At 30.9% G+C, this 72089-nt stretch overlaps 4 protein-coding genes and 1 non-coding gene across 6 annotated transcripts; 1 reads left to right on the top strand and 4 right to left on the bottom strand.

Moving 5' to 3' along the window:
• Nucleotides 1–16859: 16859 nt before the first annotated feature.
• Nucleotides 16860–27532, bottom strand: LOC124944941 (chaperone protein dnaJ 15-like). 2 transcript variants are annotated; one of them, XM_047485290.1, is made up of 12 exons: nt 27380–27532; nt 26950–27103; nt 26068–26191; nt 23420–23502; nt 23226–23337; nt 23048–23152; nt 22835–22885; nt 17926–18015; nt 17718–17826; nt 17469–17617; nt 17349–17402; nt 16860–17274 (listed from the first exon to the last, which is right to left on the bottom strand). In XM_047485290.1, the coding sequence occupies exons 2-12, from the start codon at nt 27075–27077 to the stop codon at nt 17035–17037; spliced, it is 1245 nt and encodes a 414-aa protein (XP_047341246.1). In that variant the 5' UTR covers nt 27078–27103; nt 27380–27532; the 3' UTR covers nt 16860–17034. The 2 variants fall into 2 exon arrangements, with proteins under 2 accessions (XP_047341246.1, XP_047341247.1); XM_047485291.1 differs by having other exon boundaries at nt 26950–27096; nt 27380–27531.
• Nucleotides 27533–30112: 2580 nt separating this feature from the next.
• On the bottom strand, nt 30113–39525 carry LOC124910365 (zinc finger protein BRUTUS-like). Its single transcript, XM_047450999.1, has 14 exons — nt 38911–39525; nt 38397–38606; nt 36932–37126; nt 36548–36852; nt 36197–36419; nt 35799–35967; nt 34529–35674; nt 34277–34448; nt 33964–34185; nt 33290–33433; nt 31883–32117; nt 31731–31790; nt 30783–30854; nt 30113–30706 (listed from the first exon to the last, which is right to left on the bottom strand). The coding sequence occupies exons 1-14, from the start codon at nt 39211–39213 to the stop codon at nt 30569–30571; spliced, it is 3594 nt and encodes a 1197-aa protein (XP_047306955.1). The 5' UTR covers nt 39214–39525; the 3' UTR covers nt 30113–30568.
• A 21883-nt stretch (nt 39526–61408) lies between these two features.
• Nucleotides 61409–64365, top strand: LOC124946127 (glycosyltransferase BC10). Its single transcript, XM_047486693.1, has 2 exons — nt 61409–62158; nt 63621–64365. The coding sequence occupies exons 1-2, from the start codon at nt 61541–61543 to the stop codon at nt 64263–64265; spliced, it is 1263 nt and encodes a 420-aa protein (XP_047342649.1). The 5' UTR covers nt 61409–61540; the 3' UTR covers nt 64266–64365.
• A 172-nt stretch (nt 64366–64537) lies between these two features.
• On the bottom strand, nt 64538–64619 carry TRNAS-CGA. The gene has a single exon. It is a non-coding gene; the product is annotated as a tRNA-Ser (tRNA).
• Nucleotides 64620–66466: 1847 nt separating this feature from the next.
• Nucleotides 66467–69488, bottom strand: LOC124945719 (probable leucine-rich repeat receptor-like protein kinase At1g68400). The gene is made up of 2 exons (XM_047486202.1): nt 68075–69488; nt 66467–67301 (listed from the first exon to the last, which is right to left on the bottom strand). The coding sequence occupies exons 1-2, from the start codon at nt 69435–69437 to the stop codon at nt 66643–66645; spliced, it is 2022 nt and encodes a 673-aa protein (XP_047342158.1). The 5' UTR covers nt 69438–69488; the 3' UTR covers nt 66467–66642.
• Between the last annotated feature and the right edge of the window lie 2601 nt (nt 69489–72089).

Raw genomic sequence — 72089 nt, 5'->3', positions numbered from 1 at the left:
GAAGCTTCACCAAAAGAAAGATAAGTTTGTTTAGGCAGACTAAAACCCTAGCTATAAGATAATAATTATTTATGTTTGAGGTCCAAAAATTCAATATTCTAGCTAGGTCACATGTAGAATCTAGAGATGAACACCATGTGGAATTGAAAAATGAGATGCTTCTCAACTAGGGTTCCAATTCTTTCTTCTTCTTTTTTTCTTTTCTTTTTTTAAAGTAGGGGGACCGACCCTCTCAAATTTATATGGCCATGGAATCATTATGGAACTATTTTGCATTGAGAATTTAAAAAAATAAAAATGGGACCCCACTTCTAACCAAAATTCTATGACAATATTTATTTATTTTGAGTGACATGCTATGCTATGCTAGTCTAAGAGACGCACTAGAATAGATTGATTGATTAATGGAGAAGTGGGTGATCAATGCAGGAACTTGCGCTAATCACATTTTAGTTTGCAGAAGGTAAAGCACATGACTTCTCCACTGATTTTGGGAGTCACATGTGATATTTTGAATTAGTAATTTGGTCCCTTGACTCCTCAAACTAAAATATTTCTTGGTCAATCTATATACTTTACTTACATAGTTGTTCCATTGGATGTTTTGTTTTTTAAGAAAAGAAAACTTGTGTAAATGGAGATAAGATTATAGGGTTGTATAAGAAAGAAAATAAGGATTCAGATGTCTTGGATTGATGATGCAAATAAAGAGAATATTCAACAAAATGAAAGAATAATTTTTTGGTGTATAATATTGATTTTAAAAAATAGGATTAACACAGAAGAAAATCTAATCTTTTGTTATGGTAATATAATTAGGAAAGTATTGTGATAATATTTTAGAGATTCTCTGCTGAGATATTAGTATTGACCTAGTTGAAACTTATTTAAAAGTGTAATTTGACACTTTAAAAACCTGAAGTCTTTGTTTTGAGAGTATCGTTTTCAGTTCCAGAGATTTGTATTTGTAGGGGTTTTGGGGGACCGAGTATTATATAAACTCGTGTCATAACCCTAGTCTGTCTTGATGTCATCTTTGTTCTAATCTCCTAATAATACTCTTTTTTGTGTGGATGTAGTCAAGTTTTATCTTGGTGAACCACGTTAAAATTTATGTCTTTCTTTATTGTTTACGTTATCTCACACTTTTTCGTTACAACAAATTGGTATTAGAGCAAGGTTAATTCAATTGTTTGTTCTTTAAATTGAGATGGAAGCAGTAATCATTAAGATTGACAAGTTCTAGAGGAGAAGGCAATGTGACAAATCAAGATGCGGGCTCTAATGAAACAATAGGGCTTATGGGATAAATGAAGTTGTCGACAGGAGCAAGAATAACCGATGAGATGACCATTCTGGAAGAGAAGATGATGTGGAAGATCAAGATGCGGGCTCTACTAAACCAACAAAGCTTATGGGGTTGCTAAAGTTGCTGGCAGAAGTAGAACCGTTAAGATAGTCATTTTGGAGAACAAAATCATAGTTTAAGATACGGATTCTACTGAAATAACATGGCTTATGGGAGTCGTTGAAATTATTGGTAAGAATAAAACAACTGTTGAGATAAAATTCTAGAGGAGAAAGCACATCCAATAGTTATGTTGTTGTGTCTATTAGATGATGTCTTCATCGATGTCGTAGAGGAGGAGAAGACCACTGAGTTATGGTTGAAATTGGAAAGCCTTTACATGACGAAGTTGGTCACTAACAAATTACTTTTGAAGCAAAGTCTATTCATTCTACAAATACATGTTGATATAGTAAGTTAGGAAGACGTCAAGTCTACCATTAATTCTAGGGTTTTGCATCATAACAAAGTGTTGTGGCTGAGAAGATTAATCAGAAATTATTGGAAAGAACGAGGTACATGTTCTCTACTGTAAAGCTCAATAAAAGGTTTTGAGCAACAACAGTCAGTACAACATGTTATTTAATAATTATCAGGATTAAATGCAAAACACCTAATGAAGTGTGGTCTGACAAATTGTGGATAACTCAAGTCTGAAAGTTTTTTGTTTCATAGTTTATTATCATATCAATGAGGGTAAACTAGTGCAAAGAGAGAAGAATGGAGTATTTGTGGGCTATGGAGATAGTATCAAAAGATACAGAGTATGGTTTCCATCTAATAAAAGAGTTATTTTGAATAGAAGCGTCGTATTTGATGAGAATTCCACACTTAGCTCTATTGTGAGGTTTATAACAAAAAGTAATAGTTTTGATAAACAGGTAGAGTTAGAGTTTTCTCTATAAGAAGAGGAAGAACACTATGTTGAGGCTGAGTTATCAAAGCCTGAACTATTAGATTCTCAACCGTTATATGCTATTCATTAGAGTGTAACTAAATGTCGCAAAGAGTATTGGAGTTAGACCGCCTTAGAGATACAGTTATGAGGATATGATTAGTTATACACTGCATGTTACTATGAAGGAGGTGGATACGTCAAAATCATCCACCTACAAAGAAATCGTATTCGGTTTTGAAGTTACACAATGGGAGTATTCAATTCAATGTGGAGATTTAATGAGTAGACTTGAATATTTGGGTTTAAAAGAAGTTGTTAAGTGTCTTGGAGATAACTATAGATCTAGAAGATAGAGACGGTAGATCATCTAAACCATCTGACATTGACTAATGCATCTAGACCACCTCTAGCATTGACTAATGCACCTAGGTCACCTCTATCATTGTTTAATGTATCTAGGCCACCTCTTCATTGTTTAATGTATCTAGGCCAACTCTAGCATTGTCTAATGCATCTAGGCCACCTATGACATTGTCTAATTCATCAAGGCCACCTTTGTCATTGACTAATCTATATGAGCCAACTTTGGCATTGTCTAATCTATTTGGGCATTGACTAATGCATATGGGCCACATCTGACATTGACTAATGTATCTAAACCACCTCTAGCATTGAAGAATACATCTAGTCAATCTCTAGCATTAACTAATGTGTCTGGGCCACCTCTAACATTGACTAATATGTCTAGGCCACATCTAGCATTGAATAATGCATCTGGCCACCTTTAGCATTGATTAATATGCATGGGCCACATTTGGCATTGAATACTATATATGGGTCATCTCAAGCATTGACTAATGCATATGAGTCACCTCTAGTATTGACGGGTGCATATGGGACATTTGACATCGACTAGTGCATCTGGGCCATCCGACATCGACGAGTGCATTTGGGCAATTAGACATCGATGAGTGCATCTGTGTCATCTAGTATCGATGAGTGCATATGGGTCATCCGACATCGACGAGTGCATCTAGGTCATCTAACATCGTCGAGTGCATTTGGGCAATCAGACATCGACGAGTGCATTTGGGTCATCTAGTATCGGCGAGTGCATATGGGTCATCCGACATCGACGGGTGCATCTAGGCCATCCGACATCGGCGAGTGCATTTGGGCCATCCGGCACCGACGAGTGCATATGGGTCATCCAACATTGATAAATGCATATGTTAAGTTGTCTTAGGGCAACTATAGATCAGAGATAGAGAAGATATAATATATGGTCATTGATTAATGCATGTGGGATATTTGGGGAATTTGGGAGATTTCAAGTTAAGTTGGAGATTGTTGAGATGTCTTGAATTGATGATACAAGGAAATAGAATATTTAACAAAATGAAAGAATATTTTTTTGGTGTATAATCTTGATTTAAGAAAATATGATTAACACAAAAGAAAATATAATATTTTGTTATGGTAATATAACTAGGAAAGTATCGTGATAATATTTTGGAGATTCTCTACTAAGATATTAGTGTTGACATAGTTGAAACTTATTTAAAGTTGCAGTCGGACACTTTAGAACCTAAAGTCTTTACCTTGAGAACATCGTTTCCAGTCCCACTTTTGTATTTGCGAGGTTTTTAGGGACCGAGTGTTATATAAACTCGTATCATAACTATAGTCTGTCTTGTTGTAATCTTTGTTCTAATCTCCTAATAATACTCTCTCTTTCTGGTGGACGTAGTCAAGTTTTATTTTTATAAATCACGTTAAATATGTGTCTTTCTTTATTGTCTATATCATCGCACGCATTCCCATTACAACATAAGGAAAGAATGTAGAGAAGATAGTGGTTGATTTTATGGATACGAGAATATAATCATCTAAAAGAACATAGAAAAAAATATGTAAGTATAATGGCCAAGAACATAAAAAGAACATCAACATCCATTAAACTTAATTTTAAGGTTAAGTTCTATTCCATTTGAAGTTGTTTTCTGTCCGGATTTTGTTCTCATTGAATTCTATAAAGATTTATCAATCATTTCATAAAAGACCATAACTAGTGAACGATGAAACAAAGCTCTAGTTTTACTATCCATCTCAACTCCACGAGATGGGTTCCATGTTATCATCATGGATCCTTAGTCCATCGATGTCTCCATGGTAGGTGTGAGGGGACTTTGTTGCAGAAACCTTCGTGAATGTGGTGGTTATTTAAATCATGGGATGTTACAAATTTTGCACCCCTTTAGATGCTTTGTTTTTTCATTTGTTTTCAATATGGATGGTAATACACTTTTTTCCTCTTTCTATTTGAGCTGAATGAAATTTGGACCTAAGGAGTGTGGACGAGCTTGATGTTATTGGATAAAAAGTGGGGACATTTGAGAGGATTTCGGAGTAATGTTTATTTAAATTTTCAAGAACAATACAATAGTTAAGCCTCGTGATTTGTTTGGTGTTGAATGAAATATTTTGACAAATGATTGTTTTGTAACGTTTGTATAACAAACTATAACATCAACAAAATTATCGGACACGAAATAAAATTAAACAAAGAAATGAAAAGAAGCCATTCTAAATAGATTGTCAAGAATATCCAAAATCCTGTTAGGTCGGTAAGAATGGAACTATCGCCAAACAAAAACCTAAGAATTGTTATCAAAGATATTAATTTGGTTTCTCTCAAGCCTCATAGTTAAGAAAATAATAAAAGTTGTAAGCAATGCCTTAGCAACAAATATCTCCTTGTAATAAACATTTAACCGTCTCCAATCTACCAAAATATAATGAGTCGCCGAAACCAATGTTTAGATCCACAACAAACCTAAGGCAACTAAAGAACCATGCATCAATACTTGTAATAAAATAATTTTACAACTTCATTAAGTTTCCAATTATTTGTCACATTTTCATTTCAATGTGTATGATGAAGTTGAAATCTATGGTCCTAGGTACTCTCCTAAATCCAAAGTCCATGATGATGTCCAAAGAGGCTCTTGAAGTCCTTGCAATTGATCAGATCAGCAGCTATAATGTCTCATCAACAAAGTGTTGGCTTTTTCCACCATCTAATTAATAATATTTATACTTAACCATCTTAATTAGCATACACTAATCATTTTTCTAAATATGTTGATTGAAGTGATGCCAATATTATCTCTCCTAAGATTTCCCAAATCCCACATCTGGCCCGCCAACTTGTGCTTAGCGACAAAAAATCCAACTCCTAATCAAATAATTAAGTGTCTAAACATGTGCTTTTTTCAATATAATAATGCACAATAGTGTAGATTATCTCATTATTATCTTTTTAATTACACTTAGCATTTGTTTTCATTCCATCCTTTTGGAAGGAAAACAATAAGTGTTAAAGACAAAAAGACATAAAGATGGGGTCTCCTCCTACAAAATGTCACTTTGATTTCAAGTTGCAAATCTCTTTATGGATATGTTCAAAGAATTTTATTTATTTATTGTAACCCATTATTTTAGCTAAGGTGGTAGCTAGAGAATTCTTACAATTTATTTTAATTATCTTGTGTTTTTTATCCATCTCTATGTATGTGTATTTCCTTTTAGATACTAATGATTCTTTTTTTTAATCGTTACAAAATTTGTTTGAGCTAGTTCATATCTTTTATTTATTTATTTTTGTATTTGGGTTCTCACTATATTTTGAGAAAATTGGTCAAAATTCTTTTGACTTGATTAATTTTTTGGGAGCTTTTATAATATTGCATTGTCACATATCTTTTAAATTAAAGTGTGCTTAATGAGAATTGAGTTAAGACACTTAGTCTCTTAAATAAAATATTTTATCAATTGAGCTACTTTAGTGATAATATATGACAAATTAAAAACACATTTTTTATGTATATTCAAATTTTACAAACAATAAAAATTAAGCTTAGTTTAATATAAATTAAAAATGAGACCTGGTCCTTTTTTCGAAAATAAAATAGAAAATAAAAAATGACATTTTTTTTTCAAACGTACTGGTGCAAAAGTTTATTTAATGCAGAAACAATAATAAATAAGATTTAAATGGGACCCTTGTGCTCACATGTCTTTATATTTTTATTTTTTTATTGTACTTTATTTTCATATATTAATCTGTTTTTATAAGAAAAAAAACCCTAAAATGTATAGGTATGGCCCGAGCAGTCCCTCTAGGTATTCCAAGTGACAAGACCATATTTTTTAAAATCTGAAGTGGAGGTTGAGTGGAATGTGACTCTTCAATTATATATGTATAATTCAACACATATTACATTGACCGTTAATTTCTTTATTTATTTAATCCAATGATGATAATTCGTCAATCAATTATATTTATTTATGTAAAAAAAAATCATTAATTTTAAAGAAAATAATATTATAAAAATTAATATAAAATAATATATATTTAAGCAATGAAATGATAATCTATATGCTCAATAGATAATAAATTTATAAAAATTAAAATATTAATAAAATATTTTTAAGAATCATGTTACTTTTTTAAAAATGATTTTAAAGAAAACACATCTAATTTCATTAATAAAGTAAATGCGTCGAACAAATTAATTAATTAATTAAGTAGTGTCAGAAGAATATATACCAAATCTTTTGAACAACAATAAAAATTATCTTGTCAAATAATCCGCCAAAATATGTTCTACTAGAAAACTGTGATCGATTTTTAAAAAATATATTTTTTCGACTAGTTTGAAAATTTTGGACGCTCTTTAAAAAAATTTGTTTTGAAAACGTGAGAGGAATTAATTTTAATGTTTGAAAATTTTAAATTTTAAAAACGAGGCTTTGTAGACAACTCCATATCTTACCTTCCCGTCGAATCTTGAAGAGATTGGGAGTTTTTTAATGGGAAGTATGTCATAGGTCTACTTTAACTTTTTTCAATATTAATTAATCCTTACAACTAGAGAGTCGCCACCTAATTTCAAAAATTAGGAAATTAAGAGATGTAAGTTCGGTGTTTGATTACGTGTGGGAAAGGGTTTTTTAGACGTTATGTCTCACAACGCCCCCTTATAAAGTCTCTACTAGATAATTTTGGTCTTTCTTTTAAAAATTCTTACGTTTTAATATTTTGTCAAATAGGGAAAAACTTGTGAAATTTTGAAATTTAAACAAGTACAGATTCTAATAAATTTTTATTAGAAAATGAAAAGTAATTTATTTAAAAAAAAAACAAAAAAAAAACCTCCAAATTTAATAATTACATCTTAAGATAGATAAGAATAAGATTTGACACATACAAAAAAAAATCAAAAAAAAATGGAAAGATATGTGCAATAGGAAATAACTCATATTTAAAAAAATATATTTGACTAACAAAATAATTGAATATTTTATTTTTTTATTAATGAACTTTAATCAAATTTTCTTAATTTATATAGCTAAAACACTTAATTATATAATAATAATTTCATATTAAAGAATAAAATTTTAATGCAATAGGTATAATACTCCCTATACATTTAGGTCTTGTTCGTTGGGTTTTTTTTAAAACAAGAGAGAAAAAAATTGAATGATAGGTGATGATTTTGAGGATGTAATGATTATTTTTGGTACAAAAAACTTAGAACTTGTTCGTTTTTTAAAAATAAAGAGAGAGAAAAATTGAATGATGGGTGATAATTTTAAGGAGGTAATGATTATTTTTGGTAAAAAGACGTAAAGGGTATTGATATATATAAATAAAATAAAAAATAATTTAAAATAAAGGGTATATATAAATGAAATTTTAGTATTTTACCACATAATTCATTTGGCGTGCCACGCAATTGAGTTGGCTGGCATGCCACGCAATTGACTTGGCGTGCCACGCAATGGGCATGCAATGGTCACGCCATGGTCACGCAATTGAAACATATTCACAAACCATTCAGAATAAGCAAAAAATATACCAAATATTCACAAATTATTCACAAACATTTCTCAGTATTTCAAACTATACCATTCTCAGCATTTCAAACCCTAAAACCAAAACTAAAACCCTAAAACCTTAAAACCTTTCATACTCAACATGCAAGAGAGGGAGGAGTAGTCGAACTAACCTGAGATATGCTAGGCGAACGTCGGGGAGTCGGACTGGAAGCGTCCGGGGCTTGGTGATCATCGAGGAGTCGGGCTGGAAGCGTCTTGGCGATCGTCGGGTAGTAGTCGGGCTCGAGGGGTTGCACGTCGTACTATGGCGAATGTCGGGGGGGAGTCGGGGATGGTGTAGTTGGGGGAGTCCGGGCTTAGGCATGGGAGTCTGAGGGGAGGACTTGGGGGGTAAGAGTAACGGTCGCGGGGAAGAAAGAGGGAAAGAAAAGTGAGAAATGGGGGTTACCGGATTGAAAAAATTAAAAAAAAAATAAAAATAGTAAGGATAAAACTGTCTAAATTTTAAAAAAATGTTAAATATAAAAAATGAAATCTTTGAAGTTACTTTTGAGAATATCCCTCTCAAATCATTTGATCAAATTTCCCTAAAAATTCACATTCGTCTTAATAAAACCTCTTCAACTTTATTCTCAAACGACGATGCATATATTATGTTCTATTTCCAGACAAATATCTTGTTAATTGAGGCAACGACAAGTTTCTTCTGTATATTCAGATATCGTGTGTTTGTGTTGTGCCTACAAAATCATCTCTAAACAATAAAAAAAATATGGATGTTGAAAGAGAGAAAAATATTTGGCAGTAATATAATTAAAATGTAAATAATATCATAGAGATTACAAAATATAAAATATAATATAATAATACAAAACCTATAATATGCTTGAATCGGCCGACTAGACATGACTTACCCCAAGGGTGACTATTATCTTTATGAATTGGGAGTGAGAATTAATATAATTTGATTTGAAAACAAAATATGTTTATTAGTCAAAATAAGTTTTAATTCAAATCTAATAAATACAACCTAGTTGGAACCATAGGCGATTGATAGTCTTAAATGAGTTATTAATATTATTCAAATTTCGAACATAAAATAAGAATTGTTCATACTTACTATTTGAAAAATCCTAACTATTTATTATAGGCCGAAATAACTAAGTGAGGCTCCTTATTAGAGGCTAATTGCAATTTAGGACATCTTCTTTTGAACCTCACAATTTGGGGCTTCTTATTGGAGGTCAAATATAATTTGGGACCACTTCTTTCGAACCTCACAATTTGAGGCTCCTTATTGGGGTCGATTAAAATTTGGGACATTTTCTTTCGAGCCTCATAATTTGGGGCTCCGCGTTGTTAAGTTTGTACAAAATAGGGTTTTGCCATAACGGACATGGACGTCCGTCAAAAAAAATATATAACGTGACATTTATAATTAAAAAATGTGAATAACCTCATTTTTGTAATACATTTTTCTTATATAACGTAATACATTTTTTTACGGACGTCCATGTCCGTTATAGAATAACCTCATTTTGTACAAACCTAACAACGCGGAGCCCCAAATTGTGAGGTTCGAAAGAAAATGTCTCAAATTGTAATGACCTCCAATAAGGAGCCCCAAATTTTGAAATTCGAAAGAAGAGGTCCCAAATTATAATTGATCCCAATAAGAAGCCCCAAATTGTAAAGTTCAAAAAAAGTGGTCCCAACTTGCAATTAACCCCTAATAAGGAGTCCTAATTTTTTATTTCGACCCAAAAATAAATGTATAAGGAGCAATTTCAAACAAATTAATGTAGAGATATATTTAAAACTTAACTAGATGTATATAAAATATTTAACACATCACACTTAAAATATTTTGGCTAAAATTGTTCATAAGGATTTAAGTCATTTTCTTGTTCATATGCTAAATTAATGTTTTTATTAATGTTTTTGTTAGAAGTTTTAACTAATTTAGATTATGAATGGTGGGTAATTATCTATATTTTAATTTAATATTAAAAAATATTATTTATATAATATACTATTATTTATATACATTACATAGGTCTCATACCAAGTTATGGTGTTCGCTCTTTCACATCCAATCTCAGATTTGATAGATAATTTGGATCATGTTGGAAGAATGGGATGGTATTTGGTCTCCATCTATCGGTGAGGCTAATGTCATCCCAACTAGTTCTTTATATTCCATTGTTGAGTCGTCTATGGCTATTCATGAGGTTTTTGAGGAAGAATTCGTTGAGTTTAATCGTTATACTGACAAGAAGGTTTGTACAGATTTCTCAACTCATAATATTACTTTAAACGAGAATAGATCCTTGGTGCAAGAAGTTTTGGGGTCCGAGATGGTTAAGGATGAAAATTTGAAACCGCTTCGCGTTTCTCGAACTGAATTGCCCTGTTTATAGCAGTTTTCTCTGATTTGACCGGTAGTTGACCGGGGATGGGGCAGGGATGGTATTTGTGTCCCCAACCTCAACCTGTATCGATCTCACCTCGATTATGTCATGAACACTATAAACACAATTAAATATATAAAATCACCAATATATTTATTTATTCATTATATTTTATAAGAGTTTTAAGTTTATTTCTTTATAATAATATAAATTTTCAATATATATTATATTAAAAATAATGTTTATATAATTTTAATATATAAATTATTTTTTATAATATGGTATAAATGGTTCCCCGCGGGGATTCCCCGAAACTGAACAGTGCGGAGGTGGTAATTGTTACCATCTCGAATATCCCCATTGCCATCCTTAGAGACAATGGTTTGGCCAGAGATTCATGAGATTCACTCACTTCCATATTATTATCATCGAATTAAAATAAAGAATGTTTCTTTGTTTAATGATAATATTCTTGTTGGTAAACGTGTTTTGAAGCCTAATATGGCATACTCTAATTAGTTTATCTTATTAGTTGGCAAAATTATGGCTTGGAATGTTTTTAGGATTAACGATTGTGCAAAGAACTAAGTAATAAAGTCTTTGTTTGGCACTTTGAGTTGTGATATCTATTATTTCAGCGAGACTAAGATTCGGTATATGAATAAATGGATTGTTCGTGACCTTTGTAATTGGAGATTGTGTGGTTAAGAGGCTCGTAATTTTGTATGGCCTCAGGTGGGATTATGGTAGCCTAGAATGAGGATCTATTTGAGAAAATTGACGTTAATATCCAAGATCATCTAAAATCATCGAGTATAGAGATCTGAGTGAATTTTTTAAGTTGGAGATCATTGTTGGTCTTCCTTCAACAAAACAATACCAAAATGGGCGTTTTGAGCATTTTTCAAATAAAGCATACACCTGGCGTCAACATGACATCATTCGTTCATTTGAAAAGCTTTGGACACATGGGATCTCCTTCGTTGACTTTCGTTGACTTGGTGCTGACTCGACCAGTAAGACTCGGTTTTGACACTTTTGCCCTTTTGAAAGCCTTCTACACAAAATTATCATTAGTAATATTATACTCAAAATTCATAATTTTTCGAACTTATTAATATGAACGTATCAGGTCTCCTGAATTCTGACTTTTTATGAAAGTGGTGTTTGAATATAAAACAAGCCTAAAAATAGGTGTTCTATACATTTTGTCCAATAGAAATATTATACTCAAAATTTATGACTTTTCATACCGGTCAATCTGAAGTGTTGGATCATCTGAATTCTGAGTATTTTTTAAAATTGGTGTTTAGACCGCTTTTTAAGAGTCCTTCTAAGTTATTTCTGAAAAGTGTTTCTGATTTTTGTTCTTTCAGTTTAATAATCAAGTATGAATATCATATTAAACTGGAAAGACCTATTTTAATTTTAACGTGGAAAAATGAGGTGTCTTTAATCCATATTAAAAATATTCTAATTTAAAGTACTATTATGTTAATCATCCCTGGAATAAAATAAACTCGGTTATAAAAGAAAATGACTATTATAATAATTGGCTTTTGAGATCTCTACATGTTGAATTTTATTACTCAGGTTTTATTTTCACATATTTATTTATTTATATATATATATATATATATATATATATATATTATTCCTCCTTATAGTCTAGTGGCAATAAGAGGTGAATATTCGCTTTAAATCATAAAAATACATAAAAAAAAAATACATACTTTGAAATGCTTATATTTTATCTACAGAAGGAAGACTTCAAGATATTATATAGACAATATTACTATTATTTTTGTCTTTCGATTGACTAGATTATTTTCATATTCACAAAATTAATGATAACACAAGATGTTTTCGATAAAGACTATATTACTAGTGTCAAGTGATCAATTTAGGCATAAGAATTAGGTATCTCCATTTAAAAATACATGTATAAATAAGAAAAATAAAAATAAAAAGAGAATGAGTCATATTACCTCCTAATCAAATAAAATAAAATAAAATGATGATTATCAGGATAAAGTTCTTAAATAGGCCTAATAAATAATACAAGGTTATGTATCTAAATTTATTTATAAATACATTGTGGCTATGTAAAGAATCTAGAGACATAGGGATCACAAATAAATAAAGGACTTTGGGTCAATAAATAAGACAAATAAAATTAAGCTTTTTAGTTGATAATAAATTAATGTAGTTAGACGGCTAAAATAAACACCACATATTATGTAAAACAAAAATGCATTAGTTGGGACACACTTGCACATGACACATGACATGAGGGATGCAACAATTTAATATTTATTAAATTACATTATCATCTTACTCATTTTTGTTTGACACTTTAATTATTTATTTATTTCATATGCAATTTTAAAATTGTTTTTAGATAGGTTAAATTTCTTGTATAATAACAAATATAATAATAATTAAAATTATGAATTCAATTTCTACCAAGAACAAATTAAGTTGAAAGTAAGTCATGCCTTTATAATCTTGCTAGTTTTTTAAATTAATTGAAATTCAATATGTAAAAAAAATACCTAACAATCTAAAGATGTGAAGTTCTATTTTTAATAAAAACACATAAATATAACTATATAATGAAAAAAACTATAAGGAATGAAAAATAATCATATTTTAATCAAACATAAAAATTAAATAATTATTAAAACCTGATAAGGCTTCTCATCTTGTTTTTAAACTCAATTAGTTAATATGTGAATTAAGATCATTTAACATCAATTAAAACAAAATTTATATGAGTGATACCAGTCACCCAAAAAAAAATTCATATAAAAAAAATCATAATTAATATCACACCTCCTTCGTTACCAACAAATCAGTTTTTAAACTCAACCAAAATTTCAGATAAACCAAGTCCACGAATGACTGGCATGGTATGTTAGGTGGGTACGAGAGAAAAACTTTTAAAATGTTCTGAAATGCATGTGGGTAAAAGAGAAAAAATTAAAAATATTCCGAAATGTTCATTTCAGGTCCATCAACGCTCATTTCGTGTCTCAAAACGCACGTAGGTAGGAGATAGAAAATTAAAAATGTCCCGAAACGGTCATTTCAAGTTCCGAAATGAGCGTTTTCGGGACTCGAAATGACCGTTTCGGGACGTAGAGACAATGTGGCCGGCCACGTCAAATTCGTGGACTTACTTTCGCTGAATTTTTTATTAAGTTTATCATTCCTCTTTTTTTAATAACCCACCTTAGGGATCTGGTTCAATACATATTATTTAAATAATCATAATCCAAAACAATATAGCATTCTCTCTTTCTCGATTACAACTTTAATTTATTACTCAAAATATTAAAATATTTAAAATAGAGAATATTAAGTTCAATCACTTGCTAATACATAATTTCCGACACATGACACCAAATTCACACCATTTATCATTACTTTTTAAATTATTATTATTTATTTTATCATTATAAAATTTGTGGCCACAATAGGTTAAGCACATAACCCCCAAACACTGAATCATTTAACTAGACGCAGAATTTGTCGTCTAACAGGCTCGAACTTGGGACCTCTCAAGGAGGCTGGGTATATTCACATCTTGTTGTCGTTAGGCTAGAAGAGGGGATAAAATGTGATTACAATGGGGTTAAGCATATAGCTCAAAAACACACTTGATCATTTAACCGGGCACAAAATTTGTTGTAAAACGGACTCGAACCTAGGACCTCTCAAGGAGTCTGTGGATATCATTTTTTTTGTTGATGTTAAGCTAAAATAAAGGATTTTTAAGTTCTTTCTACTAAAAAAACATTATCTTCTCAAAACATCATCAATTATTATTTCTTAAATAATCTGATTATTTGAATAACTTCAATCCAAACAATGTCTAAGTTTTCTCACCACGTGTAAGTACCACGTCTGCTTAAGTGACGTCCAAATCTGCATAAATTAGAATTTTTGTGGAGTATATATTGAACAGCTATATGACGTTGTTTTCTGCCTATTTTACCCATGATGATGACGTGGCAAAGATAACAGCTTTTACGTACTAAGTGTCGGCCTTAATTGGGTTTAAGCCATGTGCACGTCTATCTACAAATAAAACAATTAAAGCTAAACAGGCATCTAATTTACTTCTGCAAAATAAAATTCCCAAAAATAATAATAATATAAATAAATAAATAAATAAATATGTGTACTATAATTAATATTCCATGATTAAGAAGAGACTTGGTCATATGATGGGAACATTGAAATAAAAAAAAAACATTTGATCATATAACGACAAATTATCTAAGATTAAAGAAATACACTACCATCAATTTTAGCCTTTGAGTTGTTCCAATACTAAGGGTTTGTTTGATGGATTAGTTATTGGGGGTATTTTTCTTAAAAACTTTTATTTGATTATTTATATTTAAAAATTAATTTTTAAGGGTTAAAAGTAAAAAATAATTTTTATTTTTTAAAATAAATTAATTTTTATATAATTAAATAAAGAGTAATTTTAGTATTTAAATATATAAAAGAACGGATTAGAGTGTTGAAATGATTGATGAAATGATAGTTGAATTTTGAGATGAAATCTTATAAAAACCTCAATAACCACGCCATCAATCGAGCCTTAAGCTTGGTTTGATGTTGAGTTATTTAAAAAAATATCTTTTTTATTAAGAAAAAAAATAGTTTGTTTGATAAAATATAAATTATTTGGGTCTTTTTTTTATTTAAATTTTATAAAATAAAAATAAAAATATTTTAATTAATTGATTAATAAGATATGATTGGCTAAATTTTGTGTAAAAAAACCCATAAGAAAGCCCAACTAAGATGTGGTTTGATATTGGGTTCTTTAGTTATTTTAAATTAAAAAATTATTTATATCACCTTATTATCATTTTATCTAATAAAATATTTAATTTATTAATTAAAATATCAAAATAGTTTTAGTTTATTTTTATTAAATTAAATTTTTAAATATTAAAGAAAATTTTATTAATTAATTTTACACAAATCTTAAATAAGTTATCTTTTTCAAAAAAAAAAACATTGAAAATAAATCCCCAAAAAACTCAAAATTAAACAAACCCTATGTCTTTTTCAGCTAAAAACAAAGTCCAAGAATAGATAACTAAGATAGATAGATATTTTTTTTGTTTACATCATATCAGACCCATTACTTCAAATTAATCAATTCTATTTCGAATAAAAATAAATAAATAATTGTTCCTGAACAATTGAACAGTTGAAACAAAATATAAAAATATTATCAACTATTGCTCAATAAATTATTGCTTAATTTATCAAATGGGTCAAGTTGGAACAGTACGGATGCAATATAATAATTATTATTATTAGAAGTAGGTTGCAAATGGGTTATGGTCCTTATGGACCATGCTACTTAATTAAGAAGCTATGGTATATTCTTTATATTTATTTTACCTAATCAATTAATCAAATTTAAATAATCCCTAATTAGTTATTAATTAATTGAGGCGGCATTGAGAAAATAAATGGATTTATATATTTTTTTAGGATAGTGGGTGGGTACATAACAGAATAATAAATTGGATTTATTTGAAAGTTCAATGTTTATACTATAAATAGAGAATCTTGTTGAATCATGGAGTGTATGTATGGCACAACAAAGGGGAACAAATATTAAAAAAAAAACATTCCTTTTTTTAGCTTGATTAATTGAGGTAATTGAAGCTAAAATCTACATCCAAATATAAATAGAAAATATCAAATAAATTTAATTAAATCTAGATAATATAATTTTTTTATGTTTTCTTATTCGAATTTAACCTAGAAATACTTTCAAATTGGTCCATTCTTCTGAAACTGAAAAAGAACTCCCACGATAGGTGTTACTAATCTGCCTGAACTAAAGCTCATTTCGGTTTATGTCACAAAAAAAATGTGCCTTTGTTTGGCCAAAAACATCTGTTTGTAACATACAAAACGACGCCTCCACTTATTTTAGTAATGTAATTGATTGTTATGTGTTTTTGTAATAAGAACGTTATTGTTGTATTGGTGTTATTTGTTTAGGAAAAGGTTGTAATTGATGTATTGTTTTTGTAACCTTTTAGTCCTATAGAAAATTAAAACAAATTCTATTTTTTAATTTAAAAAAATTAACACTATCGGAAAAAAATAAACTAACTTAACATTTTAATGGATTAATCATTAAAGTATTTAATTTGTAGCTCACTAAAACCATGGATCATAGATAAAATAAATGTCAAAGTGAACCAAATATAATTACAATGCTAACAATTGTTGGCTTTTACAAATAAAGCCATATCTTAGGGAAAAAAAATAAAAATAAAAAATTCAACTGTTTTTACAAACAAATCTGAACTTCAAAAATGAAGCAATATAAGAATGAAATGTATAACCCCTTGTACTACTATTGTATATGTTCTAATACATATCTCACAATGTTCTTCAAATATCACAAATAATATTGCCAACTTTTAAGTCTTTTTATCTGATTTGTTCATATTAAGGTTGAACCATTTCTTCTTCGACGGTTTCTCCTTCCCATCCGAGCTTCCATCATCCCCGGGGCTGCTCTCAACCTTCACTTCCTCCCCAACACTTTTACTACTGCTGCCATTGTTAACATGAACTCCACTTCCTCCACTGTTGATAACTGCTCTAGTTATTGTAAATGAAGAATGAATGCCATCTCTCTGTTTAAGCAGCTCATCAACCTACGTTTGAGAAACTTTTAGTGTTTGAATTGTAAAACAAACTAAAAGAAATGATACTAAATAATCAAACTTACAGCTTGCTTTTCCTGGCTGTACCGGTTTGTTACTTCTTGAAACCGAGCCAGTGCCTGTGAGAAAACAAACCATAATAAGAATACTATTATTATACAGAAATAGTGATGGATGGCGGTTACCTTTCTGTACTCAGTCTCAAACTGACGTAGATCATTTCTCTTCCTTAAAATTTGAGACTCGATATCTTTCAGTTTTTCAGTGGTGTCCTCGTAAGTCTTTGCACAAACAGCCTCGATTGTGTAACTAGCAGTTTTAAAAAAGTTGTCCCCTGTGCAGTAAATTTAAACCTCAGCTCAGCCCAGCCCAGATCAGAAAGAGAAAATACATCTGGTAAATCAGAAATTTAAACAGCAATGTGCAATACAGACCATAAACGGCAAATATATGGGTGCCAGATTTTAGTTGTGAAACCTCGCAAGGTTGAAGGCCTTCCAACCGTTTGAAGAAAGCGGATTCAGGGTCCTTGGCCATTGCTAACTGCAAAGTCAGCGCGAGATAGATTCTCATTATATATGTCCATCGAAAGGCAAAGGAAGCAAAAATAAGTAATAGTAATACTAATAAAATCTAACTTACCGCATTTAAGGTGGAATCCATTCTATAGACCTGAAAATGCAAGAAGTACATTCCAGCAGATGTCACCTTGCCCGTTTTCTCGCTATCTTCCTGCACATTGGTTTTGTGTATATAACTTTATAGATGTTGAATATGTGCATATGATGAAAATATGGAAGGTGTAGTACTATTTAGGTGTAGATTCGCTAAATTGACAATGCAAAAAAATTAATTTTCCTCTCATCTTTTTCATCCTAGACATTATTCATCTCATTTTTTGTGTCGACAATCTGCAACAAAATGAGATTTCAGAACACAAAATCAGACATCTCGAGATAACACATTGCCCCATGTTCCTCCTTACCATTTCTTAATTTTCACACGAGAAATTTTTTTCTCATGTTCTCTTCAAATATACTCAAGAACTTTATAGGTGATGTGTCGACCGCTACCTACCTCATTATTGAATGCTATATCAATGAATTTCCAAAGTCATTTTCAAGTCCTCCTCAACTCCATCCTTTCCACCAAGTTTTCTCTTCCTAAATGCTAACTAAAGTTCTTAATTTTTCATATTTGATCACATTCACAATCAATCGTTGAAATGCACTCAAAGGTAAGACCGTAAGACATTTCCCAATTTTAAACCATGGTAGTATCTCCAAATATAAACCCACCTTGGACGCAAAATATATATCTTTCTCACCATCCTCATAATATATGAGACAAATGTATGTCATTTCGATGAGGCTCTTATTCGATGGTTCACATATTTTTTTTCCTCAAAATCGATTTTACAGTATACACGCTTATGACCTCCAATCTATGACCTGCGGTAATGATTTCTCTAGCATTACGATATTTACCACAACAATATTGTCCATAGATCAAACTTGATCTCATGTTCATTAAATAAATTTTCTTGGTATACACGAACAGGACTGTTATCACCAAAAAGACATACTACAAATGAATGTCATATTCGTAAGCACCAACCTAATAAAGATAGGGCTACAATGAACAGTTGGACAACTCGACGGTGGAAATACATCAACAATGGACAATTCGATTCATCTTCTAGATATATTGGTGGCTAGATCGATATTGTTAGATGAAAATAATAAATAAGTCCATGAAGTTTATCAGTTATCTACATTTGTCCATGAAGTTTATCAGTTATCTACATTTGTCCAAAGTTGTTAGACAACTTGTTAGGCAGTTATTTGAGGCAACTTCTTTACATTATAATAAATACATGTTAATGAAAGAAGATATGAATTGAGTAAAGAGACTATTCTTAGTTACCAAAGTTCTTCATGGTTCTCTCACCTAAAGGGCTTAGATAGTTCCTATATCTCTTTCTCTGAATCTATCTGAATTTTGTTACAAAACCCTACCTAAGTCCTTCAAATTGTACCACAACCCTGCTAGAGTTATGCTATTAGGGGAGACTCTAAATGAATACTACCACATATCCTTTCTCAAACCACACTCACTACCCAAACCAACCTCACATCCAGCTGCTCGTGTTGCCTTCACATCATTTTGGAGGAATGAACACCAAGTGCACACAAGATGAAGGCCGACACAAACATCACATTTCCAAGAGTCTGAATTGGAAATGTGATTAATAATCACCTAGCCCAATTCGACTTCACATGTGATTAATAATCTTGATAATTTGCTATAATAAGAAAGGTTCCGGGTCCAACACAATGCACCCAACCTATGGGTATATTTATCTCTCTCATATCAGGCATGTGCTGCATCCCATGATGAAGTCCATGTTCCTAATACTATGGATGAGGAGGCCCTAATTCACCCTTGAATTGTATTGAGATGAGAAAATTAATGGGGAAAAATAGAACCCTAGAAAACTATAATTGATGAACGATACATTGAATCAAAGAGAATTGTATTGAGATGAGAAAATTAATGGGGAAAAATAGAACCCTAGATGCTAGTGAGAATACAATTGGGATGAGAGAGATAGAAACTCTAACCAGAGTATTCAACTAATTCATTTCTTAACTAAAACATAACCGCTACTAATCTATACTATTATATTTGTAATGAGTCATGATGTTAGAATGTTGTGCTTATTTTCTTTTTAACACACTAGTGTAGCTCAAATGATAAAAGTCGTGCTTAAGAGATCAAAGGTCACGGGTTCGATTTCCACTAAAAACGCCTTAAATTAAAGTGAGGCCATGACTATGAGAAATCGTACTAGCTTCTTAAATTCAAAACAAAAAAACTATTTTATTTGTAACCACCACTATCCACTACTCCATCCACAGGGAATCAGCCCTAACCCTAACCCTAACCCTTTCCCCTCTTAACAGTCATTTTCTCATGTTGCCAAACTCAACGACATCATAATTTTGTTCTCTTTAGTTGCAAACAATACCTACCACCGACCCGGACGCTAAGCAAGACGTCAAAACACATTCGTGAATGGTGATATGGAGGAAGAAATAATTGAAAGACTCTCCGAGACTAAGTACAAACAATTCAAGCAATAAAGTTTGCAAACTTCACAAGTCAAAACAATCATGTAGTGCTTGGTATGGTAATTTTACAAATTGAGAAACTAAACATGGTTACACACAATGCCAATTGATCATATTGTTAAGATTTCTCCAAACAAAAAAATGGTAGTCCTTGTTTATGTCGATGATATCGTTCCCACAAGAGACAACGAGGAAGAACTTGAATAACTACAAATTCCACTTGGGAGTTTGACATTAAGGACCTCGACCTCCAAAGCACTTCCTTGCAATCTTGGCATGTAAGGTAAACACACACATCCAATCCTAAGTGAACAACAATGGTCACTTGTAAGCCCACAAATATCCTGATCAACTTTTATAACAAAATCAGCTCTCATAGAAAATGCACGACAATGGGAGACATTAGTGACGGATGGACAACTTATATACATGAACAACCGACTAATGCAAATTGGGTTAGGGATGTTAACAACCTACCTCTGGATATTGTGTACTTATGTCTTGGGAAATTTGATCACCTAGAGAAACCATACAAAATGCAACGTTGGGGCTAAGTTAAGGGCTCTCACACTTGTGATATGTGAAGTAGATGTTTACTTTTAGGGATACATAATGAACTAAAGATAACCACAAAATGAGTATCTTGCAGCTATCAGCGTTGCAAAAATCCAATTCATCGTGATATAGCCAGACATACTCAGATCCACAGTTCATCATAATATACCAAAACATTTTGAGATCCAGATATACTTTATAATATATTTGAGAAGATTAAGAACGAAGTCGCGAAAATCTCATACATACTTTCGCGACTCCAAACCGCAAATATCCTCCCCAAAGTTATGGAAATAACAATCTAAGAAAGTCCCACAAGTTCACTCTTGGCAAATCCCACAAGTTAACTTTTTCCATGTACCACAAGTTAACTTATTTCACTCTTATATATTCTTTACTTACATGTATATATATGGGTGTTTATCCCATGAAAGATATGTGAAAATCATTCCACAATCTCTCCATTTTCTCAAATTCTTCATGGTAACATAGCTTGGTTTTCGGTCTTGTGTTACAAATCGATCATCTTTCATTGCCTCTGCCAATGGTCGGAGTAACAATTGGCGAAGGGTTCCAATGGTCTCATGACTCTCATCACCACAAACACAAATTCATTTATGTACTATTATTTTTATCCAAACCAAATAAACCCTTAGCATGTCTTTTTCCTTATTGTTCTTTTGGCTCTGCCGGTATAAAAAGAGGCTGCAGATATATATATATAGTTTTCAGCTTATTGCTGTCTGAAATTCAAAGCCAAACAAACCTTTGTTTTGTGCATAGAAGAAGATTAGGAGCTGCTCTCTATCTTCTCGAATGCAATCACTTCACCAGCTGAAAGAAGAAAGTAAAGAGAGCCATAAACTTCGCATTTCAGTCGGTGACTTCGGCTCAATTTTCCATCACTCGCTGAATCAAGTGGTTTGGAGTGTGCAAATACTCCACGACATCACTCTGAGAGACCCTCCTTTGGAGATTGTCCTCAAAACCACTCATTTGAGTTGAATCAAATTTGTATGGGCCTCCACGTACGGGCTGAAATCTACCACCTTGACGGAGAGGGAGTGGATAACAATTAGGCTATTCTCACAACTGAACTCTTAGCAAGCCCCACAAGTTAACTCTCAGAAAATCCCACAAGTTAAGTTTTGTCATGTACCATAAGTTAATTTTTTTTTTCCCAAAAAAAAAGTTAACTTTTTTCACTCTTATCAATTGTCTTTACTTTTACATGTATTTTTATATGGGTGTTTACCCCGTCAAATATATGAGAAAATGATTCCATAATCTCTCCCTTTATCTCAAATTCTTCTAAAACACTCCCGAAAATCAACTTTTAATAATTACATGCAGATCCATTCTGCACAACACACCTTGAGGTATAGAATATTGCAAATAATGAAAACATGGGAAGGTGTGGGTACCCTAAATTGAGAGATTTATTTTGATTGCAATATTATGATTTTATTTTATACTGTTCTTTCATAAATAAGGACTCATCCTTTAGATAATATTTATATTGCTAAACATTTATCCTAAGACAGAAGAAACATGCACGATCCCCTCTTCTAGCCTTGCAGCAACCAGAGGTGGATATCCCCCAGGCCTTCATGAGGTCCTGGGTTCGAGCCCGTCAGGCGACAAATTCTGCGCCTGGTTAAATGGTTAAGTTATATGTTTTCTGTTTGGCAAACCATGTGCATGTTTCATCAATTGTTTCTTCTGTCTTAGGAAAAAAGTTTTATAAAGGATGAGTTGCTGGCTAATCTTTCATAAAATAAAATAAAATATATAAAGCGAAAAATGAAATAGAACCATACAAGTAAGAATGAGAAAAGAAGAGCAAACTTCATAAAGGTTACCTGTAATGCTAGACCATAACCCGCATTAACATCTTGTTCAAAATAAAGTAACTGCAATACAAAAATTGGAAACAAATCTAAGTTGCAGTTAATAAGCATATCTGGTGCTTGCCGGGGGGTTGCCCCGCCCGGGTTCAAGCACCCGGTCAAGCCCAGCTAAGAGGCACGGGTCGAGAAACCAATATACTAGACAGGTTTCATCCAATATATCACCTTGAATTTGCTTTGTGCAGCTGAAGTGACTCTAACCACAACCCCTGCCTCAGCTTGTTCCTCACTGATAGTTACACCAAAAAAATGAGCAGATTGCTTTTCCACCTACAAGGATAAACAATAACTAGTTAACATGAAACGCCAGCCTGATATACAAATGTATTATATCCCTTGTTACCTTTCCACTAATTGACGTTCCTAAGGGAAGAGGTCTGACTGTAACAGTTCCATTCAAGGCTTCTTCAAGAACATTAGCAGATATGGTTGTCTTGATAGGGACACCAAGCTTGCTATTAACAAAATGAAAAAGAATAACCGATGCAAACTAATTCATGATCAAAGAGAATAATCCGAATTTGAAAATAACTTTACCTGAATAATGCTGCAAACATGGTATTAACCGTTCCAAGGTTAGAGAGGTCAATCTCCATGTCCATTCCATCGGCTTCCAAAGCCTGTTTACAAAATCCATCATCAAATATCAACATTCTGAAAGGAAAATCGATTCAAGCTCTTCTACTAATTATTTAAAGGACCAGAAGCAACCAAGCAAGCTCCAATTACGAGAGTTTGATGAAGACGACTAAGAAAGGCTTGTTTATTCAAAATAATCAGAGTTTTAAAAAAAATGTTTGATGAAAAATTTGTTAGTTTGGTCAAACAACCAAAATATTTTTACTATTTAATATTTTAAATGTTATGAATAATAAAATAAGGGTATTTTGGTATTTTAATGGATGATTTGATGGGAGAAATAATAGGTGGTGGGATGTAGGATAATCCACATCAAACAAGCCTGAAGACCTTTAGTTTTAGAGGCAATGTAGTTTCAGTTGATGAGCGAACAGGTCAAGTTTAGTAATGAACTTGTCACCTTTTAAAAACAATTATGGAAAATCTTCCATGAAAACATGGGGTTCAAAATTTATAAATATAATTGTATAAATCAAAAAAGTAATAGTTGAGGGGCATATATCCAAATTAAAAAAAATAATAATTTAAAGGAATATTTGTGAGTTTTTCTAATAGCTAGTATAATCCTAATGAAACTTGTAGCCTATTCTATTATGACATAATCCTTACCTATACTAATTCTAATCAAAATATTATTTTATTCAGCTTGTTGTAGATATCAAACAACATAATTACCCTATTCTAATGTTTTATTTAAATGTCCAACTTTTCACTAAAAACAACGCGATGTGCATTCAAAATTGACAAGATCGGGTGGGGGATATCAAAAACAAGAAAAAGTTATATGCCAATAAGGTCAAACAAATCTCATCCCGTACAAGCCCCTATTTTTTTAATTGATGCAAACGTGTGGAGCAATCCTTTGATTCTTCCAAAGCCGTAACGTTTTCCTTCGAATGTTCTTTTGTTCATTTTCATTCAAATCGTCCACCACATGATGAGAGGGATTGACTTCTAGTCATAGTTGATGATACTCCGGATCCCCAACCAATCCATTGATCTCAAAACTCAGAATATTTTGCAGGATAGCTCACAAGTTCCTAGCAAGATTGCAATGAAGGAGGATGAGCAATGCTCACATCGCTCTTCATGCAAAGACAGAGCACCTACTAGCCAAATTCCCTTACTCATGAGCTTCATGGTCGTCAAAACGCTACCATGAATTGCTTCCCATACATAAAAGGAAATTATAGATGAGATTCTAGCTTTCAATACTTCCTTCCAAGGGAGTCGTGATGACACCCCTTGAAGGGTTGTGTGGTAAATGATGTTAGTCTTGAAGTTAAGGGAGCCAACAGGATTGAAAAATGCCGTTTGTATTTGGGTGAGTCCAAGCTTGTGAAAGAGTCTCCACAAGGTGGGCAAGTCTACCCTCCTCACCTTGAGAGAGACGGCAGAGGAAAGCAATACAGTTAGTGAGGCCTGAAATCATTCTATAACAGTCTACCACTCTGGCATCCTTACAAGTCGAAGAGATCCCGAAAGGGGTCAGCCAGAATCCCACCAGGGTGCCATGGGTCTTTATAGAAGTCAATTTTTTTGCCATTGCCCACAGTGAAGGAAAGAGAAAACTATACTATTCTAATGGTGCTTTAATCATTTCTTCTTATTTTGAAAAAAAAAATCTCATTACCATCATCGTCAATGCGAAGGTTGCATTTTCCAATAAAAACGAAATCGGTTAGATAGTCAAGTGGGTAAAGAGTTACACAAACAAAAAATGAAGAACAATGAAGGGTACGCGGTACCAAGCAGTAAAAATCACTCAAATCCCATCTAATGGTTTTTAATGCTCTTATGCTTTTCTGTTTCACCTACTTCCGTCTACATTACGATTTACACCATATGCACATCATTTACTCTTTTTCCATTCTTCATATTCCATTTGCTAAATCAATACCCTATTTTTTAGTTTCTTTGTCTTTTATATTGTTCAAACAGCATTTATTTTTTTTTTCATTCTATAGTATCTTTCCAAACCAGTTACGGTTATTTCTCTCTCCTATGGGTTTTTTTATTTTATTTGTCCAATTCGCTACTATTGAGTTTCAATTTCCTCTTCATCCGCAGTTCAAAACCAGCAACTTGTCCCAGTTGATGTACAATTCTATTGATTTATGAATATTAGAGCTAAAAACAATTTCAGGTTATGAATACTCAAAAAGTGTTTCAAAAATGATAGAAGTTCTTGTGTAGGGTTCGTTTTACTTCCTTTACTTTTAAAAATGGCTCATGTTACATTGTCATTTTTAGTTTACTCCGTTAAGTTCTTAAATCATCTCTATAAAAAATTTGCATCTCCTTAATTTCAATATTGACTATTTTTTTCTCTGTTAACCAAAAATGATTAAGGAAAGTAGTTTGAGCCATTTTGTAAAGTTCAGAAAGGAAAATGATCCTACCACAAGCTGAGGGAGTAAAAGGAGCTTTTATTATGCAAGTTTAGGAAGCAAAATGAAGTACAAAATAAGACATATAATGACAGTATTAATAAATCCAAGAAAAAAACTCAAGTAATATAAAGAAAACAGGCAGGTAAAAACTACCTCAAACCCAGCATTATCATATTGCCTTCTCTTCTCCGGATCAGATAGAATGCTATAAGAAAAAGCTACCTCCTTGAAGAGTTCTGAAGCCTCCGGATTACTCACATTTTTATCAGGATGATACCTGTCAATACATAGGTTTATTTGAATGAAATATGAATCTCAATTTGTATCAAATCACGGATATCTATCAAAATCATCACGAAATTATATTCAATGCAACAACTGAAAATATATCATTACATCCCAAGCCAAACAACCATTATTGTTTATGCTTCTGTTTCTCAAATTTCAGATTAAAAGCTCTCACATATGTGAACATCGTGACTCATCATCTACAGAAAACTTTGTTATCATTTTTTCACCATTGGATTACTCACATTTTTATCAGGATGATACCTGTCAATACATAGGTTTATTTGAATGAAAAATGAATCTCGATTTGTATCAAATCACGGATATCTGTCAGAATTGTCACGAAATTATATCCAATGCAACAATTGAAAATATAACATTACATCACAAGCCAAACAACAATTATTGTTTATGCTTCTGTTTCTCAAATTTCAAATTAAAAGCTCTCACATATGTGAACATCGTGACTCAGCATCTACAAATAAACTTTGTAATCATTTTTTCACCATTGAAGAATAAAGAACATAGTAAACTGCAAACAGAACAACAAGCTCATTTGCAGGTTCCAGGTCCATTTGTACTATCATCGATAAACTCGGTCCAATTTTAATCAACAGTTCGTAACTTCAATAAAATAAGTATAAGAAATTCAAATTTTGGAGCTTACACTTGGTGACAGTCACATATAGCAAGCCCATTTAGATCGTATACAAACAAAACGAACAAACAGAAGTTAAATAAGCTTACTTAAGAGCTAGTTTCCTATAAGCGGTTTTAATCTCCTGGTCAGTTGAATCTCTAGAAACAGAAAGCACCTCATATGGATCCCGACGAACAGTTGGAGCTGAAGTCCCTGCCATCTTGGAACCACTCATCTCGAATACCCTTCTTTCTCTACAATCTGAGCAAGAAAAACATTTGAAAAATTCTCATGTCCAGACAAGAAAGAATACAACTGCAGTCAAAACCCAACAAGTCTTGTCTATAAACGATAACATCGAGGTAAATACGAGTTCAAGACCTGATCAAGATTTGCAGCAAATACCCACCTCTGAATTGAACTTACTGGATCGGTTTCTTTTTATTGGGATCAATGCGAGTTGAAAACAAGAGATTGAAGTCAAAATAGAAAGTACCCACTAGGGTTTATCAGAAGTTGGAAGATATAGGATTTCACCTTTTGTTTTCAAATCGTCAGAGTGATGAAAATCCCTTTCTTCCTCGCCCGAGCTCTACTTTTCTCCGTCCCTTTGTGAAAGAATGGAAATTTAGCTGATTTTGAGAAGAGTTTTAGAACAATGACCAAAAATGATTGAACCCCACATGTTGATCAACCATTCACACAAATACCTGTCTTCCTTTGTAACTTTGTGATAAGGAATTACTATTTTGTTAAACCTTTTCTTATGATAGTGATTTTTTTTTTAACTTAGATTTAATATATAAAAAGAAGATTAAACTATCATAATCTACTCACACCAAATTTCATTTTCTTTATAAACTATTTTTTAGATTATCTAAATTTTAATATTATTCTTTTCATTTAAAAATTAAAATGTATTTAAAATAAAAATAATATATAAATATAATATTTAAATAAAAATAAAATATTATGTGATAAAAAATAGATCAATAATAACCCTATTTTAAACTTTATAACATTTAATTATTTTTTATATGTTTGTTAATATAAATATTATTGATCAAATTATAATAATTTAATCACTTAATTATTTTAAATAAATTATTAGTATATAAAGTTTTTGTGAGTATTATTGAGATTTATTAAATGATACTCGAGTTTTTAGATAATTGTTGAAAAGTTTTGATTGATATTATGGCATGCCAAATATTTGGGTTATTATCCTAATTATTTTTTGGTGGACTATCTAGATGGAGAGAAATCGACGAACTTTCAGTCATCATAACCTTCCGTCATCATAGTTGTCCAGCAGGACCAACACATATCATTCATAATGTTATTATTACAACGTTTCTGAAATTTGTTTCGAAAAGTCGATGAAATAGTTAATTGTTCTTCTCGATAATCTACGAGTTCGATAACGTATTAGATAATGTGATTGTATTATAATTTTTTTTCCTTTTATTTATTTATAATTTTCATGTAGATAAATTAACGGTGTTTAAAATCGTTAAAATAAAACTTCGTTTTGTATAATTATAATAATACATATCATAAAATTATATATTGGTCTCCAATAAAAAAAACCTTAATTTGATCCTTCGATAAAAAAAAATTGTGATAACAAATAGATTATTTTAAAAATAATTAAAATTATAATAATGTAATCACTTAATTATTTTCAACGATAAGTTAATCTCAATTCATAACTCATTTCATAATAAATTTCAATATTAAGGTTATTAAAATATATTTATTTTGAACAATTGAACAATAAAACATTGGTATATAAAATAAATAATGATATATTTCAATATATAAAGTTAATACCCAACCCTTTTTCTTTTAAAAAAGTGCAAGCAACAATAAATAATTTTTTTTATTAATTGCACCTTCTTTAAATTAATACTCATTTGACCAAAGCATAAAACAACATCTTTGACTTTGAACTTTGAACTTTGAACTTTGAAGATAGAAAATCAATTACAAGTAAGAAAAAAGTATTTTAATGAAAACATACTTACTTCATTAATATATGTTGACCTGATGTTGAACTTATGTTATAATGTTCTTAACAAATAATCAAAAATATCTTTTATTTAAAAATTTAAAATTATGAATTAAATTCCTAATAAGAACACTTTAAATTCAAACTGAAGATCATTCTAGGTTAACTTATTAAATTAAAATAAAATTTAACAACAAAACTTACAAAATTTTAATAGAATTTTATTCCTAAATTGAGAAATTGTGAAGAGTATATATGAATTACCAAACATATACTTTTTTAAAATTATGTAAATATTTAAATAATTTAAGGCAATCTTATTATTATTTTTTGCTGAGAAAATATCAACCTTTTATTAAGAGTTGTATGGGTGTATTTAGAAATTAAAATAAATTATAAAATTAAAATCTCGTTGAATTAAGAAATATATTTTTTGAAATGATTTAATAAATTATTAAAATATTTTTTATTTAAATTTTATAATAAAATAAAATAAAAATAATTTCATATTTTTGTTAAAGATTTAAAATAATTAAAATTAGATAGAAAAAAAATCCAAATATGTCAAAAACAAACCAGTTCTAATAAAGGATAATTACAATATTTTGAACAACAAATACAACATATTGCAGTTTTTTGAAAGCATCACCGGAGTTAAGTTGGGTTTGGAGGATTTTTTTTATTTACTTAAAATTTATTATTTTTTAAATATTAATATCTTGTTGATAGATTGATTTAAATAAAATAATGTTTTAAAATATACTTTAATTATATATATACATATATATATATTAACAAATTTAAAAATATTTATTCTTTCAAACTCAACTTTAAAAAAAATCATGGAGTCAAAAGATAATTTGAAAAATGACATGCATATTTCATGTTTTGAGTTAAATTAATAACATTGTTTCATATTCCTCTGTGAATATTTGTATATTATCTTTATCAAACCCCTAAATATCATTTTAAATCATCTATGTGTCACATAGCATAGTATATGTTGCAATCAATTATTTATTTAATTATTTTTCTAATAAGATATATGAATTATTTTATACTAATGCATGGTTGTCCTTTTCTTTACATTAAGCAAATTGAAATTCCCATTTGATTGGTAATAATCTTTCTCAGCATTGAATTAACATAATCAAATAAAATGGAAAAAAGAAATGTTCAAGCAGGCTGTAGACAAGATTTTTTTACAACTGAAATATAATTCATTGATTTAAGGTAATAATTAACCAACAAATTAGAAAAAGTGGGGAAGGGAAGAATATTTTGCATTATTTACACAGCAGCCATGCTGAGAACTATAGTTATGCATTTCACTACTAGTAGTCTTATTAACTTGAAAGAAAAACTCAGAAAATTCAACTCTACTCTTCTGTACCATACTCAGCCAAAACTCCATATGTGATTAGACAGCTTTATATGTCTAATAACAGTCTAACAGGTCTTCAAATGAGGATGGATGGATGGATTCATTCATTCTTACATCCATCTGTTCTTCTGATCCAATTTCAAAACTGTTCACCTATTTTCATCCAAATGTTTCCATTTTCTGCCTGAGTCTGAGACAACCCAACATCTATACGATGTCTATATAACGTGTAGGCTCTAAAAAATATCTGAAATACTAAGAAAGTAGACGGGATGACCTGACCGAACAGAGATATGTCTATCGCCTTTACTTTGTTTAGTAAAAGCCAGTCTTAGCTTGGCGTTGAGCAATTAGAGTTGGAATCCAATTTAATTACTCTGGTATTGTAAGAACCGCAAGAGCCACATTTATGATATAGCCAATGAAATCTGGTTGTTCCCTTTTTATCGCAGTCATTGCATAATATATCCTGGGTAATCCATGTTATAGACATTTAGCATTCTGCTTCAATGGGATATATGTATTTATGGTGGGAGAAGGTTTACCTGACAGCGGTCCTTGTACTCTTCTGGAAGTTCCTCAGAAGCCAATAGAGCATCAAGCATGCCAAAGTATACCTGGAAGATGGAAAAGTAGTTGGAAGCTTAGATATTTCTTTGGAAATATTCTTTCAGGAGAAGAATTTGGTATGCATTTTTTTATACCAATTAACAAGTAAGCCAAAATCACACTATCATGATCTAAAAAATAATCTTTATACCACATTAAGCAAAAATCACTCTATAATCTGGATTAATCTAGATCATGATCCAAGAAAATCTTATACCAAACGAAAAAATTACTTTGATTTATAACTTTGGTGAGTTTTCAATGAAATCGTGATTGGGAGTTGTGACAAAGATTTTGACAAAAAAGTAGTTTCCAAATAGGATCAATTTGGAACCATTATAATTTATAACTATCACCCTTTATTTTAATATTTTGTGACATGAGTTTATTCTGGGGTGGCTAGCATGACACATCTTTAAATCATCAAAGCGTTCTTATTGAGAATCAAACTTGGTCACTTGAGCTATCTGGTGGGTTTACACCCTTAGCGAGTACTTTGACAATAAAACTATAATTGACAACTTTTCAGTTAGAAATTATAGATGAAACAGAAATAAGAAGATGAAATAGTGCTTTTGATTTGTAAACATCCTTCTAATACTGGGGTTGCTCCTTTTCTTTTCTGACTAGAGATAAATTATAAAAGCATCTATTTAATCAGATAGCAACTAAACACAATCACTAAAAAGACAGTTTTATATTTGCCCAAAAGTCAAAATAGGAATATCTATCTTCATTTATGCTTTCAAACTGCAGCTGGTGACAAAAGATGCATTAATTGAAGACAGTTGTGAAGTTCTTAAATTTTAGTCTATGAAGCAGAATAATTCCAGGAAATTCTAGCATCTATACAATATGTTTTCCAAAATAAGTAGTTCTCTTACCGACATATCTCCCAATGATTTGCTACAAATTGGGCAGATATAATGAGTGCATGTGTATGCCTGACAGATGAAAAACAAAAACATTTAAGCGTAATGGTCAAGCAAGTAAGAAAAGAAGATTAGAACCAAAGTAACATCAGAGATAGAAAGACCTGAAAGCAAGCTGAATGCATGAAATGGCCACAAGGAAGAGCTCTGACAGTTGCACTTGATGTGAACAAAAAGTCGCAGCATATGGGGCAGTTTGTTTCTAAACCTTTCTCTCTACATTTATGATCCACCAATTTCATCGCAAGGCAATAATTGCAAGTCATGCAATGAAAGAAATCAATGCCAAGTCCTTTCCCAAGCCGGCATAAATTACAAAAAGGGCAGTGATATATGCTCCTGGATAGAGAATAAAAAGATTACATTATGACCGATAAAATTGAAAATTAGTGTCGAATACTGAAATTGAAGTGCTGAATGAGTTAAGTGTATCAAAGAATAAATGTTGAATATCATTCTACATTGGTGCTCAAGAAGGAATACTTCATTCACTTCTATATGACCTTACAAGTCATTTCTTATTTCCTCTATATGATTACATATCATAACTTCTTAGTGCCATAAAAAAATCTCATCATTTTTAAGACTCAAATCAATACCATTTTAAGTCGATTCAACAACTTCTTATTATGCATTCACTGGAATACCCTGCAAATGCACTTTCAACACTACTATAAGCTCATTTCAGCTAGGGAGTTACCATCCCCTCTCTAACATCAATGTCATGTGTTGTTTGATGGAGGATGTCTTCTTTAATTTGACATCGATAGCATATATCGCACAGTAAATTTCATGGAGAGGGATGAAACGTCAAGAGCCTTATAACACAAGCCAACAAATGACCAAGGAATTTTGTCATCAGGATTTTAGGTTCAACCTGATAAGCAACCAAAATGGATGCAAAACTATAATTGGCGGTTCTGCATATACAAACTAACTCTTTGTAAAACAGAAAATAGGGCAAAATCAATAGCTAAAGTGTGTATATTCTACTATTAGAACTAGCTGAAAAAGCATAATGTTAGGGAGTTCCTATTGGCAATTTTGCCTATACAATTGAAACAAGGCTGCATCCTACCCCTATGAATTTTAAGCTTTAATTTACTTATTTTCTCTTATGCAATAAGATTGAACCACATCCAAAGTAGTGTGGTTAAATTATCATAAATAGTTTATCCATTTTAATTAGTTGTCTAGGGATTTAGTGAAGAACACGAGTTTATGGTAATTTTTACATGAATTACATAATGAAGCCATGCCTTAAATAGGAACACAAGATATTAATTAGGGAAGTAATTAAGGAAGAAGGGGTATTAGGGAATCTCTAAATATTTTATTACTAATCAATGACACATAATTAGCCTAACTAATTATATTAAATAAATTAGTTAGCTTAGATTGATATTTTCCACAAGTTGCAATTGTAGTATAACATTCTGTCTTAAATAAGAAGGAAGAGAGGCTATGATGAATGGATTAACATTCTGAAGAGAGAAGTCAAGAAATGATACCTTTCCTCATCATCATCGAAAAATTTACAGACACTACAATAGTATTTTGCCATCTGGAATCCATTGCAAGAAGGTGTTGCACAAACTGGACCAATAGGCTGGATTTGCAGACAACGCATGCACATCATTTCAGTTGTAGCCTTTCTGCAATAGTCAAAATATATGATCAGATAAACTCCCAAAGACCATGGCAGGATATCTTGCTAAAATTTTGTTTGTGCAGGTTTATTTTTATTTTTTGATTTTTTAATCAGGATTTAATCCCTAGAGAAGGCTAGCACAGCATCCACCGTTGTGAACCCCCACTTCAATCAAAGTGTTTTTAGTGACATTCGAACTTGAGACCTCAGCCTCTCAAGTCCAAACCCTATCCACTAGATAAACTCCCAAAGACCATGGCAGGATATCTTGCTAATATTTTGTTTGTGCAGGATTTATTTTTGTTTTTTAACCAGGGTTTAATCCCTAGAGAAGGCTAGCACAACATCGCACTGCTGTTGACCCCCACTTCAATCAAAGTGTTTTTAGTGACATTCGACTTGAGACCTCAACCTCTCAAGTCCAAACCCTATCCACTTGAGCAACCATGGTTGGGTGTTTGTGTAGGTTTTATTGATGAGATTTTATTGTGTATGTGCGCTTTTACTTTGCTTTACATCACATTTGGATTGTACCTGTCCATTGAATGATCACTAACATTATCATGGCAGAATCTACAAGTAAAAACCGTTCCACAGCAAGCAGAACGAAGTTTACAATTTCTCTTGTAATGCTCACATCCAAACACGTGTTTTTCAGTATCACGGTAAGATGGGGAGCATCCAAGTAGATTTGTACCACTTGAAGTTTCACCCGTCCTTGTATGAGGCAACTTCTGTTGAGCAGCTATCCAGCGACTAACAACACATAAATAAAAGCAGAGTAAGCAGGGTGCATATTCCATAGACCTTTGTTAAAAATATTCACAGAAATCTAAATTCAGTAAACCTTGTCATAAGATTTTGGATAAGATATGCTTTTCTCCTTGGATCAAGAGAGGAATCCCTCGAGAGCCTCCTGATTTCCGATTCAAGCTCACTTTGATTCATCCTGAAGATATCTTTCCAACCAGGCTTGAAAGTGTTGTCACTCTGATCCAAAGCATCCAGGTGTTCAGTGCCTAATATAAAAGGAAAAAGATAAGAGTAGGAGGAAATACAAGAAAACTAAGGCACAATTCCAAAATGAGGATTCATGAACCTTGAGATACACTATGCTCAGCCATAGAGACCTCTGAAGATGCAGATGGAGTTGTTTCCCACCATTCATTAAGCCACTCACTAAACATTGTGTTTTTCGCTGCCTGCTTTAACGAGTCCATCATTTTATTCTGCTCCTCCTGAGTTAAAACAGATGTTACCCATGGCAACATAGATTGTAGTACTTCTGCCCCAGTAGTGCCAATTATACGGCCAACAATTTTATCCTGCTCCTCAACAGAGAAATGTCTATCAAACAGTGGCCAAAGCTCAAGCTCCTCTCGGAAAACATGCTGATCCAACGTCACTCTAACTGATTTACACATACCCTGAAGCTTTGTTGCCAGCTCATCATATTTCCTCCAACTATCACAATAGTCAGGATGTGAGTTTTTTCTACTTGAATCTGCGTTCTCAAAGTTCTCGTGTAGTTGAACAAGCTCAGAAAGTGCGGAAGATATATCCTCAAAGAGTTTTTCTTCCTGCTTGTGGTCCAACGTATACGAATGGCTAACATTGTGAAGTGTTTCCTTTGCTTCCAGGGCTGGGAACACTATATCATCCTCAGCATTACTATGTGCTCTATACAAGCCCCAAAGCAAACGAAATCTTCCACTGAACTGCATTAGAAAATTTTCATCGCAATCAACTAATTTTCCAGATTCAACATCTAGATACTCCAAATCTTTGCGAATAGCTTTGTGAAACTTAAATATGTTATCAATTGGTCGGTTTGCATAGCCGTTGTCAGTTAGGCTAATATCAGTCTCCCAATTGAAAAGGCTCGAGTTAAGTGACGGAGCAGGACTGAACGACAGGGATCGAAGAGACTTTGCTGTGCCTAAAGTATTGCTACTCACTCCCAGCCCAGGAACACAACAAGATTGCTTATTATCCAAATTACTTGAACTTCCACGCTTGAATGGCCTTGTAGTATCATCCTGTTGAGAAGATGTGGAACTCTTCTCATTCAAAAGCAAAGAGGTGCAGGGGCAAGATGCTTTATACAATGCATTTTCCTTCACTTTCTTTTGTAGTTCTACAGAACAGCAACTGGATGAGCTAGGAACCAAACACACATCTGTTGGACCACCTTTACAAGCCCATCCAGAAAATAGTGTAACTAGGGCAGCATCTGATGCTGGAGCTGCATAGATAGAAAGAGGGTACTTAAAGACAACTAAATTGAGCAAATGATTTTAGATTACCTATTTACTCTCTTTTATTTCGTGCATTAAGAATAAGTTTAGAAGAAACAAAATGCCTAATACCTGCAAGGTGCATATTGCGGAGGAAGAGTCTCGCTTCTTCTTTACCAAGTGATGCAACCAACCATGGCAACACACATTCAATCAATCGCAACGGCATAACACATAAACTTTGGTAAAGAAGTTCTCGTTGTCGTGCTGGGCTAAAATGCTTTCGCGCAAGTGGAAGGACCTAGAAATGAATAAGGTTATAAGATAGCATGTAAGAAAGAATAATAAATTTTTAAGGTTGATCTGCTCATAAAAGCCAATCAATGAATAAAATTCCATAGAAATATTGTGATAATAAATTGACTGTCTTATCTCTAAAACCATTTAAGATCACTCAAGTCTTAATCAAGAAATATTATATAGAAGAGAAGCTAAAAGTAACTGTTTCTCAATTTTCACTTAGGTCACACCTGGACTTCCTCATTCTGGAAGTGCTTTTCTATGGTTTGCATGATATGATCAGCATGTGAACATAATTTTGAATAGAACTCGGCAGAGGAATTAGCTCCAGCACTTTCAAGGCTTTCTATTAGACATCTAAACTTCTCAAATTGACTTTTCTCTTCAGCATGCTCCTGGGCAAAAGAAAGTTCAGCATCTACAGCTGGGAATATAACTTTATCTTCTGCAATACTGTAACCAGAAGAACAAAGGGAAATTTTCGGACTGTGAGAAGAAAAAATGGGAAGCATGGACATTTTTCCTGGTTTAAAACTAAGTGAAGAAGAAGTTGATAGCGAAATAAGCATCCAAAACAATACCTGTGAAAGATAAAAACTTCTGCAATAAATTGCAGTCTTTTATTGAAAGTGGACAAGCCAGAAAAATCACCAGACGACTTTATTCTCCGGGCTGCTTGAGCTATATCATTCAATTCCTTTTTAACTGCCCTGTGCCAATGCAAGATCTCATCTATAGGGTTCTCACACTCCTCAGTCTCAGGGTTAACTTCCAAATACTTTCTTTTACACCTCCTAGAATCAGGAGAAGTCTGATGAACAGTATCGCCTTCGCAATTACTAAATTTAGTTTTCGTCTTGACTCCATCCATCCAGGTGAAAATTACCTTTTAAGTGCAAAGCAAGCAAAATTATATATCTTTTTGGACAAATTTTCAACAATATAAAATCACAAAAAAAACTCACCTGCTGAAGAAGCTTCTCTTCTGGGACTATTCTGCTCAAACACTTCCTCATGTCCTCGCATTCATCACTTGATATGGACAAAGACAACCAAGGCAAGAATTCTGCCATCATATTTACAGGTATACTGCACAAGAACTGCCAGACAAGAGATGCTTGTTCTTCAAAGGAAAACTTTTCTATTAGCAGGGGGAAAACCTGCAAAGTTTAAAGCCATTGAAGTCAGCAATGAAATAGAAAAGAGACGTGCAAACCGAGTATGTTGTTATAATCCATGGTTTTCACATGTTATTTTAGTAGGTAGCAAGTGGATAGCCGATTTCAATCTGTGATCTCTTGTTTCAGAATGAGTAACCACTAGACAAGGTGTCTCTCACAATTCAAACAAGACAGTCCTATCCTTTAAGTATGACAAAACAATAAACTCAATATGCCTATCCTAGCAAAGAGATAGGTTTGTTTCATGCCTTCTAGTTCTTAATGTTCTTGGATTGGATATCCCTGGTTCCGTGAAGGTACCAATCTGTTCTGTCGCTTTTATCTACTTTTTTTTATCCCATTATCTACCCTTTTGCAATTTTATCCAATTCCCTGTCCATTTAGACACGATTCATCTGTTGATTTATCTGCAAATAAACTCATGTTTCATGTCGACTAATCAAATTATGTGCCTGATAAATAGCCTGTTCATTATGTCAGTCCATCCATTTTTTGAATGTTCATGAGTTTGTTTTGAAGAACCACCTTGAGATTGCTCTTGGATAATCTTGGTATGCCATGCTTTTGGTTTTGTTACTTTGGTGGATATTGTTCTCCCTTGGCTCATTGATTGCAGTTGGCTGCTCTAACTTCCATTGGATTTATGCTTCAATAAGCAATGGTATTATAGACTATGAGTTGAGGAATGTTTAAATTTTAGACGGAAGTTATAGATAAACTGTTCTTACTTGTCATTTTGAATCCGATGTAATTACAAAGTCAACTTTGGGTAATAATTTTTACACTCCAGTATGAGATTACTAATTACTTTTCTATACACTATGAAATTATTACTGTCTCCGTGTTAGTTATTGTCCTCCAGTAATAAAATGTTTCACAAAAAAAAATGTTTTGTTATAAAAGAAACAGATGCATCTAAGATATCTGTAGAGAACTAGAGATAGGGCCAGGAGCTATACCTAAGATCATTTACCCCAACCCTTAACCTATTGATCTCGGTTCACACATCCACGTTGTTTTTCCATTACTAAGATGAGATTTTTCAGAGAGCCACATATAAGTAACTAGCAAACAAATACTTACAAGTATCTCCTTATAAAGAGTCTAAAAACAAAGAAAAAAGGACATGGTTAGAATGGAATTTGCCCCAGCTTAAGTAAGCAAACTTGGATTATGGAGAATGAAACTGGCTATCATTAGGAAAATACATGCTTAGTATATGCAAAGAATCTTTAAAACAAAAGCTTACTTGCTCTTCTTCTTTTGACATGTGTTGGTTAATTGAAGTTTGAAGTGCTCCCGTACAAGAAGCCAATTCTCTCCTACAACTTTCTTTGTCACGTGTACTTGCATTCAGTAGATTAAAAAGTTGGTCAAAAAGAAAACTTTCTCCTTCATGCTCAAGAGAATAGGTTCGTGCCACATTCTTCACACGTAGATCAAGAGCTGGAAAAATAACCTGTCATTACATAAAATCAATCACAACAAATTCCATATTCTCCCATGTTGACTCCACTTGCTGAAAAATGAACATTGTTTAATTCATCCTTTCATAGAATATTGTTAGCACTCAGAAGAATCATTTAGGCAAGTTTTTGTAACAGCAAGTTTTTTCACATCAAGAAAATTCCTAGAGGTCAGGGGGGTTGAAATTGAAAATAAGATGCAAGAGGGGAAGGAAAAAATGAACGAATTGAATGTATGGTAAGCCAAAATTTCACAAAATTCATCGAATTGACTGACTAAACACCCATAAAAAATACCTCATCTTCGGCGTTGCAATGATGTTTATAGATCGAACGAAGGAAATGGTAGCGTTCTAACAAGGGTTTGATCTCGCTATCCTGATTAGAAGCAAATTCGACAGCAGCCCGATGAAGGTCGTCAAGTTCAGAACGAATAGCTTTGTGAAAGAACAAGAAGATCAAAATAGGAGACTTTAGAGCAGAATTCTTAACACCAGACTTAGAAGACTGCCCAGATTGGCTTACAGGACCTGTCATTATAGCAACCCCTCCTCCTCCTCCTCCATCTCTGGGTTGAATTCCCGTCAAAGGGGTAGCCATTATATCAAATCACAAAGAAGGGAGAGAATTATTGATTGCAGATTCAGATTTCACGAAACCTAAGCCGTGTAGAAGTATTTCATTCATGTCAGTACTTTCTGTATTCTGTCCCCCCCTTTTTTTCCCTCGTTCTCTCCCTCTAGACAAATTCCTCTGACCATAACTATTCGTCGTCGTCGTCTCAGATGACAATAATGGGGACAGTGATGGTAAAAGAGAGATCTTTTCTTTCTCTTTCTAGAAAGGAGGTGAGGTGAGGAGGACACGGCGGATATCAACTGAGTTCAGGGACATGGGCGGACGCTAAACTAGAGATGATGGCTAGATTTCATTTTGCGATCTTCTTCCCGACTCGGAGCGCGTGTTTTCACGTGTAAACATTCTGTATGCTGTTGTAGACGATTATTGCTCCTGTCCTTTGGCTGATTTAACGTAGTAAATAAGGGTTTCTAAGTTTCTTTCACTTTTGTTCTCTATACGTGACGGCGTCATTGACGGCGTAATGTGGTCTATATTTGTTATAGATATTTTTAAACCTGTTTTAAAATGTTTTTGTCATAAATTGGTAATGTTCAAATGAAAATTACCAAAATTAAAATAAATTTAAAGTGTTTTAATATAATATTATATTTTTTATTTGGTATATATAGATCATAATTATATTATTGTATATAATATACAAATTAAGTTTTATAATTATATATTAATAATTTAAATAAATATAAAAAAAATTACATTAAAATAATTCCATGATAAAAAATTATTTCTAGAAGATTAAAGTCATATATTCAAATTTATAATTGTGGGTTATTAAACAAACAAAATTTTGAATAAAAAGTATCAACTATTCTCTTACTTTTAAAATAAAATAATTAATTTAAAAACGCTTTTAAATAGAATTGAACTCGAGACATTTTATCTCTTAAGTAACTCTTACCACTAGGCTATTAAGGTGGTTATAAAAAATAAACAAGGTCTAATTTGGAAATGCACATAGAACTATATCTGAGTTTGGACAAAAAAAAAATTAAAAATATTTTTTTTGTAATATTTTGTTGGAATATTTAAAATATTTATTAACAAATTTAATAATATTTATCGATTCAACCTCAACTTTATAGGCTTTAATGTTTCAAATTATGTCATAACATTACACTAAAGTATATTATTTACTATGTATATGTTTTAAGTCTCAAATTTACATTTTAATTAATTTTATAAATCTATATATTTTCATACATTTTTAAGGATTCTTAACCTTTACAGTTTGTTTGTTTTTTAATTAAATGAGAGACTAGTTGCATCATTATCCTTTATTATTGAGCTAATAAATATATTCATAATTAATTTTGTAAAATATATATACTTGAATTTGTAATAAATGAAAATGAGATGACTGATTAACTAATTGGGCTTTGACAAGCTGGCAATTGCGTTCCCTATGTTGTGGAAAGAAAACTCGGCCATTTGTCCAATTTGGGACCACCTGACCTATAGTTAATAATTTGTTTATTTTTATTAAAAAAAAGAAAAGATTTATTTACAATTTAAAATTAAATAATAAGAAGTGACAAAATAAAATAAAATAAAAATAAATCACACTAATGCCAATCCTTTCCACTTGCGTCCTACAAACTGGAGTCATCCAAAAATCATGGTTATTTAAATTATTACTATTTTTATTTTTTTAAATTGTACAACACCACAATTTTAAAACTCACTTTAATTTTAGAACTTACTTTAATTTGAAGGAGTTTTTGTGTGCGTATGTGTGTGAATGTTAGAAAAGACTTTATATTACCTTAATTAATTTAAATTATTAATTTTGTAATAATCATTCAAACTTATATAAGTCTATTGCATTTTAAATAAAAAAATTATTCTAAAAAAACTTCATTACATATAAAATCGAAAATAAATAAATGAAATTTATTAATAAATAACTTTGTTTGTTTTCAAATCCAAATTTGAATTTGAGTTTTTAAAAAAAAAAAAATCAAGAGATATATATATATATATTTTTATTTTTTTATTTTTTTCTAACCCACTCTTATCATGAATACTGCCCCCATTTTGGCCCACTTAGCGGTGGTCCAGTTGTTCACATGTTTTATTCTAATAAAATGAGGTGTCTTTATTTTTTTTATCAACCCATAGTCTTTATTTTAAAAAAAATATAAAAATGCTTATTTTATTTATTTATTTATTGATTTAAATATTATTATTTTTAGTTTAAAGAGAATATCTCACCGTGAAGATTTCATATGAAAATTTGTTAATAAGTTTAATTTAATTCATTAACATTTTATATTAAGGCTTTTAATATATTATTTATTAAATGAGTCAAAAATATCATTTCATAAAAGTATTAAAGAACATATTATCTTTAAATAGTGTTATTTGTTGTTATTATAAAAGGATTTGAAAATTTTAAAAAGTAACGGAAACATATAACATGCATTCAATCAAAATAAGGCAAAAAGGGTTGCCTAACCCTTCCCACCCTTTTCTTTTGATAAATAATTATACAAAATGAATATAAAAGAAATGTACTTTTTTCCAAATAGAAGGTTATATGTTTGACCAATAACATAAGGCATTATATATTTTGTTTGGCTAAATGTTTTCTAGTTTATTATTGGGTTAATTGAGATTTCAGATATGTTTTTAAATTTTATCGTTTCAATTTTTTATTGTTAAAGTTATACCAAATGATGTTTTATCTTAACGGTTTTAAATATCACTAATTTTATCACTAAATTTCATAAATAAAGTTTTGATTAACCCTCGATTTGCTGAAATTTAATATTTTAATTAGTGAATGAGTATTTTATTTATTTATTTATTTATAAATGTCAGGTAAATAATAATGGTTGTAACGAAGTCACAACCAGGACCTCGATGATCGAACAGTGAAGAATATATATGAAAGTGAATAGAAAATTTAGAGAATCAAAAGCAAAACTGGAATGATAATCTGTCTATTGAACTTTATGTAAATAAGAACACGATTACAATCCTTAAAAATAAAGCATAACTAAGACATTAAACAAAAGACATGAAGGGTCTCATTACTAGATAAGATCAAGAGTCTTGGACAATCCAAGAGGCTCTCTTTAACAACTAAAAACTCCTTAATTATTATTATTATCATTACTTTAATTTTTAACACTCCCCCTTAAAGTGATACCCGATGAACTAGTCCCAACTTAGATCTTAGATTTTCGAACGGACCTTTAGGAAGTGCTTTTGTAAAGATATCAGCAACATTGTCTTCACTCCTTATTGCAACCATCTCAATGATTCCTTCTAGTACTTTTTCACGAATAAAGTGATGCTCCAACTCAATGTGTTTTGTCCTCGCATGAAACACAGGATTTGAAGTCAATTTAATAGCACTCAAATTATCTCCATGTATAGGAACTGATTGATCAAACTTGACATGAAAATCCTCCCAGAGTCTACGAAGCCATATGCACTCTTGTGTTGCTTGAGCTGATGCTTTGTATTCTGCTTCTGTTGTAGATAAGGATACCGATCCTTGTTTTCTGCTACTCCAAGATATGCTAGTGTTTCCACAAAGAAAAACAAACCCAGATGTGGACCTTCGATCGTCTCGATCTCCAGCAAAGTCAGCATCTGCATATCCTTGCAAGTCGAATTTTGCATCTTTTTCGTAGAGTAGACCAATATCTAGTGAGGTATTAATATACTTTAGAATTTTCTTCGCTTCTTCGAGGTGTGGTTTCCTTGGCTCCTGCATGTATCGACTCACCACTCCAACTGCATAAGCAATGTCAGGCCTTGTTATAGTCAGATAAATCAAACTTCCCACAAGAGCACGATAAGGACGAGGATCTGGTAGACATGTTCCTTCGTCTCGACTAAGTCTAGGATTTACGTCGAGAGGAGTATAGCTCTTTTTTCCATCAGTCATACCAAAATTTTCTACCAACTTCTTTGCGTAGTTGATCTGCGATACAAATAACCCTTTATCGAAATTTTCGATTTGCAGACCAAGGAAAGTTCCAAGTTCACCAAGCTTCTTCATCTCAAAACGAAGCGAGAGCTCATCTTGTAGACGAGCAACCTCATCATAGTTACTGCCCGTCAAAATTATGTCATCCACATAAAGAAGCACCACCACCATCTGTCCATGATTCTTCTTTATAAATAGACTTGAGTCGGATTCTAAAGCCTTGTACCCACAAAATTGAAGATATTCCGCAATCTTTCCATACCAAGCACGCGGGGCTTGCTTTAATCCATATAGTGCCTTCTTAAGTCTACAGACCAACTGGGAACCATCAGTCTTCTCGAATCCAGGTGGTTGTTCCATATATATTGGACGATCAAGTTCTCCGTAGAGAAATGCATTCTTGACATCTAATTGCCACAACTTCCATCGAGAACTTCCTGCTAAGGCCAACATAGTGTGAATTGACGTCATCTTTGCAATTGGGCTGAATGTCTCCTCGTAATCTTCTCCATACTTCTGTGAGAATCCTCGAGCGACCAATCTAGCTTTGTATCGATCTATGTTTCCATCAGCCTTTCGCTTGATTCGATACACCCACTTACATGTGACTGCTTGAGTATCAGGAGGCTTCGGAACAATGTCCCATGTCTCATTCTTCTTGAGAGCATGCATTTCCTCCTCCATTGCTGCCACCCATTCCTTGACATTTTTTGCTTCATTATAAGAAGTGGGTTCCTCGTCGTCTATTGCGTTTGCCAAGAAACAAGAAAATGTTGTTACAAAATTATCATCCCTAAATCGACAGGGCCTTACAATGTTTCTTTTTGGTCGAGATTCCTTATTCTGTTGTTGACTTGATTCTTCCTGATGTGGACTTCCTGGTAACCTTTCACCTTTGGCTCCTTCATCGACTGAAATATCTTGTGTTATGTCAGGGCTCCCCCTGTCACTATTATCACTACTATAGGAGTTTCCTGTAGACGTGGGAATGGGAAGATCAGTCTAAACAGTTTCTTCAACATCCTTCATATAGTACGAAGAAATTTCGTCGAAAACAACATCTCTCGACACAGTGCATTTGTGAGTTGACGGATCCATACACCGCCACCCTTTCCTTCTCTGGTCATAGCCGACAAACACACATTTGACTGCCTTCGCATCCAATTTGCTCATTCTCGAGTCTGAAATATGGACATAACAAGTAGATCCAAAAACTCGAAAATGTTTAACATTTGGCTTAAAACCAAAAAGCATCTCGAATGGAGATTTGAACTCATTTGGGCTAAGCGGAACTCGATTGATGACATGAGCAGCACAACTCATGCCTTCTGCCCATAACTGCCTTAGTATATTCTTCATATACAGCCAAGACTTACAAGTCTCTGTAAGGTGTCGAATCTTCCTTTCGACTATCCCATTTTGTTGTGGGGTCTCAGGGTAGGAGAGTTCTCTTTTTATGCCATTTTGCCTACAAAACAATTCAAACTCTTTTGAGCAAAATTCCCCACCATTGTCTGTCCGCAATACTCGAATTTTCCTTTCCTGTTCTCCTTCTACCGTCTCCTTGAACTCGAGAAATTTAGAGAACACTTCAGACTTCTATTTCACAAAGTACACCCAAGTGAACCTGGAGAAATCATCCACAAACAACAACATATATTTACTTCCCGAGTATGAGGCAGTTCGAGTTGGTCCCATCAAGTCACTATGAACTCGATCCAAAGGACCTTTACTTCTCGATACAGAGTTATCGAATGGAAGTCGATGAGCCTTCCCATATTGACATCCTTCACACACACTGCCCTCCTCAATTCTCAGATCTTCAGGTAGACCTTCGACAAGTTTCTTTCGAGACATAACACTGAGCTTAGTCATATTGACATGCCCAAGTCTTGCATGCCATAGAAAAGAGGTGCTTTTGTCGTTCACATTTTCTATGTATGAATTTGAAGCTGAAAGGACAAAGAGATCATTTACCCGAGTTCCAGTATGAACCACATCCGCCTTGATTTCTTTCACGTTCCTTAAGAACTTCACATCATGTGGACTGAACAACACCAGATTTCCAGCATCTACAACATTTGCAACCGAGAATAGATTCTTCTGAATTCCTGGAACGTGGTAGACATTCTTCAGAGTAATAGATTCTCCTTTATCGCTTTCAATAACAACTGATCCTTCCTTTTTAACTTCGTGAACCGAGTTATCTGCCGTGACAATGCCAGCGCCCCCATTATGAACTCGACTCGACGAGAACATAGAACCATCTCTAGTAACATGATGTCCGCACCCTGAATCGACGATCCACCTTTGATCGATCTCCTGTTTATCATGAGAAGCCTCTGTTTTCTTTTCCTTCGAAGTCGTCACATCGACATGAAAAACCTTGTCCCAGTCCTCCTCAACACGCTGGTTAGACTTTTCTCCGAAATTTGAACCAGCAAAATTTCCATTCAAATTTACTCGACAGTCTCTCTTGAAGTGTCCAGACTTGCCGCACCTGAAACACTTAAGGGACTTCTTAGGAATATTTGAAGAATCTTGACCGGTTTCTTCCTTCTTCGACTTTCCCTTTTTCCAGCTCGATTTCTTCACGAACAACGCACTGTTCGACTCCTCCTTTATACTCGTTCCAGCCATTTGTGCGGCCAACGACTCTTGAGATGACAAGAGATTTTCAAACTCCTCGAGTGAAGGTTGTTGAGCCCAACCTTGAATCGAGGTGATGAATGGTGTATATTCGGGTCGAAGTCCTTGAACAATATGCCTCTTTGTTCGAGCCTCTGAGATTTTCTCATCTAGATTCAATAAAGAAATTTCTGAGCATATGTTCTTTACCTTAAGAAAGAACTCCGAGACAGATCCGATTTGCTTTGCGGCTGCCAACTCGTTTTCAAGCATCTGAAGACGAGCCTCGTTCTTCTTATTGAAAAGACGATCAAGCGTTTCCCAGATCTCACGAGCAGATCCACAACCGATGATGTGCTCAAACAGATTGTGGAAGATTGACCTCTTCAACACAAATTCTGCCTTCGCGTTGAGTCTCTTCCGCTTCTTCGATGCTTCCGCATTTTCAGCAACATCCTCAAGAACTACATCATCATCGTCTACGACGATGTCCCACAAATCTTCCCCAACCAGGTATGATTCCATACAAGTTTTCCATATCCGGTAGTTTGACTGGTTTAACAACTCCAAACCGAGTCCAACTACACGACCACCACTTTCCATATCGAATAACAACGATATCTTCTTCAACAATATTACCAAAGCTCTGATACCATGTAACGAAGTCACAACCAGGACCTCGATGATCGAACAGTGAAGAATATATATGAAAGTGAATAGAAAATTTAGAGAATCAAAAGCAAAACTGGAATGATAATCTATTGAACTTTATGTAAATAAGAACACGATTACAATCCTTAAAAATAAAGCATAACTAAGACATTAAACAAAAGACATGAAGGGTCTCATTACTAGATAAGATCAAGAGTCTTGGACAATCCAAGAGGCTTTAACAATTAAAGACTCCTTAATTATTATTATTATCATTACTTTAATTTCTAACAGATTTGCTGAAATTTAGTATTTTAATTAGTGAATGAGTATTTTATTTATTTATTTATTTATAAATGTCAAGTAAATAATAATTTAATAGTATTTGAAAACAAAATATCGTTTTTTATAATTTTAATAACAAGTCTTAAATTATGAGGTTTAAAAGAAGAAACATAAAATTTCAATTTGCCAATAAGAGTCCACAATTCTATAAAAAAAATGATGCAAAATAAAAATTCAGCCTAAGGCAATCCAATTCACAGTTCCACATTCATGCACATATATTAATATTTGTCAAGGGCATAAGTATTGTTCTTTAATATATATATATATTGTAACAAGGGTTATTTCTTAAATAATTCTAGTACTATTAAGGCATATATTTTAAATTAGTATGTTTTTAATGTGAATGGAATATAATATCGTTAATCTCTCGTATAACTTTTTTTTAACTTGAATTGAAATGATTTAGTTTGAATCCTTTAATAGAAGTTAGTCAGTCTATTTTTATCTTTAAATATTCATATATTTCTCTATAACTATTTTAGTCAATCATATTTTATTTGAAATACATGTAAGTCTACTTGTTCTCAAACACCCCATGTTCGGTGTTTACCTAATTTTATCTCTCTTTAAAAATGCTAAACGACACTAATAATATAAGGACTTAACAATCACATACTTTTGTACATGTATAAAAGTGAGATTGTAATTTAGTTTGATATTAACAATTTTGACATTAAATGTTTACTTTCTTTACATCTAATTATATTATCTAGCTAGATCTTTCATAATTATAACTCCCTCACTTTATTTTATGACTTAGTATATATTTCTTTATTTTAATTGTAATATATCTCATAAACCACACTTAAAAATGAATAGTATTATTGAAATGATCCATCACCATTGGAAACAAACATATTCAAGCAAATAGATGGTTCAAACTTCAAATTTCAAAATAATTTCAACTATTTGTAGAAAAATTATAATCTCCCATATTATTAAAAAAAACTAAGGTCGTGTTCTGATTTAGGTTTTCTAAATAACCCAACAAAATTAAATATCATTTCATTCTCTCTTATTTATGAAATCAATTAATTCATTAATCAAAATACTAAAATACTTTATATTTTAAATTATTCTTATTCTTATTATTTTATTTTATTTATATCAATACCTTTTAAGTCTTTTTATCAAAAAAAAAATATCATCATCTTCTCAAAATTGCCACCAATAATCATTTTTTTCTCTCTTTAAATTATTTAAATAACCTTAACCTAACCATGCCTAACCATTTTTAGCATTTTCCCACAAAGATTTATATATTTAATGAGGTTCTCACAAACCATTATTCTTGATATTGATAGACTTATATATTTAATGAGGTTCTCACAAAACATTATTCTTGATATGGATATTTTGGCCTAGTTTGATTTGTGTTTATAATTTTAAATTATTATTATTTTTTTATAATTCTTTTCTATATCATATTACTATATTATAATCATCAAACTATTAATTTTATTAATTAAAATATTCAAATACTTTTATTTTTTTTATTATATTTAATATTTAAATATAAATAGACATTTTAATAATTAAACTAATTAAAAACTCAAATAATCTATTTTTTTTCTTTTTTTTATCAAACAATTTTTTTATGAAAAAGTCCAAAAATCAACTCTTGACTTACCTAGCTGCTTGTAAGTTGTTGGTCAAAGCTTGTTTTGAGTTTGACTTTGACAAAGTTTGAGTTGAGTCCGAGCTCATATAATACATGTTCAATAACTTGTCAAGTTTTTTCGAATCAGATAATAAATAATAGGGCAAATTACCTAGGCGACCCTCTAATTACTCCGATCGCTCACTTTTAGCCCTTAAATTACTTTTTGAAACAAATCCCCCTTTCAACTTTTTAGAAAGCCCTCCCGTCAACTTTTTAGTTAAACATAACAGTTTAAACTTAATTTTTTTTAATATATTATATTTAATCTTATTTTTTATATTTTTATATATAATTATTAAATCGCTTATATTATTAATTTTTATATTTATATAATTATTAAATCTTTTATTTAATATATAGATAATATATATATATATTATTTATTTTTATCTATATCTATATAAAATAAAGTTTGAAATAATTTATATAATATATATATATATATATATAATTTATATATATTATTTTTAATTATTAATTTATATATAATATTTATATAATATATATTTTAAAAAATAATTTGAAAGTTAATATGTATATTTATTTATTTAAAAAATAATTTGAAATTAATTTGAGGGCTAAAAGTGAGCGATCAGAGTAATTAAAGGGCCGCTCAAATAATTTTCCCTAAATAATATATATATATATTTATTTATTTTAATATTAAAACGTAAAATTTAAAATAAATATCTTTTCTCACAAATATTTAAAAATTTAATTTAAGTTCAAGTTTTTCGAGTCGAGTCAAACTTGTAGGTAAATAGTCGAGTCGAACTAAAAAATACTTAATCGAGTTGAGCTCGAGCCAACTTGACTTTTTTATCGCCATATTGTAAACTTCTAGAATTGGAAGAACACCGAAATATTGATTCACAATTTCACCAATGGGCTTATATATATGTGTATAGTTAAAATAAAAGTAATGAATCTATTTGAATTCAACTCATATGACATGAAAGATAAAGTGCCCACATAGTATTGGCCATTGGATTTAGGTGATTGTATTATAAGTATGAATGTGGAATGAGCACTATATATTAAAAGAAAGATAGATAGTGTGTTTGTGTGTGGTATGCGTAAGCTTTGCACACATCCCTTAATAAACTATTGCACCCACTTCACCGGCCCCAAACTTGCCACTTTTATGCATGGTTCAAACACACATCATTTAGACTTCAAATCCATGGTTATTTTAAGTTCAAGAGACCATATATTCATAAATTTAATAACCATCTTCTTTTTTCTTTGATTGGTTTGTTATTTTAATCATGATTCTCATATAAATAAGGAAGTTTAAATTAGAATGACAAAAGAAAAAGTGAAGCCAGATCATGGTAAAAATCGATAATTAAGTAATTAAGACACTTGTAAAAGCATGAGCTCTAAAATATACAAGAAAGATAAAAAAAATCTCATCCACCTCAGGAGGAGAGACTATATTTATGATTATGAAGTTCAAAATTGTTAAATCTCCAAAATGAAATATTATTGAAGTGGTTTTCATACAATTACATTCCTCAATTTATATAGGAATTTTAATACAAACTGTAATTAATAAAACCAATTAACTATTAAATAATGTTATCATATATTAGTATTTAGTCACATATTATCAACGAGGAGAAGGTGTGAAGTCGATACTTCACCAACCTAATACAACTGTTTAATAACAATTAATATACATTTTATTTTGAACTTAACATTGGTCAGAATCTCACAATAAATTTCTGTAAAAAAAGTATTTTAAATAGAATTTTCCTTAAAAAAATCGTATTCAACTGTTTTAAAATTTTCATTTTTAAATATTTATTTTGGGTGTGAATTGGTCAAAAATATTATAGTGGTGGATAAAAACTAAAAAAAGCAATCCTAGCCAAATGGATGAAGATCATTACACATAATGTTTTCAATCAATGAAGTTTATAATTAAACAGAGGTCCCAAAGTCGCGGGCATATTAAAATGTACCTTAAAACTTCATGGATATTGTGTGAAGTTTTTATTTTTTTATTCAATCTCAGTTTGGAAAAATCAAATATATCCTACATTCTAAAAAAAAAAAAATTTATACTACAACTTTTTTTTATATATAATTTAATAATATTAAAACTAATCTCAATATAGAAATATATTTAAATTTCTTATAAATAAATTTAAATAAATAAATAAATTTAAATAAATAAATATATTTATAATGTTATATATCTATTTATTTTTAATAGTGTTAGGGGCTAAGTCAGCCAAGAGGACACAAATATCAACTATGTCTCGATCAAAATTAACTATTAATCAAACAAAAAAAATCATCTTAAATTGAAGTATTCAATTTAAAAAACTAGAGGTCAGATTATAATTGGACCACTAGTTAAAAAGCTCTAATAAAATCTAGTGTATAATGAATTTATAACCCTATTGTTAAATATATTATAAGTATTGTATTCAGGGACGAATCTATGTAGGGGTTCGGGTGGACTCAAGCCCATCCCGAAAAAAAAATATTTATTTATTTATTTATTTTTACGGTAGAAATATGACATTACCCTTAATCTCTTAAAAAAAAATAATATAATTCGTTGTTTTTTTATCTAATTATTAAAAAAATGATAAAATTTTACTTTTATATACTTATTTTTTTCAAAATTTTCTCGTTATTATTTTAAGACCCATAAATTTTTTTCAAGCCCACATCAGTTCAAAATCCTGGGTCCGTCTTTGATTGTATCTAACATAAAAATAATTATACATAATATAAAGTAAAAGATAAATAAATAAAGTAAAAGGGACGTTTTCAAGTAGATAGGCTAAGCTTTTTATCCACACGAAATTAATCAGCACTTTGAAGTTGACATAAGTGTAATTAAAAAAGTAAATTATTACTTAGGTGACCATGGAGTAAGAGCAAGTCATATCCCTACCAAAAAGTTTTAAAAAACTATTTTTTTCTCCACTAAGTGGGTTAATAATTAACTTCACATATTCTCCAATATTATATTGTGTTCATAGTTATCTACTTGATTTATTTTTATATAGTCATAAAATTTCAAATGCACAACCTTATTTTTAAGAGTTTTAGGCTCTATGATTAAGTTGAAAATGAGCCTTTTGTTATCTACTTTTTTTTTTTTGATATATTCTAAATAATTCTCATTTGTAATATTGGTGGTTTTAAACAACACTTTCTAATACAATCACTTTTTGAAACATGCACCATGTCTAGAGGCTATTTCAACTTTCATATAGTATTAGCTCCCCAACCAATACTTGTTAGCCTCAATTATGAGAAAGGATTTGATATTTCTTGTACATTAAATCTACAATAGGAATTCTTTAGATGTTTCACATCATTAATTAGTGTATATGATTATCTCATACTCTAATCTTAATCTAGTTTAACCTAAGAGGCTAAGACTATTCACTTCCCTATAAAGAATTAGGATATTAGTTTCTTTATATATATATATATATATATTTAAAGTTATTATGAACCGCAACCTTTTTCGAGAATTTTGATCTTTTAGAAATTATTATTAGGGATATAATCCTATGTTACGAGATATCTATTCTCCTCGTATAAAGGGGCTCAAAGTCATTTTATAAAAAAATTACAATTTTCCCTTTCCGGTAGGAGGGAACAGGAACAGAGGGTCTCGGAACAGGCAACCCCAACTGCTATTCTTGACATTAGAGCTACCTTAGTGTGTTAATCTAAGGTTCAGAATGGACCAATTATTAAATCTTGGATTTTTTTTCTTGATTGGCGTGATCCGTTGGACATAGATCCAACTTTTCAACTTTTTTTTGGATACCTTAGAATTTTTTTTTCCCATTCCTGGTGGTATCAAGATCCCACTGTGTCGGGATATCTTATCTGTCTCAGAAAATATTTTAAGTTCAATTCGTTTTTTTTTTCTTTCCACTCGGACTAACCCGCCTACTCGATTTTTTGTATTTAAAGTAATTTGTGTATCTACTCCAATGATACTATTGTTCTGTACCATTATCGAAGAAGATCCGGGTAAGAGATGTATTTCTAACTAATGTGTCTAATACTTTTATTTAATGCTATATATTTCTTTGTGTTTTGACAAATTTGGATTGCTTTGGCAGACCATTCACCATTGTAGTATGACTAATATCTTTTACCATATTTTGATGATTGAATAAATTTGGCCTTTGACCTTCTAACCAAAAAAAAATTATTGTAGAAAAAGTAAACAATATAATTAGTTTCTATATAACATGAAAATGTTCTTAACTTGATTGAGAGCGTGACAATAATACATCAAAACAAAATACTACAAAAAAAACATAAAAACCAGATTTATTTCATACAACCACATCAAATCATTTTTGTTGAATAAATTCATTTTTTTTTACTTCTTTTTCAAGTTTTGATTCAATAATTTTTCTTTCCTTTTAATTATTTTTTCAGTCATAATCTCTTAAATCAAGTACAAACCAACTCTAATTTATAAACGTTGGGGATGGGAGGCAAATCGTCCATTGACCAATATGAAAGGCCATTTACATCCCATTCACAAATGTATTCTTCTATCTAACTAAGAAAAAAAAACTTACTTTACTCAACACATGAAAAGCAAACACCATTATAATATACCCTTGTTTCTGTTTAAAAAAATATATAATATGGTCATGGTGGAATTATCTTAATTAAAGCTATTGTTAATTAGGACCTTTTTGTCAATGTTTAATTAGTAAAATTACTTAGAATCTAAGTATCTTTTATATTCCTTTATAGTATTGGTGATATTAAGGTTGACTTAGTTTAGTTGAAATCATGGGACTTAGTTTAGTTGAAATTATGGGTTTGTTCAGTTGGTTAAGTTAACATGATTTTGTTCTATTTTCATCTATTAAATCACTTAATTTATTAAACAAAATTTTTAAAAAAAATTATTTTAAATTTTTATTCTTTATTTAATCATTTTATATTAATACTTTTTTTTTTAACTTTTTTACCCCCAAAAAAATTCGCACATTTTCAAAATCATTACTTTTTAAATAAATTTTGTGCTTAGCGGCAACAAGAGTGAATATCTCCATTCTTTGAGGTCCTAGGTTCGAGTCCGTCAGACGTCAAATTCTGTGACTTTAGTTAAGTGTGTTTGCGGATTATGTGTTTAACCCGCGAGAATTAGTTACACTTCAAATGAAAAGCGGAACCCAACGTTCTAATAAAAAAATAATAATTATGTTATTTAAAAAACCCAAATCCCAACCAACTCTATTTTAATGGAACACATTCACATTCATACAGTGTTACTATTCTTGAAGATTTTAGTGATTTTTCAATAACAAGCTCACATCCTTTAATTTTTTTTGAAGGATTTTTGTGGAACTCATTTTGAAAGAATACAAGATAAGCTTTAATTGAGTTGGAAAATCAAACATTTTTGCTTTTCCTATAATATGATCATATTGTTAAACTTTATAAAATGTTAATACAATCTAAATAGTTATTATTATTATTTTTTTTTTGTTAACGTAGAAAGTTAGTATAAACTTATAGTTTTTATCTTATTTTCAATTTAAAACTTTTTAAGTGAAAATCAAACTCGTTACATTTTCTTAATCACATAGTACCATTGTTATCACTTTAAGTTTTATTTAGTTAACATACTTGTTATAGTCTTTTATACTAAGTTCAAACTCTATAAGTATGTATTGAAAAAACTGAGAAAAAACAAGAAATCAATAAAGAGTGTTAATTGAGTGTTGAGTGGTTGGTGAAATATGAGTCAGACCATTGGTCTTGATCCATCTGCAATCCAAAAAGATGTCACTATCTCTTGTTTCCACCATTGTCAATTTCTATACTTTTTTTTTGTTTCCCTTTGGGATCTCTCATTCATGTTAGGCCCAGTTTGATTTTCATTTCCGTAATTTCCAATCCTGAAAAAAAGAAGAAGATATGACGAAAATTTAACAATTAATTTGAATTTTAAACAAAAAGTTCAGAATTCCAATTAGCAAAAATTTGACCCACTTTTTATTTGAATTGTTCCTGCATTTAGGATATTCAGAGTTCCCTAGGATATTGATTATTTTATTTTTTTCAATTTTTTCTACTTGTGTTTGTCCTTTTTATTTTTATGAAATGACCTTATTTAAGAAAAAAAGTAAAAAAAAAATATTTTATGTATTATTTCATGTACAAACAAGCTTATTTCTTCCTTCTTTTTTCAGCCCAATTGTTTTTGGGCTCTGGCCCTATCCCAAGTTCCCAACACAAATAGAAGAAAAATTATATATATGGATGAAAATCACAACTGTTTTTTCTAAATATAGAAGTAGAAAAAGGGTAAGATCCAACTGTCAAAACAAAATATATAGTTTATTATACATTTTTAGAAACTATTATTTTCTTATTACTACCTTACCTATTCTACTCAATTTATGGGCCAATATAAATAAATTTTGAGTTTGGATTTCCATGAATATGAACTTAGAAGATAAATCATAAAAATATTATAATATGTTATTTTAGAAAATTATTTAATCTAGATACTAAAATTTTTACAGGCCACTTCTCATTTAATTTCAGACACAAATATTTCAAAACTGTCCCTATATAAAATCAAAGTGTATATGATAATATAAATGACTTATAATCAATTTAATTTATAATATATCAAATCAATTTTTACAATATTTTATATCTATGATAATATTTTCTATCCTATTTCTTATCATCAATAAAGAGTTAAATATAGATATATTAAAATTTCTCAAAATAAATAAGTCAAATAATTATAATAAATTAATATCAAATTAATGTATTAAAAAATAAATTTTAATTACATGAAACAATTACACATCTAATATCTAATGTTATCGTCATAGTTTAATTGTTTTAAAAAAAAGAAGAGAAAATAAAAAAATCATAAGTTAATTGATAACTCATAATTATATATGCTTATATAGGCTTAACTAATTAAAGAATTTTTCAATACAAGTTCATAAGTATGTTGAGTTTCAAGTTTACTCCAAGACGAATATGAATGAAACATTACATAAGACGATAAAAATAAAAAATAAAAAATAAAAATATACTTAAAATTATTAGATAATTATAAACTCGTAAAATTTAAAATTTTATTTAAAAAGTTTAATTTAAAAAAATATTAGTCGCATATATTATTATTATTATTATTTATATATATAATTAAGTATTTATATAATAACAATTTAAAATATATACATAAATATAAAATTAAATAAAAAAATGATAATAAGTAATTGACACTATACATAAATTATATTTACATTAATTTATTTATTTGAATAAATAATATATATTTTTAATTTATAAACATAAATTGCTCTATTTAATGTAAAATCGTAAAATCGAAATTATTTATAAACTCGTAAAATTTTATTATTATAAATTTAAAATCGTAAGAATTTAACTATTTAAGAGTTAACTCTAGATTTTAAAAACCTTAATTTTACCTATTTTTGAAAATTATATAAATAAATAATAAATTAAATAAAAAAATAAAAAAATAAGAATAATGTCACCTTCTTACCATTAAAAAACAATTATATGATGGGCTTAAAACCACCTAAACCCTAAGTAGATCCACCCCTACATTTATCCATCCTCACCCTTTTAGGATAGAGTTTTGAACATGTGGCTTGTTATTCATGAAACTCATCAAATTCTTGACCTACAAGTTCTAGAACTTAAAACTTAGGACTTAAAAGTGCATTAACATTTGACTAGAATGATGAAAGGTTAGTATGAGACTAGTTGGTTCATAATGTCTATTTTTTTTCTTTTGATTGTGAGATATGAAGGTTAGATCACATTGAAAAGATTTGAGGTTACTTGGTCTTCAGGTTTGAACAAGCTTTTCTAATCACTACTTCAACGTCATTTACATGTTATGTTATTTATTAGATCGTGATGAATAACTTGTTTGATTGAGATTTTTTTTTATAAGATAATGAGCGATTATAAATAGAGATTAGTTTTTCGCTTTGAAAAAATATTTAGAAAAGAATTGTTTGAGAAAAACAATTATCAACAAAACTTTGATAGCATATCTTAAAAATTTCTAAAAGTTAATTTTTTCGTGTTAAACTATACCTTTTATACTAAATATAAACCAAATATTAAAATTTATTTGTTTTAGAGTAAGTGTCATTATAATGATGACTATGATAGCTTGTTTGATGTAGAGTTATTTGAAATATATATATATATATATATATATTATGAAATTAAAATCTATTATGATAGAAAAAAAGTGTTTTTTTTTTAATTATATTATTAAAATGGTAGTACTTTATATTTAAATAAAATTAAATAAAAATATTTTAATTGATATATTAAGTATTGATAGTTGAAATAAATAAATTTATTAAATAACTAAATATCAATAAGGGCATATAACATTCTTACTAGGTCCTACAGTAATCCCTTAGGCTAAGACATATTAACCTTAGGGATAGTCTATCCAAAAAAATAATTAATAAACTTAATAGATCAAAGTTAATTCAATAAATAAAATATATTTTTTTTTCAAATTTATTATTTATAAAAATTCAATCATTTACAAATAAAAAAATTATATCTATTAATAAAAATAACTTATCAATATTAGAATATTTATTAAATTAAATAAAAAGAAATTAATATGTCTAGGTAGCCCAATTAACAACCATTGAATATTACACATTTATTTTTCCACCCAAATGGTCTTTTTTTTATTATTTTAGATGGAAGCAAATGTGTAGGTAAAAGACTTTTCTTTCTTTTATAATATATATATATATATATATATATATATATATATATATATATATATATATAAAGATTTGATTATTATTAATTAGAAAAAGAATTATATGAAGAAAATTATATTATGAAAAATAACAAAATTAAAAAGTCAAAACAATTAAATAAGAATTAAAATTTAAATAATAGATCAAAATTATAAAAATTAAAAATTTAATAATGAAGATTCAACTGTTATATAAGAGTTAAGGGTGATTTCAAAGGCTATTTGAGTTATATAACGATGAGTGATAAAGTAGAAGACATATCCTTATTAGACTGAGGTGACATAACATAAAAGATTTTAAATTGAGTTGTTAATGTGGAACTCACGGGATTAACATCATTCATATTGAACCGACAAAAAACTTTCTCAATATATCATGTTTGACTTACGTATAATTTTCTAGTTGCTCTATCTCTAAAAATTTCCATTTTGAGTATCTTCTTTGCAAGTCCTAAATCAAATATCAAACTCTCTATCAAGTTACATATTTATCTTCATTATTTCCTTCTAATCATTAACCGCTATCAATATATATATCATCAACATATAAGAGGTGATAAACAAATAAGCTATCGTTGCCAATTTTAAAATAGACATAACTATCAAAATCACTATTTTTGTAGTCATGAGTGATTATAAAAGAATCAAATCTTCAAATTGTTTTAAATCATAGAGGGATTTCTTCAAATAATATACACAGTCTTCTTGTTCTAAGACTGTAAATTCATTAAATTGATGCATATATATGTCCTCATCTAGATACCCATGTAGAAATAAAGTCTTTCACTTGTAGCTGCTAAAAATCCAAATTATGTATCGCCACAGTGTCAAGTAATGCTCGAATCGATGTATGCTTTATAACCGGAGAAGACACGTTAGTAAATCAATCCCTGGAATTTGATTATAACCTTTCGCACTAGTCTCACTTTAAAACTTGCATCTTCAATTCTGTTTACATTATTTTCTTTTATACACCAACTTACAACAAATAACCTTATTTTATATATAAAATTTTACGAGGTTCCACGTAACATTCATTCACTTGTCAGAGTTATTACAAGTGACTACATCAGAATATGAAAAAGGTTCTTCATAAGAATCAATATTTTATGCAACACACAATGCATGAATAACCAAATCAACTTCACCGAATCTTCAAGGAGGTTTAATATCACGTCTAGGCATGTCAGTAGCAATCGAATATTGTGGTGATGCATGTAGTGGTGAAGTATCAGACAACTCTAGTGTAATTGACAGTGGTGTTACAAGTTCAAATTCTTATCTACTCTCAAACTTCACATGTGTGCTAGATTCTTGTTAAATCTTATTACCAAAAGTGCATTAAACTATATAGAACAGAACTCCAAACCATTATAAATACACAAACATTTTATTGTTTTCCCTATCCGTTTCTTAATCATAGTCTTCCACTCCTTAAAATTAGAGAACACATCACTCTTTTCTTTCAAGAAGAAAGACCAAACTTTTCTCGAAAAATCATCGATTATCGTCAGCATATAATAAGCACCTCCATAAAAGACATCCTAGACGATCCCCAAAGATTAAAGTAAATATAATCAAGTGTTAATTCAATATTATAGAATCCTTTAGAGAACTTAACTCTTTTCTGATTTTCTAGGAAACAATACTCACAAAACTTTAATTTGGTAACACTCTGCACATAAAAAGTATTCGCTTCTTTAATTCGGTAATGTCCTTCTCACTAATGACCAAGTCACATTTGTCACAATTTAGTGACATCATCATTGGATAATGAAGATGAGGTGGCGACAACATCGCCTAAAACGACTGAACCTTTCAAAATATATAACATGCTAGAATTTCACCCTTCATCACGACAAAAACATATCTACTAATCTTCATCACGACAAAAACATATCTACTAATCTTCATCACTCCACATTCAATAGTGTATTTGTATCTTTTAAATTGAGAGTACGAGTAGCTCAATCAAACATCTTGATTTTTATTATTTATATACCCACGACCTTACATGATGAATTGTTTCTTATAAATACAATATTTTTGGAAACAGTATCATATGTTAAAAACTAGTTCCGATTGGGACACAAATGATACATACAACCATAATCGAGTATTCAATCATCTTGCGATCTCGCGTCACTAACCGTAGTCATGAGAAGTTCACTGTCTTCAACTTCAATAATATTAAATTCACTGAAATTTCTAGTCTGCTTTTCAGTCAAATTATTGCCCTCTTACATACCTTTATTTTCTAACTTCCAATACTTCGATTTTACGTGGCATCTTTTATTACAGTAATTTGGAAGTCTTTTAAGATTTTATTGTCTTTGATCTATTTCTGTGATCACTCTTTGAACTCATTTATTGAGTTATTCCTCGAACAATAAGGCTCTTTATTGGACCATCAATCATAATGACTAATACAAAATTTCATGTTCTTCTTAAAGATTAATGCATCATAAACAGCATTCGTTGTGACAACATCATTACTAAATAAAATAGTATCAGGGGAAACAGACGGAGTAGAATCAAAGCTAAATCTTCATTAGCATACTTGCATTCCAAGGCTTCCAAATTAACAATAGTTTATTTAAATGCTGATAAATGCTCTTGTAGAGACGTGTCTTCTTTCATACAATAAAAATATAATCGTTGATTCTGATACAGTTTACTAATAAAACTTTGTGTTATACATAAATATTCTAGCTTCAACCATAACCCAACATTACTCGTCTCTTTCAGAACATCCAGTAGAATATTATTCGACATATGAAGATGTATGTGAGATCCCTGCGATCCTTCCTCTTTTTATCTTCTATAGTCCACGAACTCAGCATCTTATCTAACCATAATAGAATTTCGTCAAAATCTATCTGAGCGAGCAGAGTTTGCATCTTTACTTGTCATAGAAAAAATCTAGTGTTGCGATCCATTAACATAACATTGTACTTCATACTCAACATCTCCGAAAAATAGATATACTCAAGATTTTGTAATCCGACATCAATGATTGTGATGATTTTTTCGGTGAAAAAATCGATAATAGAAATTCCTTACATAACTAGTGGTAATGAGTACGATTGTCAAGCTCACCTTAGTTGTTCTTTTGTGTCCAAATTTTGGTTATAGCATTGGTTACATCAAAGTATTACAAGACAAAAATATTTATGATTCCAAGTTATGTTTGAGAGAAATAAAATAACTTTTTTATAACAAGATCTATCCTTCAAGATTTTGTATCCATTTTACTCTCACCGTGTTATCTTCCCTCCATTTTGGATTTCCTTGAGCATACATCAACAAAAGTAGTGATTTGTCTTTTTACTTTGGATATTCTTGTTCTCATATTTTTAATTTCACTATTTGGTTAAGCAATTTTTAAATCAATAAAATAATTTAAATGAGGAATGGATTCAAGAATTAAAGTTAAGAAGAGCTTGAAAATTTTTGGGCTTAAAAAAAAAGTATTAATGAAATAAGTGAATGAACATAGATTTTATATTTTTTTAAAATTAAATAAGAAAATAATTAATTAAATTTAAAATAAAAAATTAAAATGTCATGTCACAATTTTTTTTTTAAAATCAACTAAAACCTACCAATTTCTCATATAGATCCGCTCCTAGTTCAAGTATCCAGAGACATTATTAAGAAAACAAATCTTTTGGATTTAATTCCTATAATAAAATTTGAAGTTATTATTTTTTAATTAACTTTCTAAATTAAAAAAATTATATTATTTGTAAAATATAAAAGTCCTAAATGGACACCTAACAAAAAAAAAACCCACATGATAAACAGGGTACCATGAGAAGACAAAACCCACCCAAAAAAAATTAATTTCAAAATGGGCCCAATCAAGAGATGGTAAAAAATTAAGGTAAAAAAGAATAAATTATTTACTTTTTTTTTATTTTTCTCTAGGAAAAGGAAGTGTAAGAGACGCATTAAGTAATTGTTTTAATAAACGCGTACAGCGAGGTGCATTAAATTTGAGTAATTAAGTTTTTATTTTAATTAATTCATAATAATCCATATTAATTAATTTTGCTCCACTGTAAAACAACCAATATTTCTATATTCACATAATTTTGTTATTACTAGACAGTATATAAAAGAATTATTCTTTATCAATTCCCATTTCCCATATTATATAAAACCATACATTCTTCCATTTCATTCCATTCCATTCCATTTCATTTCATTTCAATCTTCCTTTCCTTAATCAACTTGTTGTTTGAAGATGAAAACAAGTTCTCATTTCCTCCAACCATCAAGTCTCATTTCAATGCTCCTCATCTTTGCCTTTGGCTTAACCATTGGCATCATATTCAGCTCCTACATCAACAATAACTTCTCTCTAAATCTCCATGTCACTCACTTTTCATTCTCATCATCTCCATCTTCATCATCACCATCTTCATCATCACCATCTTCACCTTCATCACCACCATCTTCATTATCACCACCATCTTCATCATCATCAGAAGCAGCAGCAGGAGCAGCAGAAGCAAAAACAGCTTCGATTGATGCTAATCCATGTTCAAATTCAAAAACTAATGATACCCATTTGGGATTAAGGAAATTTCTGGAGCCTCCAAGCCTTAATCATGATATGAATGATGAAGAATTGATATGGAGAGCTTCATTGACTCCAAAACTAAAGGATTCCCCCTTCAAAACTGATCCCAAAGTTGCTTTCTTGTTCTTAGCTAGAGGACCTGTTTGGATGTCACTTCTATGGGAGAAGTTTTTCAAAGGGTATGATGGTTTATACTCTGTTTATGTTCATTCGGATCCATCTTACAATCAAACAGATCCTGAAAGTGATATTTTCCATGGTAGGAGAATCCCCAGTAAGGTCAGTTTTTCATTTACTTTTCACCTTTTCAATTTCTTAAGATTTTTTTTTCTTTTTGACTATTTAGATTACAAAAAGTTATTACACCTTCTTATTTACATAATCTATAAAGTTCATCTTTATTTATGCTGTGAATCTAAAGTAATTAATTTGGCTAAATAATTATTTTCTTGTGTAATTGTTTAAAAATAATATGGGTCTTTTTATTCTTATTTTTTATTTTTTTTAATAAAAGGCTGCTATATGATTTATCTAGGGTAGGTAAAGTCTCTTTATTCAACCCTAACTATATATTACATGAATATCCACACACTTATTGATATTATCCAATTGAATGGTCATCGTGCATACAATGATACAAATATGACCATGGACCCTGCACCGCCACCGGCGGCCCCCTTTTAAATGTTGGGTCTTTAAAACCATTGATGCTTCACATTTTTCAATAAATTTTTATCCGTTTTTGTTCTTGGAATTTAGAAAGTTATTCGATATAATCAAAGTTACAATCAAAGTTACGCCTCGTGACTTTAATTTTCTTAAATATGATTCTTACTAGTTGAACAACCTATTTTAGATATTTTCAATCTAAGATAATAACTTTTGAAATTTTGTGATTCAATCTAATATATTATGTGTTGAGTAAAATTTTTGTTTTTTTAATTAATCCTTTATTTTTTTTGTTTTCATAATTTCAACTACTTTCAGAAAACAAAATTTATTTAAATTATTTTTTTAGTGCTCTAATTTAAATAATGTTCAACTAAGACTAAATTTATTAATAAAAAAAACTTAAAATCATTCTTTTTGATAATGGAATATGAGATTGAGTTACTTTATATCAATTTATAAACCTTAAAAAATTAACAATCATGATTTAAAATCTCATTGTCGGTAGGTTATACTATAGACAAATCAAACCTACCTTAGAAAAAAAAAATAGTTTCCCAACTGAAAGAGAGGTTTTAATTTATTCTTGTTTTTGTCTTTTTTGCTTAAGAGAAATTAAGATGGTGGGGTTGTAAAGGATTTGAGTTAATTTTGTTCTAACATGTCGGCTATGTTCTTATTTGATGGCTTAATACGGCTATTATGCCAAAATTAAGTGTGATTTCCAAATTGTTAAGAAATGATTATTTTTTTTTTAAAACTTTTTTTGGGTTGAATATGTACTCTGGTAGGGATGTATCTGTCCTTTCTGTTAAATAAATTTTATAATTGTTGTTTTAACATAAAGAAATTTGAAATGTCAAAATCAAAATTTATTTTTTTAGAAATTATACATGTGCTAGTGGGTACTGGCTGGCTGGTGTATAAATACAAATTTTAATTTTAGATCTTTGTTTCTATATATATATATATTTGTCCTTGTATATATATTTCATTATAAGGTTGATTATATTTCCTATTGTAATTACTTTAAAATTTATTGTGTAACCTTAAATTACATTTCTTTTTCTAGGTTGTCGGGTGGGGAAATGTAAACATGGTCGAGGCCGAACGTCGGTTGTTAGCCAATGCCCTTTTAGATTTCTCGAACGAACGATTTGTTCTCCTCTCGGAATCATGCATCCCTCTATTCAACTTTTCAACAGTTTATTCCTACCTAATGAACTCGACACAAAACTTTATAGAGGCCTATGACTTGCCCGGACCAGTTGGCCAAGGTCGATATAGCCCCAAAATGGCACCTACCATCACGATTCAATTATGGAGAAAAGGTTCTCAATGGTTCCAAATAGACCGTTCAATGGCGATTGAGGTCATATCCGATCAAGAATTCTTTCCAATGTTCCAAAACCATTGCGATGGTTCATGTTACGCGGACGAGCATTATTTGCCTACTTTGGTGAGTGCGAAGTTTTGGGAAAAGAATTCAAATAGGACATTGACTTGGGTTGATTGGGCTCGAGGTGGACCTCATCCGACGCGATTCATAAGAAATGATGTGACTAATGAACTTTTGATGAAATTGAGGAACCAAACAAGATGCAATTACAATGGAAAGGACAATAATATTTGTTTCTTGTTTGCTAGGAAGTTCATGCCTAATACTTTGGATAGGTTATTGAGGTTTACCCCCAAGATCATGGGCTTCAACAGATAGGAAACCAACTTTGAGGAATTTTTTTGTTTATTTTTTATATGGAGTATTTTTAAACATATATACTCTTCATTTATAATAAGATATTATATTTTTTAATTCATATTACTAATATTATCAAGTTTTTGTTGAGTTTATGCTTATTTATATTACTTGTATATTTGATATGATTAATGGTTCTAAATCCAGATTATATAAATTAGATGATTGTGTGGATATTTTATTAATACTTATTTTATTAATTATTTAAATTCAAAAAAATAAAAATAAAAAAACGTCAACAGCAGGATTCGAACCTGCGCAGGCAAAGCCCAACAGATTTCGAGTCTGTCTCCTTAACCACTCGGACATGTTGACTTCTGTGTTAAAATAAATAATTATAATAAATTTAATCCATTTTCTAAAACTAATAAACCTTAATCTGTTCAAAGTTAATACAACTAAACTTAAAAAAAGAAATTGTTTAGTTTGGTATATGATTATTTTATAAAATAATTACATAAAATTTCAAATCATGGTTCATATTATTATAGTGTTTTGTTTTTTCAGTATAAATATTATTTTTATATATTGTGTGATTTTTATTATACTATAAATAAACAAAACACTGATGAAAAATTACTGATAAATATGTGTAGTAGGAAAATAAAGGCAGATCTTGATAGGAAAAACAAATCATCATAAATATTAATGAAGTATGAAAAATATGTCAAAAATAGTAAATGAAAATTATCAATAAAGTTATTTAAATTCTCACCTAAAGTTTAATATTATTTCAATTTTGAGTTTAAATTTAAATGATTTATTTATATATAACTTCTTTTTTGGATCTTGATAAAGAAGTTATTTTTTCCCCTGAAAATGAGAATAATTTAATAAACAAGAAGTTGCTCTTACAACTTACAAGCTTGTTTGATTTTGTGACTGTTTCTAATTTTCCACTTTCTTTAACATGTTGTAGTTTTTCATTAATTAGTCATACATAGGCAGATTTCAGGTTTTTTATTCCATTATTTTCCATGGTTATCATCTTTGGAGTTTTCTTTGATTATTTTCATTAACCTTCTTGGCAGCTACATTTGTAAGACTCTTGGTTCTATTGTTGACTTTCAATTTGAACATGCTCCCATCTTTGAATTGAATTGAATTGATAGATTTGAAAATAAAATTTGAGTTTGCAATATGTTTTGCATTTAAAACATGTAGCTATATTTCTTGAGTCTCAGATTAGTAGATCAAAGTTCCTCAAATCAAGTTAACAAGATTTGTTGTATTGAAAACTACCATATAAATATAATGAAATTGTACAAAATGCAACAATATTTTGAAAATTCAACTCAATGGAATTAATTGAGTTGATCTTTCTATTTCTTTATATGTACAATATTTTTAATTAATTTAATAACTTTTGCATTGTTATTTACTTTTAATAGTTTTCAACTTAAGTTTATGATTAAATTGAATAAGATGATAATATCTTGTTTGCATGGTGGTACATATATAATTGAAAATTAATGTCAAAAGAAGTTACTTGATTTTATGGTTTGGAGTGAATTGGTAAGTTAATTTTATTATTTTGTTATATATTGTTTAGATTTAGCCTTTTTTTGTTTGTTTATGTATAAATTTTTAACATACAAATACAAAGAATGCTTGAAAAATTAATCTTCTTTAGTTGATGTAGAGTTAAATCTATATGATGTTCAAAATCAAAAGGCATAAATATAAAATAATTAGATATAGTTGCAGGTTATATATAAGGCAAGGAACATTTGAATTTTCTGATAAGAAAAAAATCAGATTGCATTCATCAAATCCTTTATGTGAAGTGTAAATCCATTTTTGTTTTATTTCTAATAGAGTTTGAGAATAGATGAACTTTCTATAGGAATTGTTTTATTTACTGGATTCATCTATATTTTAATGGCTTGGGTAGTTGGGGCAGAGCAAATTCGGGTGAGCAATGAAATGTTTAGAAATCGAAAGAAACACTAATAGGCGAATGCTCGGAAGGAAGGATCTTTGAGAACGTTTACTATCGTTTCCAAATTGGGGAACGACAAATCTCTTATATAAAGAGTTCTATGGAGAGGAGTGGCTATAGCAAGCACACCAAAGGCCATGGTTACTACAAATGTTTGAAACCCATGACTATATCCTCTTATTTGTTATCAAATATTATACAGTTTATAAATAATAATCCATAAAATAAAATGCATAACCAAATCACTTCAAATTATGATTTTTACCATCCAAGAAGAATTTGTTTTTACCATACACTATAAGTGTTCATGTAACTTGGCTAATTGATTAAAAATTCATGAAAAAGACTAAAAACCAAGACAACAATAACCAACAACTTGACACAAACCAAGATCGATCACTGGCTCGCACATCCCGTGTCCTCAGACACAGATGGCGAGTCAGAAACCGAATCAAACTCGATCCCCCTTATCTCATCAATCATCTTCACAACCTGACTCATCTTGGGCCGTTGATCAGGAGAAGCAGCCGTACACGCCATAGCAATCTGCAACATCCCCACCATCTCCTCTTCAATATCCTTATACCTCATCAATTCCAAATCAAAAACCTCAGCCGTCCATTCCTCCCTCACAACAGACTGAACCCATCTAGGTAAATCCACCGCACCTCCTCCTCCATATCCAGCTCCTGCCCCGCTTAAACTGTCCAAGGCCGAAGGGCATTTCCCCGTAAGCAGCTCCAGCAAAAGAACTCCGAAAGAGTAAACGTCTGATCTCTGGGTTATCTTACGCGGGTCTAGTACAGATTCGGGAGCACGATACCCGTTGGATCGCGGTTGGGTGCTCGATTGGATTGAAAACATTGACAGTCCGAAGTCAGAAACACATGCGTTTCCCGCCTTGTCTAGGAGAATGTTTGTGGACTTTATGTTGCCATGGGTTAGTCTTAGAGATCTGCACGAGCTGTGAATGAAAGAGATCCCTCGAGCTGCCCCCGCTGCAATTTTTAGCCGCGTTGTCCAATCCAGTGGGGCACGTCCTGGCCCCCGGTTACCTGTCAATGAAAGCCCACCAAATATATAAAAAAACATCATGCATGGACATAAATTATATATAAATGTGAAGTGATCATGGATGTGAAATGGGACCATGATGTGATATGGTGTCATTTAGTTATCCCTGAACTAGTCCCCATCACTTAAATAAGTGAAAATGTAGTAATAACAACTCATTTAGGTCAAAACTCTGTGTTTACAGATGGAATTAAAGAAAATATAAGATTTGTTGGACCATATAAGTAAACCATATGATATTGGTGTTGTTAATGCAAATATGCTCTCATTGATGTTTTCCATGTGCAGAAGATAGAAAGCTACCGTTCAATGGTGGGACCCTTAATATCTTAATCAAATGAAAGTAAAGAAGAGGAGCTGATCTATAATCTATTGTACCCCCCAACATCACAATATACATGAGATCTTATTGCCTTATTATTAAGGCCCCCCACATCCATCTCCAAAGGACCCACCAACCAAAACCAGAAGGGTAGGACACCCTTTTGCTTCAATTTGCAATCAAACAAGGAAATGACATAATTTTATTGGATCTACTCACTTCTTAAAACATCTGAAACAATGAAAGACTTGATTTTTATTGGTATAATGAGATCATGTAATGTAACTGATCTTAAGAATAAAATCACTCTTTATGGTGTGTATTCATAAATTAGTGGTTTCTTAGATGCACCCAAATTCAGATCCAATAATCTACCCTTGAGAGTTAAAAAGTAATTTAAGACAAATTAGTGAGAGGATAAAAAGTAATTACCATGAAGTAGCCAAAACAAGTTGGCATTCGGCATGTAATCATAAACCAGAAGCTTCTCATCTCTTGCAAAGTAATAAGCCTTTAAGGTAACAAGATTAGGGTGTCTTAGTCTTCCAAGAACCTCCATTTGCTGCTCGAATTCTCTCCTTCCGGCGAAGTTTGCCTCCTTCAACCGTTTCACAGCCACCACATTGCCGTCGTCTAGGACTGCCTTGTATGCAGTCCCGAACCCACCTTTCCCAAGCATTTCAGCCGACGCCCGGAGGAGATCCTCAAGTTCAAACCTTCTTGCTCCTTCGAAGAAAACCATCCTGCCCCTTTCAAACCCAGGTTGAGAACCAGGATACGGGTACGGGCTAGATGAGTATACTATCTTCTCTCCTTCAAGGATTCTCGATGACTTACCACCACCACCGCCGCCACCGTTTTGGGTTTTTCTGGCGGCGTAGTTTCGCCAGAAGTAGCAGTAGAGTATGAGTGAGATTAGAGCTAGAACAACCACGTCGCCGACTATTATGGCCGCGATTGCTAGTGGACTGATTTTACCTGAACCTGAATGCTGGTGATTTCTGGAATTAATTGGGGCATCGTTGTTGTTGTTGTTGATCTCCGGAACAGAGCTCGGCGAAGAAGAAACTGTGTTCCCGGCGATTGCGCCGGTTGATGACCCGGGTCGTGTCGGGTCAGCTGAAATACTCTTGCAGACCGCAAGTGGAGGACCGCAGAGGAGGTTGTTTCCTGTAAAAACCGATTCAGGGAAGACGGCAAGAGATTTGGGTATCTCACCAGCAAGCTTGTTTCCAGAAACATTAAATTCCTGCAGATTTGGGAGATTCATTTCCGAAATCACACCGGTAAACCGATTCCCTTCAAGCCTGAGCGTTAGCAAATGAGTTAACCGGTTAATTTCCGCCGGAATGTCACCTGAGAGATCATTGTTCGACAGATCGAGACGGAATAACCGGAAAAGTGACGTAATGGAAGTCGGAAAATCGCCGGAGAATCCATTATGGGAGAGAAAAAGCAGTTTAAGAGCAGTGAAGTTGGAAAGATTAGGAATAGGACCGGAGAATTGATTTCGTTTAAGACTTAGAACCCGGAGCTCAGTTAGTGCAGTTAATGGCTCTAATGAACCAGTGAGTCCTAAGCCTTCAAGAACTAGTCTTGAGACTCGGTTTTGAAGACAAGAAACTCCATACCATGTGCAGAGATCTGTAGTTGTGTTCCAAGATGTCAGCTTGTTTGATGGGTCTGAACCCGACTTGAAAGCCAAGAGTGGTTTCACGTCTGGATTAGGTAATGCTCGAAGGAGACAAAGATTCAGTGTTAGTAGATACAAAACCAGATGCCATTTCATCGCCATTGTTGGTCATAAACTTCAACCAAGAAGGAGAGAGAGAAGAAACAGAGTAAACAAAAAGAGTGAGAGCATAATGGGGATGCTTATGAATATTTAAAGAATTAATTCTTAGAAATACTTTTGTTAAATATATAAGCTCAACCAAACAAACCCTAATAATTAAATACATACTTAAGCTGATATTAACAAATATTTATTGAATATTCATCTTATAAACAAAAGTCAATCATTAATTTTAATTTTAATTGACTTATATATAAGTCAATTATTGTTTTGAAATATATATTTTTTTATTTTAGTTATAACTTATAACATTCAAGTTGAAATTTATTTTAAATGCTAATTTATTTATTTATTTTTATTTACTATAATTTAAAATAATAGGAAAAAGCAAAGAATAATTTGATTAGCCAAAGAAGGCGGTTACAAAAAGTGACCAAAGATAATGCCAAATGTCTGATTTGTCCCCGAAGGGGTAGACAAATTACCGTACTTACAACGGCGATATTCCACTGCCCGAGGAAGCCCTAATTCTTTTGTCTTACGCTAATTGCGACCTTCAATATAATAATAAGCCTCCGTTTTATTCTACTAATTTTTATATTTAAATTATTCAATTTTTTTTAATTTGACTCTTATATTAAATAATTTATATTTTAATTGTGCTAAATATGAGTTTTCTTGTAATTTTTTAACATAAAGAATATGAATCATGGTTATTTGTGTGAATATGGTATATTTTAAAAGGGTAAAGTGACTATACGTGTTATATTAATGTATTTATTATAATTAGAGTATTAAAATTTACATATATTAACTAATTTTATATTAATAAAAAGTATCTCATTTCTAAACTAAGACTACTAAACCTAGTAGTAAAAAATTGATCACAGTTTAAATTTCATTATAGTTTTGATCAATTTAATAAATTTTGTATTAGAATATATTGTGTTTATAAAATGTTAGCACGACTCTACACAGATAACATCCACTTTAATTTAAAATATTTAAAATAAAATTAAAATTGTATAAAAATTGAGTCAAATTTATTCTAAACTTAATAATAAAACTAAGTAAGTTGATATTAATATTTATATTTTATCATTAAAAAAGTCAAATTATTATAAACTTAATAATTATACTACTTTTTATTTTTATATTAAAATAGATTCTAATATTTGACCTTACGAGAATAGAAAATAATAACAGTAAAATAGACAATTGACCAAAATATCCCCCACAATGTAAAGAAATTTCTCAAACTCTACCGTTGAGAAGTGATGATTAAAAAAAAGATAGGTGGGGGATAACATGAACATCATTTCGAGGGGAGCGCTAAACATAACAGTAGTGGTATTTCGGTAATTTTGCTATCAAAAGCTCTGTAGTATAGTATCTATCAAAGGCTAAGGATTGCAGTCTTTTGGCTTTCTCGATGTTGGCAGTCTTTGACCTTTACTTTTTCATTCATTGGCTTTGGAATTAGGGCACAATAATTACTCCATTGTGATACCTTTACTCACTTACAATAGTGTTTGAAGTTAGTTTTCTTTTATTTAGTTTTTTAGATATGTTACTTTCATATATAGCCAAATATTTATTACATTTTCATGACATTACATTCTCACTTTGGTCAAATCAAAAATCTCAAATATTATCAATCTTTTTTTACTCTAATTTTAGTCCTTCAATACTCAATCGACCTATCATCTTGTGACCTTAAAACACTCCGACTGACCAACTATCTCATTCCACATTTATCTACCAATTCAAATCGTACTTCTCATCTCGTGACCTTAATTTTCATTTCGGTCAAACAACTAATATTCTCGCATATAACCATCAATATCAATTTCTTTCTCAATCAACCTTTATCTCTTTACCTTACTTTCACTTTAACTAATAAAAAATTATCCCATTTCATATTTATCCACCAATCACAATCGATCTCTATTCTCTCGAAAACCTTACTTTCACTTCATCAAACAACTCATTTTCTCATATATTTTATAATATACAACCCGACATTCTATCCTCACTTCGGCTAACCATATATCTCATTCCACATTAATCCATTCCAATTGACCTCTCACATCGTTATCTTACTTTCACTTTGATTAATTAACCATCTCATTCCACATTTATCCATCAATTCACAATCAACCTCTCATTTTGAGACATTGTTTTCACTTCGTCAAGCAACTAATCTCTTAACATATTTTACAATATACAACCCGACTTTCTTTATCCTCAATTTGGCTAATCATCTATCTCATTACACATTTATCCACCCCAATAATCGACCTCTCGTATGTGACCTTACATTTTCACTTCGGTCAAATCAACTATCTCCATTTCCAACATCACCAATCTCTTTTACTCTTCACTTTAATCACCAATCCCCAACTAACCTCTTATCTCGTGACTCATCTCCTCACATATTTTACAATATACAACATGACCTTTTTTATCCTCACTTCGGATAACTAACAATCTCATTCCACATTTATCCACACCCTAATCAACCTCTCATATTGTGTGACCTTACACAATTTCATTTCGGTCAATTCAACCATCTTCAACGTTACCAATCTCATTTATCCTCTCTTTGACCCATCAATTCCTTAATCGACCTCTCATAGCGTGATCTTACTT

The sequence above is a fragment of the Impatiens glandulifera genome, chromosome 7, assembly GCF_907164915.1.
Source record: "Impatiens glandulifera chromosome 7, dImpGla2.1, whole genome shotgun sequence".
Taxonomy (NCBI): domain Eukaryota; kingdom Viridiplantae; phylum Streptophyta; class Magnoliopsida; order Ericales; family Balsaminaceae; genus Impatiens; species Impatiens glandulifera.
The sequence above is the reverse complement of the archived record's forward strand: the minus strand, read 5'-3'. Positions and strand labels throughout refer to the sequence as shown.

Bases quoted from the DNA above. Each gene is read 5' to 3' on its own strand.
- LOC124944941 (XM_047485290.1), bottom strand. From the start codon at position 27,077: ATGAGTGGTTCCAAGATGGCAGGGACTTCAGCTCCAACTGTTCGTCGG. The intron at 23,503-26,067 runs GTAGTTTTTACC...TTTTGTAAACAG, and splicing joins ATGATAATGCTGGGTTTGAG to GCTTTGGAAGCCGATGGAAT. The intron at 23,153-23,225 runs GTAACAAGGGAT...TTATCCTTGTAG, and splicing joins GAACGTCAATTAGTGGAAAG to GTGGAAAAGCAATCTGCTCA.
- LOC124910365 (XM_047450999.1), bottom strand. From the start codon at position 39,213: ATGGCTACCCCTTTGACGGGAATTCAACCCAGAGATGGAGGAGGAGGA. The intron at 35,675-35,798 runs GTATTAGGCATT...CTATCTATGCAG, and splicing joins CCGCAATATGCACCTTGCAG to CTCCAGCATCAGATGCTGCC. The intron at 30,707-30,782 runs GTAAACCTTCTC...TGGATTACCCAG, and splicing joins AGTACAAGGACCGCTGTCAG to GATATATTATGCAATGACTG.
- LOC124945719 (XM_047486202.1), bottom strand. From the start codon at position 69,437: ATGGCGATGAAATGGCATCTGGTTTTGTATCTACTAACACTGAATCTT. The intron at 67,302-68,074 runs GTAATTACTTTT...TTTCATTGACAG, and splicing joins CTTGTTTTGGCTACTTCATG to GTAACCGGGGGCCAGGACGT.
- LOC124946127 (XM_047486693.1), top strand. From the start codon at position 61,541: ATGAAAACAAGTTCTCATTTCCTCCAACCATCAAGTCTCATTTCAATG. The intron at 62,159-63,620 runs GTCAGTTTTTCA...TTCTTTTTCTAG, and splicing joins GTAGGAGAATCCCCAGTAAG to GTTGTCGGGTGGGGAAATGT.